We start from the raw sequence: 72,089 nt of genomic DNA, 5'->3' as shown, positions 1-72,089 counted from the left end.
AAACAAATAAAAAAGAAGGCACATCGTCACTTCCAATCGCCACCTGCTCCATTATTCGTTATGTTTATATAGGCCCTGCTATTATATTTCTGAAAGGCAGAAACATAAAATGTTGCTATGATTTGTTTTGTTATGATTGCAGTGATGATGTTAAGCTACATACCGACCATAAATTGTAATTTTGGGCGTTGAATGTAATAGTCGGTACAATGTAAATAACTCTTAAAACATCATCACAATTTTTAATAATGTTTGGACATATTAAGTATGTTTCTCTTAAACAATTAGAATGCACCATATGGTTTCTGCAAATAAATCCTAAGTAATGTATAATCGACTTGATGTTAAAATAGAAATATAAACAAAAAAATGTGTTTCTTGAACGAAAAAAGCTTGTAATGCCACTTATTGCTAAAAATGACTCACTTATTCATTTTTTTTAAATGACCGTTTCTTTTTTAATCACAAGGCCATTAAAGGGGAAGTTCACCCTGACAAAAAGTTTATTGTAAAAATAGCAGAAAAAATAATAAAAAATATTGCCGAAGGTGTGAGAAAAATTCATCAAATAATTAAAAAGTTATTAGAATTTCAATTATTTGATTTGTGACGTCATATGCGAGCAGCATTTCTACATAGCGAATGGTAAAAAATGAATGAAATGTCATTTTCTCAGAAAATTGAAAATGGTTTTCACTGTACCTTTTGTATATCAATAGACAAATCATTTTACACCCGATCATGAATAGAAAACAAAATTAAGTCATCAGGAACCATACAAAATTTGAAATTCATGCATTTTATATTACATAACACATGGGGCAGCTGCTCGTTTATGACGTCACATATCCAAAACTTTGAACTCTAATAACTTTCTTACTCTTTAACGGATTTTCCTCAAACCTTCACCAATATTTTTTACTATTTTTTCTTCTATTTTCACAACAAAGTTTTCTTCAGGGTGAACTTCCCCTTTAAGGTAGGGTGGTAAAAGAATGTTCATTTTTGTTCAAATTAAAGGAAGATGGCAGTTTTATGATATGATTATAGGTGATTATATATCTGTATATTGAATGCAGAAAAAAGTGGGAGCAGTATCATTCACGTTTTCTTACGAGTACCAAGTATTAGTTCCGGACGGTGAACATAAACTTGCGACTTGTGACTAATTTACGATTAATCACAAAAGACTTGGCTTCTTTTTACACTTGGCCTCATTTTTACAAAAAAGCCATAGATTACAGCCCTCTGATTTTACACAAAATAAATGTAGGCCTATATAATAGAGCCCGCTCAAATTATTGTAAACTTACTGTATTGAGTCATAAATGAATCGTCGTAGTAGAATACGAATCAATGCACTGTTTCCATTTTCATAAATCGATGTGTTTCGATCTCTGTGTTACGTAATGACACTCTCCGATTGATCGAGATCAACGGGTTTAATGATTAACCCACATAACATGGAGTCTTCTCTGTATCTGCTATGGACTACTGTAAATCAATTAGTGTATGTAGCTTTTGTTAAAAAAAATGAAAATAACAATAATGAAAAAAAAATGATGATGATGGAAATGATGATTATGATATAGATGATGATGATGATAATGACCATAATGTGAACATTTTCGTAAAAGGTTTGGAGTGTAAAAAGATAAAATCGTTCAGGCTTCCAAAAAATACGATAAAGTAATTCAATTTAAAGTATCAATGCAATGGTTTAACACTACACTATCCATCTTCGTCTTTAAGGCATATTTCAGATCGAGACTTGTACGAAGTGAACACCCCCCTAAAAAAACGAAAAGAAGAAAAACAAGAGATACAAAATATAACTCGTTTCATATTTTAATTGTTTTATTGTCTCGATTCTTTTCGCCATATCAGTCGTTATATCATCTCCTTCTTCTATGTATGTAAGTTTTCGTCATGACAGTATGATAAATGAATATGAATATATTTGTAATTTTGAAAATGAATATAGTTGTGATTTTGTAAGTGAATACATCCTTTTAATCAGTTATGTACACAATGGCAGTAAAGAGTTACACCAATTCAATTTTCAAGTAGAGGATTGGTCAGTAGCGAAAAAGTGGATGTAAGTACCTTTGTTTTCCCCAGTGAGCAATTCAGTGTCAGAAATGAAAAATTGAGCAACGAAACAAAGTATATTCATCATCGCTCGCTCGGTATATCACCCTCTTTACCTCTCTTACTTCTTAATCTGGATGCTTTATTATGACGTCATAATACCCACTGTTATCTTTCAAGATGAGGAAGGCATCACTCGGGGGTGATGTGCGCAACTCGATAGAGTGAATTCACTCTGATTGCGTTTGAGAGAATATTTTTGAACCACTAAACAAATCTAACAAGTCCATAGCGAATGATTCTCGGTTTATAAAATACATCCATGTTGAAATTTGTTTCACATTGTCAATTAACTACTTTGTAAAAGTAAAATACCACTGTTTTTTTAATCAATTTAACAATTTTCCTATTTAGAAATCTATTAATTTTTTAAGCATCAACTTGGTATAATCTATTAAATTCCGTCTCTTTTGTGCAACTGGTCACTGTTCATTTTTTCAAGAAATAAATCAGACACCATAAATACATACTGAGCTTTTAGTTATTATTAAAAAGAAAATTGGTAGAAAATCAATCACTTATAATTATACAGAAAATAAATTAATTTTATTTGTAGATAAAATAAAATGCAGTTTAGATTAAAATATGCAATTTCTTTTAAACATCGACTCCTAAATTGTGTAATGACAAAATCATATCTCAATTAGTTTTGCAATGTGTCTTTTGTTTTATAAAAGTTCCACCAATTAATTGTCTCCTCTTTGGTCAATCACACCTCTAACTTTTTATTGAGGCGCATTCTTGTGAATCAACCTGGGGTATATCGACTTCCCTCTTCATTTTTATACTCAATTTGATTAGCCCGGATTCGTTGGGATCTTTAAAATAATACGGATTTTTGATTGGTTTAAGGGAGGCGTAAACACGGGCGCACTCCGCATCTCTCCGCAGACATCCCCAACCCTTTTACGTCTTCTTCTGACAAGCCTGTGATCGCAATTATCGTAATTGGGCGATTTAATTCTACGCAGCAGCGGCTGAATCACCCAGCAGACAATCGTATCGCGTGGGCTTTCTTTGTTACGTCGCCCGCGCGCGTGCCCATTGGTCATCAATGTAATGTTTGACAACAAAGATTCGGAAATCTGTTTTGACTGTATCGCTAAACTGCTATTGTGCGCTGATGATGTTCAAATTGAAGACGGTGTTTTGGTCTGTGCTGAGGGGAAAGAACTTGTCGCGATTTAAATGATCATCCGGCGTGGAATTAGATAACATATCAATGTATTTAATTTAGACTGAGATTCTTGTGGATAAAGTTGTGAAGGTTTGAAGTTTCATCGATGTTAAGTGATGTGCTTCTCATCAACCTCATCAATATAAATCAAATTTAATAATGAAAAAAAAATGAATAGTGGAATGTCATTCTATACTCAACAACATCTCGCAACAGAGCAAAACGAACGCGTTTATTAATTCAAGGACCCATCCTTGCATAGGTCCTCCATTGATTAATGACCCATTAAGTGTTTTTTTTCGATACGCAATATAGTGAATTAGCATAATAGTCACTAGCATATTAATGCGTTTCAGAAACGCAAATCCCGGAATATTTGACGTTTGGACTTACTCGCTGCTAAACAAAAACAACAAAGTAGAAAAATAATCAGAAAATTGCCAAACATAAGAACCAAAAAACAACCAAACACCAAAACAAAACCAAAGAAAACCAACCAAATATCATTGGGACAAAAGTAACTCTCCTCGTCAATGCTAATAATTCAACAAGCAATCAATCAAGGTAAAAATGCGTAAACATTTTGCTCTTCTACAATTCAATTCGATACCATAAATGGACGGGATGCACTAATTCAATAAAAGAATGACAAATTAGTCGATTTGATGTAAGTATCCACCGCTGGAGTTCCACGAAAACAGTTCAAAAAGGTGACTTGCGAGCAACGACTGTTGAAGAGAATTTAACGGGGGACCACCCCGGATGAATCCGGGACAAACCCGTCTCGGTTATTTTCTGCTCTTGAGCTCCCTATATCATTTTCCTATATACTACCCATACCAGGTTTATTTCGAACTTCAGACGTGACCGTGGGCGCTGTAAATCAAAGGAATCTTGTCATTTTTATGTGATAATTTGACTAGAACCATATGAGCAGAAAGAATGTATTTATGAATAATTGAATATACGGAGTTCATGCCAGATTTATGTATTTTGGGAGATAAAAAGATAATACGACGACATTGACAATGATTTGAATTGTGAATTTTGGCTATTTTAAGGTTGTTTTCCGTATAGATATCAGGACATCAACCGTTCAAGGGTTATTCATAGGGGGCTCTGACCGAGAATAGGTTTTCCTTAAGAAATACCTGCATGAATACAGGATTTTCGATCAACAAATGCAATTCCCAATGGGGGAAAAGGGTTCGAAAAACAAGTTTTAAAAGAAAACTTCTAGAATTTCATCATTTATTTTTTTTCTTCTTAATATCAGTGTACTATTCTTTCAGAATAATGTAGCACAACCAACGGGAGATGAGATGATGACACTTAACATAAAAGTAGAATTCTAGGGTTGATTATACCTCTAACAAGAAGAAGATGAACAAGATGATGATGGGGAAGAAGAAGAATAAGAGGAAGAATAGGAATGATGATGATGATGATGATAATAATAATAATAATAATAATAAATAATAACAAGAAGACGAAGAAGAAGAAGAAGAAGAGGAGGAGAAGGGGGAGGAGGAAGAGGAGGAAGGTACATTCAGCATATACAGGAGGTGGTGAGAAAAAGACCGACTCAGAGGCGAAAGCCTATAAAGTGTATATCATTTTCTTGTGCAATATCGATTGAATACATTTTGAGATAAATCATTTTTTTGCTAATTATAATAAGGAGACAACCAATCATTTTTCAATTAAAATGGGCAAGCAATGTGCACAATATCAGATTTGTAGTGTATCAATGAAAGTTACGCAAGCGCATGAGTAGAAACGATAAAGTACTTGCAAGTTAAAAGTGGTTTCGCCTATAAAAATGAACCAAACATGCTAAAAAGGTCAGGCATGGCATATTAGGCAAGGTGTCTAAAGCATTGCGAGCGAACGAATCGAGCAAGCAAATTCGTTTACCAATATTCCACACTTCAGATTTCCTTGCCTTTCTTATTTCCCCCTTTTTCTCTTGATCTTGAAACTTTTGTGTGGTGCATGGTGGCCCCAAACCGGCCTATTTGTGTGCCAGTTGTGGCTCCTAAAAGTATTAAAATCATATTTCCAGAAAAAGCATTTCAAGTCTGCCTCTTGTAACAGAAAGTATCAATCAAATTGCACCCTATTATCCCCACACTAAAAACATCAACTCACATTTAAACAGATTCATTATCGGATTTCTTAAAAATAGACTTGATTCCTGTCAAAATAAACAAAGTTGGCATTTTTTTTTTAAAGTTTGAAAAGAAACTTTTAATTTCTTGAACCAAATTCCATGATGAATTATCTAATTTGGGTAGATTGTTTCTAGAGTGCATAATCATTTGCAATTGATACTTACAATCGATCACATATAAGTTTTTGGCACCCCCCCGTAGACCCGTGTGAAGAAGAAGGAGAGTAGGAGGAAGGAGGAGAAGAAGAAGAAGAAGAAGAAAAGAAGAAGAAGATGGGGAGGGGTAATAATTATAAACAGAGCTGTACAGCTGGTAAAAGTATTTTCCCACGATAACGCAGAACAGAGGGGAATATTCTAAACATAAAAATTAGGCTACAAACAAAAACACGAAGTTTTCATTTCGAGACCATTACAAGTGACACCCTCGCTGAGCAACCACTGCATGACCCTTCCCCGGAGATTAGCGGGGTGGTATAAACTTTTATTCCCGACACGCGCCCGGTGGACTGCTGTAAGGTCACCCCGCTCGCGGTGCTGACGGGCGCTGGCTTTACCGTTTATACAGTACACTTTTTGAGATCTGTCGGAAGATTGCGGATGGGTTTGAGGGGAAGAAAATATGCGATTGGTCTAAACACGTTTGACAGGAGAAATTCGGAGAAATCGGTTAAGGGAATACAGATATTGGACAAATTGATAGGGATGCGGGCGGACAGATAAATGAATTCGCAACAGGTTTCATTTACATCTAATTGTGTCCCTTATCCCTAATCCAATCTACTGATTTCATATCCTTTCAAAAGCTTCTTTCTGATTTGAAATGATGTATACCATATTACACGACCCCAGTGTACTAAACGTTTTCACTGAGTTGAAAAAGAGTTTGTAAATAGCTGGTATAAGCCTGTGCTTTTTATATCTATTTTGGCAAGAGAGTTGGCCTTTCTTTGTTTTATTTTTAATTTAGTTGCATTCCCTTTTTAGGAGCATACTGAAGTCATAAGGCACAGGTGCTAATTTCGTCTTCAGTAAGTTCATCAAATTTGTCAATAACTGAATTTTTGCAATTAGATAACTTCGTGTTATTCTTATTTCAGTTTTCATTAATTTGCTTTTAAACATCTTATAATCAAAATCAGAGATACAAGCGTTTAAAATAGTACGTTTGCATATTCTTGAATAGTTATTATGCACATTCGTCATCAAATCCATAGTACTTTCTGCTTCTCACTTTTATAACCCTGTTCAGATGCAAAAGATGCCATCTCTCTTTGAACGCACGACGGGCGCACTAGTCTTGCCCCCTTTGCTTGCCCCCTTTGCTTGCCCCAATCGGCTCAAATCGAACAATAGAGAGGATACGCGCGCGCGTGCAACACACTACACAATCTTAATCCATTATACACATTCATGAGTGTCCGCTATTTGCCCTTTGCACGTATGTCACACACACGTCACACTCTTTGTTCCTTTGTGTATTGGCCACGCCCTCGAGATGATGGTGTACGTTAGACCTCCTGTTAAAGTGATTTTTGTGAGAGGGATGAAAAGGGAGAGTTGTGTACATAGTGCCAATTTGACGTTGAATGATCGAAAATAATTATGTCAATTTTGGAGAGACGATGAAGTAAATTGTCATTTTGCTTTGCACATCGTAAAATGCAGATCACACATTTTTCTTGAAACGAGTATAAAATAATTACTTAAAAGAAGTAATAGAAGTAATAGAAGTACTAAATAAATTAACTATATTTAATATCAATACTTCTATATTAAAAAAAGTCGTATAAAATTACATGTAATCAAGGTCTGGATCACTCTGACAAAAAAAATATGATTAGAACTAAACAGAGAGAGAGAGAGAGAGAAAACAAATTTGAGCTCTAACTCTGAAAGTGATGTAAAATGGCACAGTTTACACTAAATATTTCGTACAAAAGGTTTGCAAATGAAAAGGAATTTTATACTGTCATGAACATCATAACAATTTTACATTTTTTTGTAAACATTCATGATATAATTTAGTCATCCTGTTCAAAAGGATTTTAAAAGAGTGTGAAGAATACTATTTTGAGGTAAAGATACAACAAAATAACGAAAATGGCGACTAATACACTGCAAAACTCTGGTGGTGATTGAACACCAGCCCGAAATCTATGTCCACACCAGAGAAGTATTGAAACAACACCAGTTTGGAATCAAACAGATGCTGTTCTTATATGGTGTTGTATAAACACTTATCTGGTGTTAGACCATAACGAAACTGGTGTTGTTTAACGCTTCTCTGGTGTAGACATTATTATATACATGTAGATTCAGGGCTGGTGTTAAATCAACACCATAGTTTTTTTGCAGTGTATTCATTTCGCACACCCTACAGCTTGCAAAATAAGCTGTACGAAATCATACAATCGACCAAAAAAGAATCCCCAAAGGGAGCTAGACTAACCCTCCATGACCACGTCAGGTGAATTTTCTTTTCAATTTCTCGGTTATCAGATTATATGCCCCGAATAGTCAGATAGTATAGGGCTTTTGCCTTTTCGCGGTCAAAATAAAAAAATGGCTCGATTTTTGGAATTCTGACAAAATCCGATATTCAGGATTAAAACAAGCGCCTGCAGGTAGGGTTTATCTCATGAAGACGAGACCTAAAATTTGTTCTGTATCGACGATGATTTGTCATGAATCTAGTCATTTTAATTAGGGAATGGCTATAATTGTGTTTATATTTTGCGCAAATTAAAGGGCGACCGTACGCGTCACTTGCAAGAAAAGTGCAGACACATTTTAATCCGATAATCTTTTGCGCCGCTTTTCAGTATGTCACTGCTTTGTCAAGATAGTCCACCATACCAATGCCCACATCCCCCAAAAAAAGTAAAAAGGAGGAAGACAAAATGGGATTAATTTGTATCTGATCATGCACGAGACTGGTATAAAAGCGAATCAAGTGCTTGATGAATAATTCAAAATACAGACAAAATTGAATGTTTCCGTTTGTTTTCATGATTTTGTTTTGAATAACTAATCATACATTTGGGAAAAAGGCAAATTGATGGAAAGTGACATAAGAGAATAGATGGAACGAATTTGAATCTATTCAAGAATAGGTCTATAGAATTTACAATAGATATAAATGACACATCTACCATCGAAACTATTGCAACATTTATCAAGGATATGATTCATTGCAAACTATGGGTTGTGTTTTTATACATTTGAATATAGAAGTTCCATTTTACTCTTGAATTGAAGTACAACGATGAAATTCGATGGAATTGAGGAGACACAATTAGAAATATGAAAAAAAAATATTAAAGACCTATAGGAAATTAAAAAAAACATAGGCCGGTAATATATAGCGAGCGAAAATGTTTGAAATTATATATGAAATAGAATTCACAACAACTTCATAGATATGTAAAAGATCACGGCAAAAAACAAAGGAAAAAAAGAAATCCCTAAAATGCATGAAGATCAGGTGTGATGAAATGATTTTACACTACGTCATCCGTCCGTCCAACTTTATTTGTACCGGTGAGCGGTTACGTGATATTAATTGCATCGGACTTTTTGAGGGAAGTAGATCAATCGGGTGCGCTCGAATGATCAGCGTGACATAGGTGTAACGCCGACAAAAGCCACTCTCCCGCCAAAAAGTGTGTCGCCTGCTTCGCTCTGTGACAGCTCCGCGGTGACCAAAAAGAGAAGGTGATGTTTTGATCACTCATTCTATAAAATCACTAAAGGAGATCGGTGTTTCATGAATGAAATGGTGCATGTTTTATATATCTCGGAGTAAAAGTTTGACCTATGGGTCGTTGACATTAGGAAAGGCAATGTCATTACGTCTGTTTTGATTTTTTTATTCATCCCGCTATCCGTATTTCATTGGGTTCAATATCCGTTACGCCATTTGTACACATTTCGTTGCCATGGTTACTTCAGTGATGGACATCAAGTGGCGTTTCCGTTGAGAAGACGATCGAGGTGGCGTTATAGGTTGGTGAGGGCATTGATTAATACTGGGAAGATGAAAACTGAACAACGGACATGAAGGAAGGGTGCTGAGGGGGGGGGGGGTCTAGAATCATTACAATAGTGGTCAAATAAAGTTAGAAGTGATGATGTCAAGATTAACAATGCAAATTGAATAGAGGAGCCTGCCCCCCGAAAATAAAACAATAAATAAACCTCAAATGAATAAGTTAATGGATAAATAAATGAATAAATAGATAAACAAATAAATAAACAAATAAATAAATAAATGAATAAATAAAAGGCTTTGAGAAACGAAATAATAATTGTTTGAGTAAAGTTCACATTTTCAATAAAATTATCTATGATCTTAGTTGCTCGCACGAATAAATTACAGGCAAGCCATGAAACCATATTTCCTGAAAAAAGTATATTATGTCAATCATGTATATATTTTTATTTGGAAAAACGAATAGTGATGACTATCCACAAATAACGTCATAATAACTATCAAATTCAAGTTAGTCAATTTAGACCTGAAGCACCTTTTTTCCATTCATAAACCCTATTGTCGGCACGTTTCACTCTTCGCGTTCCATAATTGATTTACCAAACTAGACGGGTATATAATAGCTCAATAGAGTAATCAGAATAATTACCTCAACAGACACGAAACCTTGTACTGACAGTGGGTTACTTCAGATAGAGGAGACAAAATTGATTACATTTGCAGTCATATTTTGCCATCAAATGACCTCAAAGATAGAATTGATAGCGAGTCATGAACTCGTCGAAATGGTTGGAACAGGGACATATACGAACACGTCTCCATGACGTTAATACTGCGATAAACGTGACTATTATTTGAAAATCAGATGGGCGCCAATTCGGAGAAGGATTAAGATATTTCCTCCCGAACTTGTTGCATCTACGGTATTAATTCCCCATCAGCAAAATAAATTTTATGGCGAGGGCGAGAAACATAATGAAACATAATTAAATCTTGTCACGAACAAAGAGCAAATCTCTTCTTGTAACTTTCCATGAGCAACGTAAACTGGTAAATGTAGAGAACATATTGCAATCTGACATTTTTTCTCAAAATCTTTAAAAAATGATTGCTGGCACCCTTGGGAATTAATGTACAAAATAATTCGTACTTTACTGAAGAATAAATACAAACACAATTCAGAAACTGCTGTTATGAAAAGAAGGTATAATGATTTTGGAGTCACCTGTTGATTAACAAAGGGAATGAACTTCAATGGTGTAAGTTCAAGGAGCTTTCGATGACCGTTGAAATCAATTGAAAAATGATTTTGTCTGAAAATACAGAATTTAAAGTTTACAATTTTAATGCACTCATTTCATCTGAATCCACCATCGAAGTGTATTAAATTCCCCCCTTTTTTGGGGGGGATTGGGTTTTGGAGGGGTTCTGTCTAGAAAGAATCGCGATTATTATACACCCTGTTCTTGGTAGAAAAAGTAGATGTAGGTTATTCCACAACCCCAACGCGCACCACAACCTTACCATTACCTCACACAAACAAACACTCGTACAAAAATCCATAAGCCAGTATCGACGGTTGATGATGTATAACAAAACACTCGGCAATATTTCGATTTTTTTGGTTGCAAATATCATTTTGAAATATTTCATATTTCATATCCCGCTGAGCAACAATACTCAATCAAAGCGATCTGAATACTGTGGAGTCAATGACCTGAGGTCTCGGTTATCTCTTCAGGGAAAATTAATTTTCAAGGTTATCATTTTGATTTGGTGTCTGAACGGGAGAGAAAGAGATATAAGGTAAGAGAGAGAGAGAGAAATTAGGAGGGGGGGGGGGTGGGGAGAGAGGGGGATGGGGAAAAATTTAACACGGAAGTGAGAATGAAACTTAACAAATTGAGAAAAAGAAAGGAAGAGATGAAGTAAACATTACGACGAAATAAAATATTGAAGACGAATAAAACATTTTCAGCAAAAGGAGTCATAGATATAAAGAGAGAACATGGAGAATGGAAACGTTGCACATTATCTTAAAGCCTGTGTATAGCTTTGGTAAAGGGTCAATAACGTGATTGATAATCGAATATCATCTAACATGACAGTCTTACTGAAGCGTAGAGACCGTAAGATATTTTTCCAACTGCACTTCTCTGAGAAAATTTCAAATATTCAAATCTTGGATATATAGCGCCCTCTCTCGGCGATGCTTTTTTAAATTAAAAAAATGGGCATTCAAGCACTTATCTTATAAATTTAGTGATTAGATATCCAAAAGTTACAGACAAAGAACATATCTTGAAAGTTTCAGCCCATTCCATGATTTGGAATAGGATTTAATTGAAAGACAAAAACACACAGATATTTTAATTTGATTGGGTGACCCGATCAAGTTAAATTTCCATGTAAAATCGCAAAATTTATCCTGTAAAACACATTTTCATTTCATATCCTCCACATCATAACTGTTATAGGGCATATCCATTCATATTAGCTTGCAATGAATTGGAATAGTGCTAGGTGCATTTTGGTGGATTTACCAAAACTATACAAAGCTTTAAGCAAATCATGCACACCAAAATACGCTGGAGGGCCCTTGATGATAATAGGGCCCTACAGCGCTGCATTGAAATATTATATTTATCAAGATAAATAAAAAAAATATGTAATATGGCATTTCAAAAAAAAATAGATGTCTAATCTTCTTATTTTTTAGTTTGATAATCTGCCTTGGCTATTAAATGTGATATTATTTTCTCAAAGTCTCCATCATTGAGTTTTGGAAAGCAACAGTTTCACATCAAAATATTATGACTACTGGTATAATATGCCATTATTAAAGAAACCAGACCAATTATATATATTGATTATGAAGAAAATTACTTTTCACTACATGTTCAACTGCTATTTCTGCTGGTGCTACTTCTACTAGTACTACTTCTGCTGCTGCTGCTGCTGCTACTACAGCTACTTCTACAACAAAAACAACAACAACAACTACCACTTCTTTTTTTCTTCTTCTTCTACTACTACTACTACTACAACAGAAACAACTACTACTACAACAACAACAACAACAACTACTACTACTACTACTAGGATTCTAGTACTCCTACTTTTGTTACTAACTTTAATACAATTAACTACTTATGACACATACAACAACAACAACTACTACTACTACTACTACTACTACTACTACTACTACTACTACTACTACTACTACTACTACTACTACTACTTCTTCTTCTTCTACTTCTACTACTACAACTACTACTACCACTACAGTACTTCTCTACTACTACTCTGTCTACTACCACCATTCACTACAAGTAATACCAAATATCTATTACTAAAATATGTATAACTGACATACAAGAAAAACAAACATCAGAGAACTAAATCCATATTTTACTGGATTATACGAATGCGAATATAAGAAACACACTGACGTCGTTTGTTTTCAGTTCCTAACACGGTTGTCAAGGCAGATATAATGGACTAGACAATAGAAGTGGGGGATATAATTCTTCGCTATCACATGTCTTCTATTCTTATTCGTGTTAAGCTCTAATGAAGAATGACAATATAAAGAATAGGAGAAGAAATCTGATAGCCTCGGAGTCAGGTGTAATATCCATAAACTATGCCCGGATAAAGTTCGCGCTCTCCGGCTCGCCGCGCATCAGGGCACACGCCGCGTGCCTATAACAGGTGGATTTCATATATAGATAAAACATACTAATAAACCATAGCGTCTCGCTGAGTCAACCCCATAGCCCCATACAGTCATTTTCGTGTCTGCGTGATATTACGATATTAAAACTCCAACGGGGGGTGATTAGGGAGAGACCTCAGTCTAAAAACCGTGTTTATTAATTCGATATCATGTTTTGACATGGGGGTTTCATGCGAAAATAAGCATTTTCTAATCACGTCGTTTGTACATAATTTATGGCGAAATTACGTCGGAGAAAGCCTCGGTGAAACCGTTAATTTGCATCAGGTGCTATTTTGACAAAGTAATAAAGCGATAAGAAAATATTATGGTAATGATACAAGAAGTGAATTCCCTTCTAACCATTCAGAATGAACTGATTAAAAATATATAATAAAAGAACTGCATTATCATTATTTAAAAATAGCACTGTATATATGTTTATGCTCGCTTGTTTTTTTATTGGGGGGGGGGATGGGGTGATGTCCTTTCCACCGTTAAGGTCCGGGCCCTACGCCTAGCCCTCGTTGTCATGAGGCCTAGCCCTAGTCATGAGTCGTTTTTGTATATATTTTTTTTTCATCGATATCGATATCCAAGAGCTGGATGCCCATGTAATATCGATATCGAGAAAGATCTTTCCATTTAAAATCTAAACCATGCTTTCAAATTCTGCATTGCAAGCAAACATTTTATGCCTATTTTCCACTTGCTGGGGAGTATATCAATTAGACGCCTAGTTATTATAATTCTCTGGAAACTACATTGATTTTCGCATCATGTCTTGTTGACCTTTAAAAACCACAACATTTATCATGTTTTTTTATGCGCCAGATATCTAGATAACAATTCCGAGGCGCAGAAAACCTTTAAAACCTGGGTGGAAAGCAACAAATGTAGATAAATGTCTTGCCAAAGAAGCTAAAGCAGCAATGGAACTAGCACTCAAATAAATAATGCCCATAATGTGATTACATAAGTAGGTAAGAATCAACACGTTAAAACATCCGAGTGTTCTTATGATTATACATTTTATTTAGTAGTACAATTTTAATTTCTATGAAAGTAGATAAACATAGATAAATTTATGAAATATGGAATTTCCATGAGGCATAGCCTATTGAGATTTGGGAGAAATGCAATAGTGATATTATTATTGAAACATTATCGATAATCGTTTGTTAAATTGCTAGATTATTTTGTTTCATACTACAATATTTCGTTATTCTTATATTACATGATATAATAAAGAAGGGAGAGAAAGGGAGAGCGTTTGCCTCGTGTGGGCTGGTGTGTGTGCGAGAGAGGAGATAGGCAGAGAGGTGAGCAACGATGAGGGAGTGAGAAAGAATGAGAGGGGAAAAAAGTGGAGAGGGTTTGATGTAGTCTGCTGGGAAAACCCTTCACTCGAGTTAAGGGTTCGAATGTGCAGCCTACTCATGCCTTGTGTACTGAAGGTTCTCTCGCTCTGAATTGGAACAGCAAGTTTTTGTATGTACTAGTCTATGCGTGGAGGCACACTTGTTGATCAAAGTTCCAATCAGAGTCTGTGCCTGCAGACTAGGTTTGACGTGCGTGTGGGCCCGGTGTGTATATATGTGTTCACGAGTTTGTATGAGAGATATAGCGAATGGGCAGATTTAGTTTCAGAAATTGATTGAAAATGATAACAAAAAACGTTACCAAAAATCGCAAGTAACAATTTTCTATTTAGACCTTGAAAACCCATGCGCTTTATTGAGAATTATTTTTCACGAAATCGATTGAGATAAGGATAACAGAGGAAAGATTTAATCTTCATCTAGTGGGCCTAAGCGACGTCAAAGATCAAAAGCAATCAGAGAAATCGATAAAATATTGACAAGATCACTTACCATCGTTCCCATGAAAATTATTGATATTTGTTAAAAAATGAAAGGAAGCTGATACATTGTTTGTCATTTTTGCTGTCTTTTGGGTAAATTATTGTTTTGTTAAACCATTGAAAACCAAGATACTTGTACGTTGTCGATTCTCTTACGTGGAAGTATTATAGGTATAACTTGGGAAATTCCATCCCTTTTATAGGGTTGGAACGTCTTCCGTTATTTCAAGTCAGATTCAACGGACTTAAGACATGAAAAAAGAGACATTACATTAGTTTCTTCTTCTTTCTCTATCATTGATAATTGCGTTGTTGTTTTGTAATCATTGCCATCAGTCATACTTAAAGTAATAAGCGAAAGTAAAAAATGTCATTACTTTCCTATCTTACATCCAATTTAGATGAAAATTTCAGTATTGTGTTTGTTGGATTTTTCTCTTTTTATTCGAATCAACTATTTGTTGGGTGGACTTGTCCTTTAACGAACATTTACCACACTCACTGGCATGACTGTGCTTAAATTCATACAGATTGTTTGACATTTTGTTGAATTTTTCAACTGTTGTATCATTTTAATTTTACAACTGATTGATAATAAAGCTAAGTTGACTACGTTTTAGCTTCAAACATTGGTAACATTTCCACAGGCCTCCCACTGTGCATCTCTAATATTTCATTTCTGTTATCAACAGCTAGACATTGGTAGGACAATCCTAACAAACACACAAGAACGTCTCATAATAAATTGAATGATTGAAACGGATCGTGTGTATCACATCACAGTAAGACGGCCAAAAAATGACGTAATTTGAAGATGAGAGGAGAAGAATGCGAGACGTTATACGGCCATTTGACTGTCTTCGAGATTTAATTAAGATCACAAATCATTTGGGGAATCAATGTGTGTACGATAGATCATACGAGTGATCGGTGTCCCCCACGGCGAATACACGCTCCGGACGAATTCGGGTGATGACATACAAGGCATATACACCCAGACGGGTGAACCATTTTTCTACGAATACAGCACCGTAAAACAAAGGATGATGGAAGGAAATGAAAATAAACAGATTTTAAATTTAATAGACATGGTAAAGGTTATATATAGCAAACCTTGAACATTGAAACTTTTGGTGTAAAGATAGACCAGGGGAAAGCGTTTGTTATTTGTGTAAAGGGGATTAGAATTGTAAGCCCCAAAATGGCACAATCATAATAAAAAGGCAAATAAACTCTCATAAAGATTCATTAGAGGAACGATCGTAGTTCATATAATTCATGAAATCCGTATTAATTTATTTTCACTGACTGTATTCCATGAGCTACTAAATTCTTGCATTTGTTTGAATCAGAGCAAATTAGTGAAAATCACAGACAAAAAAAAGTTTCAATACTCCCCAAGTTTACCATTATTCTTCATTTTCATGCGTGGCAATGGAAATAATCCTCATCAAAATTATTGCCCATGCACGACAGAGTTAATTTCAAGAGATAAGAAAGTAAGGAAATTGATTTAATTCCTTTGCTTTTCAAGTGAAAATAGGACTTTTTTGCAAAATGTGCATTTCGAATGTATATTACTCCTTTCAAAAGTAAGGACTATTAAAAAGTGACACGTAGACCAACTCACAGTTTTACGTGAGCTTGGTAAATCATTGTTAAGACCTATTTTTTGTAAACATTAAATAACCATCCTACCTAAAGTTACATCAATTTTTGGCTTAAAATGAAAGTACAAAAAACAATATTCCTGACGTATAAAGATATCCAATCAATTAGATTTCTCAGTTAAAATGTATATAACCTCGCCGTTTATACAGAGGACACTTGAAGATGGGTGTACTTGAGTATGAAGTATCGGGAAGTCAGTATTCGCCAAGATAAACCCTATTAATCGCAAAACGTCACCTTCAAGAATTATAACGAACCACCTTCTTACTAGCACGTCTTTCAAATTGACACGCTTTCTGCGACACTGCAAAACAAAATAATGGGAGCTCTATGCATTGATGATTTATAATAAGTTAGATTTGATGATGTGTTACTGCATTGCGCAAATTTGCAGTGGCGCTCCGCGTTCTCGAATGACGCAGTGTGCTCGACTGGAGCCGTAATGAGACAGGGTTGTGACGAAGAAGATGAAAAGGCGCGCTTTTGTAAGTATCCCCACTCAAAACAATGGATTGCCTCCTCTCCAATGAAGATATCTTCGTTTCCAAGCCGAGTGTTTGTCTACTTCTCTCCCAGAGTGAGTTATTAAACCGTAAATTATAGCGCCTCGATTTTGAAACGTCTCCAGAAAAGGCGATTTCTTATAACCAATTTCGGCTAATGTAATCAGTGAATGACAAATCCTCTTATCATACGTCACCAACAATATTTACTCAATCAGAAGAGTGCCACACAGAAGATGATTCCCTTTCTTGACACTCCGGTCTTATGAAAAATAAGAGCTTCAAGATTTATCATTATTCTGATTTTTCTTGTTTATTTCTTTATATTAAAAAAAAATCTTTTTGTAATGAGATATTTATTTATCTATAATGGGATAACAAATTTTCTGAGAATTAATATTATGACATAGGCCTGGTACTCTTTTATAACGCGTGTCTTTAATAGTGAGTGTGGAAAGTTCACTCCATCAGGTTTTTTTTTATTTTTACAAGAGTGATTTCGGATTAAAAAGTGTGTAACTAACTCATAGTAGAGCTCCTTTATTAGTCACTTAGATACCCACGATCAGTGACCTCGGATATTGCTCCAAAAAGTAAAATACATAGTTTCATCCAAAACCAAATAAACTTCACAAAAAACATGTAAACGATGAGATTGAGAATTTGCTTCCACGCATTCATTGGGGTTTGAATCTTTGCTAGTAGGATCTGAGCATTCGCACATATTCTTTTTGATACGTTTGAAATCTTTAAATTAACGTTTACAGCTATCATCACACCATATCGACATGTCTACATCTAACTTAGATATTTCCAATATGTATTTCTGCTTCTGATTGTTGTAACTCTTATAGGAACTCGGATCAGGACAGCTTTTTGCTGGTATCAAGAGAATCTCTCTTCCCCTCCGTCTTTTCCTCTCTCTCTGTCTGATCATCTCCCAGTTCTGCCATCTTGTCGCTTTTCTATTTATTTTTCTCCACATTATGCATTTTGGTGCATTTATATCCCTTTTTACTCTTTCAATTTACTCCAGACTCCTCGGCCTTATGAATTTTATTCTCCATTTTCCGCGTTTCGCAATCATCTAGTCCTCTGAAAGCATGGAAAACAATTTTCACCTCCATAATAAATTATTCCGAAATATCTTCGCTGTTTTTTTTTTTAGAATTTAGCTCAATTATCCACGATCTCCTTCCGCCTTTGTCTCTTCTAAAAGCTATTTTCGTTGAATAGTTATTTTTCGTCGCAACGCCACGTTTATTTCCTTTAAACCCCAATTCACACCTTCCCCCTCTCCCATTATCCCCTTCTATCTCTGTATTCATGGAACCCCCTCTTCCCCTTCAGTTCCCATCCCCTCTCTGCTTGCTTTAACGCCTCCACCGTCGTTGAGTAATACAATGTGTTGTAAACACAATAGGTTCCATTTGTAGCTTTCTGATGAAGATCATTTGCGTTTACTTACATGACGAATCGGATACGGGATTCTCACTAAATCATGCATGAGTTAGCGAGGACCGCGTAATCCCACGAGAGACCGCGGTACCGCGGCGCCAGCCCCGATCCCTGATGAAGTTGAAGGCTCGGCGTCCTAGGTGTGTTCGCGCGTGTGTGCGTGAAGAAAAGAGCGAAATGACTTTGGCTGCCAGCGTTTTGCGCGTTTTTACACCAAAGTCACCGGGGAGTTGGATGTAATGAGTGCTAATCGTTCTTCAGCCTCCCACCTTGGTGTTAGAGGGACCAACCATTCCATGAACTCGCTATTAAGTCCCCAAAACGACATACGGAGAACCCTCCATTAGCTCCATAAGGCATTAAATACAATATCGACATATTTTAAAACTACCATTCTCGTATAAAATATGCAAGTTAATGTTTAACGTTAACTAAACGGAGTTTGCCCATCGCAAACATGACTGACTTGTGAAGGATATTTCGGAAATTTTCTCATGATAGGCTATGCATTTTGAGTCTAAATAATACACAAAATGAATACAAATGTTTTACCAGATTTAAAAACAGTTAAACCCGTTCAACCATTTAAAAAATGACAATCGTCATGAATCATGATAGTGAACGGGAATAACTTTTTATCTCATATTTTATCATTGAATGCATCAAACGATTTTGTTTTGAAAATGAGCAATTTTTGTAAATGAAATCGATAATGGACCTTGCTTATCAGTAAAGAGATGTCGTCGGAAAATACACTTAAAAAACGGCATTACTGAGCATAACATGGCATACGTGCATCGAGAGGTTGTCAGACTCGCCTCGAGGCAAACTCGTCTGAAATGGCATCACAATACAGCGATGAAGGGGTAAGAAAGTTAAGCTTTGAGACTGGTCCCTTCCTCGCCCCCTCACTTAGCCACCTGAGCCCCCGTTCAGCTCCCAATCCATGTTCCGTTTTCGAATCCATTACCCCACTCTCTGTCCCGTTTCTTTCTTTAACCTATGGATTAGTATCAGACCATCACCATTATGAATAATTCAACTAACTGTATGAACATGATCTTATAAATTTTGCTCTCAATTACTTAGATTATTAATCTATCAAGTTGATTAGAATAAAAAAGAATACAATTTAAAAACTCTCTTTGAAGAGTATAGATTTCAAGTCTGATAGAATCCGGCCTAAATCTAATTTTAACCCTTTTAGTTTAAAGTCAACTAGTTTCATGCTTTGTTCATAATAAACTAAACATTCATAATGACAGGTATCTTAAGCCATGCAAACTCAATTACGATGACTATCTTAAAAATTATATTCTGATTTAGTAATGGTGAATGGTAACGAAATAATTTTGTACTTGATATCGTTTAGGGTTATGACAAAGTAACAATATTATTGTACTAGTTTATTTCTAAAAATTAACTTATCTGATCATAGCTGTGTGAATTTATTTTTTTTAGTATCAGTAGAGTTAATGTAGTTGGAGAAGAAAAAAAATTATTCGATGGACTCGCATAAAGTGAACTTAATCGACAAATTGTATACGTTGTATGGAAATTATCTGGCGCGTTCTCGCTTAATGATGAATTTTGGGCGCAAAACCACCAAGTTGTGACGATACGTTGATGATATCGTTTGAGTCGTCTGCGTTAGTCATTCTCACGGATGACTGGGTTTTGTTGATTGACGAGACAGAGTGACTTACACACGATCTCATCTTGAAGAAAATGAATGCCCGGGCTCTTTTGTTCCTCGTCCTCGTTCCTTTCCATTTCATCTATAGGCAAATCCAAGGTGTTTATGCTTTGTGAAGGAAAATCGGAAACCGCGGGAAAAACACCCATCAACTTTTGTTTGGGATAGTGCTTTACGTAGTGTGAAATATGCCAGGGATAATGCAATATTTTAAACAACGTCAATTCAGATCAACTGTCTAGTGTAACTAGAATGTGATACAGTGCAAGTGATATGTATATTTGAGTATAAAGTTTAAAAATTAATGAATAAAAAGATAAGTGAAAGAGATGACGAAAGTAGTTTGAGATAAATTCGGGGATTAGGTCAGAGAGAGAGAGAAAGAGAGTGAATATTCATTCGATAAAAGTTTGCATTGTGAAAATATATGCCATACAACCATAATGATGATTCATTTTTCAGAATTAACACATTTTAAAAGAACACAATGCACTGTTAAACGAATTAATTAAAAGTAACAATCGTGAATAAAAGCGTAAGCCCTCAAAATTTCTCGACTTTTGTTCTTTACCATTGTGTGTGTCTTTGAGTTTTGTCAGACATATAGCAATCATATATGAGTATTTACGTCTGGGACCGACCTTTAACGTCACCATCCGTTAGACGTGGCCAGGGCTCGAACCTCGAACCTCTGCATCAAATTGTAACTTTCCCACAGCTTGGAGTACAGGCGCACGCCACAACGCCCATGCAGTTACCATTGATTTTGTTGATGTTTACCATTGATTTTGTTGATGGATATTAAATAGACCTTTGAATTCGGCTTCTGCAACTGCATGGTTTTCACTGGGCTGTATGATGCCCCATACAATCACCAGTGTTATTGTATCTCCAGATGACACACTCTTGACAATCAATCGAGAAAGAGAGAGAGAGAGAGAGAGAGAGAGAGATAGCAGGGGGTGGGGGAAGGGCAAATTTGAGAGACGACAAATCAGATTTCAATTACTTTAATTGAAATGCAATACAAACAAAATTGTTTAATCTAATTTTAGTTTTGGATATCGAATACAAAAGAACACGTGAACGAACATCGCAAGATGATGTTACATCCTCGGAAAATGATTGCCATCTTTATAATGTATTTTATTAATTTTGCTTTGTATTCAGATTTTCATTTTTTTCATGTTTGTTCATTAATGTATTTTTAATGATCACTCTTACAATTAAACGTGCTTAGAGATAGGGTCTTATGTGGTATTCCTCCCGGATAATTATAACATCTCACTTAATCCATGACATATTTCTGTTTTCTTCATACTACTTTAAACATATTTAAATGCTCAAATTCCTATAATTGATTTACCCACGAAAATAAGATTAAGTCTATAAGAAAGAAATGCATTATATCCATATACGCAAAGAAATAAACTGTCTTAACATGAACAAAGTAAAAATTAACATGACTTGAATTCTATTAACTCTGAGGGAAAAATTGCCGATCACGAGGGACAGCAAAGTTATTATACAATGCTGCAGTTTTATCAATTTACCAATGTGAGAGAAACGAATTAGAAGTCAAAAAGCGCAAATAATAGACGCTTATACACCAAGTTCATAACTACGATTATAATTCGCTTAAGTGGATCGAAAGAGATAAGTGGTGTGGATTTAAAATTTCTTGATGCCTGCCTGGAAATACCCTCCTATAATGGGATCGCTAAAACCGCGCTAAAATGCAGACCATTTCGCCATGTAATTAAGTACAAAAATGTGAACATATGGCGTGGAGGTTTTCTCGCTCGCTCCGTTCGTGTTTGAGTTGGCGGGAGCAAGGCATTTTCTTTCGCGCGCGCTGGCAATGTGGAGCTCGCTCGCTCGCCCCTCATAGGCCTGGTACGGCAGATAGCGTAATTATGCGAGAGTGTGAAGTGTTTGCTACCCCCGATATTTGGTAGAAAGGTTTAGTGCAATTTGTCTCCAAGCCAAAGGCCATGAAATGAATCGTTCTCTATTTAATACCATGTTTTCATCTTGATTTGTCCTAAGGTATATAGATTCGAGAGAAATGTTGACAGTTGGCACACAATGCCACTAATGCCGCAAGAGATGTCACAGATTTTAGGGGTTTTGTGCGCCATAAATGATCCTCCTTGTCATTTCTGAAGCATGACTCCCGAATTACTTTATCTTATAGCATGTGTAGACATGAAATGAATAATGAACCCGAGGTTGCCATTTTGTGCATAAATTAGAGACAACAGAAAAGAAAAGTAGTAAAAAAATGGCAACGCGTATGTCTTGGACTGTGATAGAATACAAGCGGTGAAAAGTTATTTTAAAACTTTTGCATGCAATATTAAGATGAGATACATTGAAACCCCTTATGTTAGATAATAATTTACTAAATTAATTAACAAAATTAATCAACAAAATTAAGCCAGTGACACAGGGAAGGCAATCTTAAGGCCACCGCACACCTTACGACTGTTCACGATTCAATTTTGGAACAAATCGCACTTTGCTAATTTTCTGAAAATGTGAATGGAACATATAATTTTATTTGAGGATAAAATTTTAATTGAAAGAATGCTTACCATTTTGAAAGAGTGCAAACCTTTATTTTGGAGCAAAGGCCAAATTAGTTTCAAATCGTAGCCAATCGTACGACTGCTATGACGTCATTACGACTAGATATTAAATTCGCTTTTATTCTAAGAAGGATGATAGCATAGTCACAGATTTGAACTTAGGTATTCGTACGATGATTTAGAATATTACACAGTAAGATATTCCAAGTCTCAATATTAGCATCTAATTCTACAACATTTTATTCTGAAATCGGGTCGCAAACCAATCGTAAGGTGTTCGGTCGCCTTTAAATTGTCTCTGGGAGATTAGATACATGTAATGGAGGGGGTTTATGCGTCGTATAAAACGATCTGACAAATACAACAAGGACTCAGCAAGGGCTACATAAGTTGATAATCCGTTATCATTTTAACTTGATTTCGTGAAATGAGGCATGCTATCTACCTGGTCTTTAAAAGTCCTCAACGGAATCTGCATCCATTTCATAATGATCATGATAAATCACAACATGTAATGTTAAAACTTCTGTATTCTAACTTCAGGATGGCAACAAATACGATCCATGCATCAGTAAGCTGCATAATTTGCATTATTTTACAATTATTAATGGTTTTTAAAAACATTCTTTCGTTATTTTTTCAGAGACAAACCTTAACAACCTGAGAACAACAGGAAACGTCATAAAGAAAGAGCCACACGCAATGGGTCCCACCCTACAGGAACTAGATGACGTCATGCTCGAGTTCACACCGGATACGGAAAGCGGCGACGAAGCTGACATTGAGGGTGCCCTCGAAGAAAAACCACAAACAATCCAGACGACGACCAAAGGCGGGAAGAAAGGAAGGAAAAATGCAAAAGCAACTGTCGGAGAAAACGGCGAGAAGCCGCCACCCAAGAAGCGAGGACCAAAGAAGAAGAAGATGACGAAAGCAAGGGTTCAAAAATTTAAGTTGAGGAGATTGAAAGCGAACACGAGAGAGCGCAATCGTATGCATGGACTAAACGACGCCCTTGATCGTTTGAGGAAGGTGGTTCCTTGTTATTCCTCTACTCAAAAGCTTTCAAAAATCGAGACACTTCGGCTCGCAAAGAATTACATTCATGCTCTAGCGGACATTCTACGGACGGGTGTCGTTCCGGACAACATCTCCTTCGCACAAACACTGTCACGTGGTCTGTCTCAGCCAACCACAAACCTTGTAGCAGGTGCCATGCAATTGAATCCGCGGACACTTCTCCCAGACGACCAGACCTCACCTTACAGTGCCTGGTCCACCGGTGTCCCAATGAACAGCATGACCGATAGCTATGGTTATGATTTGTCGAACACATCGTCGCATCACAGAGTTGGCGAGAGCATGACTTCAACTGGTATCTCCAATGCCGGGTCATCTTCACTCCACCATCTCTTTCTCCCGTCGGACGGGTACTGCAGCTCGCCTCCTGATCTTTTCCATCGTCAGTTCGACCCATCTTCAGCCACTGCTCCGACCTCCTCCCCGAGCTCAACCTTCAGCTGCCAGTTTCAGCAAACCTCTCCACCGCCGCCATCTTGCCTGACTTCGAGCGCCGATAAATTCTCGCAGCGCCCTCTATCGTTTCCACACCATGACTCTCTCGCCTTTGCGACGGGTAATCCGGTGTATACACCTTATTCTGACATCTCAGTTGGTGTAAACGATGTAACAAGCACTTCCAGTATTTATTCAAACACCGGTGCTACGCCTGAACACTATAATCTTAACACCTCGATGGCCGACAAAGGCTACAGAAATCTAGGACTTATAGGATGTAATGGACAAGACCTCTTCCGTGGTTAACATAGGATTAACACCGGTGCTACACCAAAACCTTAACAGGGAAATGAAATAAGCACCAGCATGGACTTAAACAACACTTAGTAAACATGCTTTGATTCATTATATTGTATTCTTGACATACATTATATGATGGTACATTTCTTTATTTTTCAAAATGGAAAAATTTAAGAGAGTTTCCTAAACAGAAAGCAGTTCCAAGTACTATACCCATAATGCAAATTATTATGCAACGCTTTAAACGTTCGCATTAGGTGATATTATTGTTATTTTCATTATCATTACAATCTTTAAGTTTTAATTGGCTAATTGCATTTTAAATGAGACATTATCTAGATATCATTTATTGATGGTTGTTTTTCTTAAGAACAAATAACTCGAGCTTTTTTAATTCAAGAGGAACACGTTGTAATCTCAAAACGCCCCCTTTCCAACGAAACCTTTGTGTGATTTTATAGATACAATCAACTGAAGTGCAATATCTCACGCAGCTCCTATGTTGTAAACACAATTTATTTCGTGCGTGTGCTCAATATAAATTTAGTGTGCTATTCAAAAGTATGGAAACAACAATGCCTTTTAATCATAAGATGCGATTGGCTTCCAGTCTTCCGCTTTTTTTGTACCGAAATCTCTTACGTCATGTTTTGAAGTGCGGGAAATTCAAAGTAACCAAAGGGCCGATTTCATGCAGGCGATATATTTTTATTGATTCAGTGATAGATTCAGCAACCAATTTAGATGTTTGTAAAATTATAATTGTATTTATTGATCATATGATATGAAATTGTGTTTTTACTACAGCTAGTATGTGCCGATTCAAAGCTGTTTTGTAAAATATATCGTATTCTTTCATGTGAAATCAGTACCTACACCATGTACACCAATCAATCAGTTCGAAAAAAGTGGAAGAGGTACGCATAGACTTTTACGTTGAGATTACGAGAAATATCGAAATAAATAAAGGCCTCAAATCAAACCGAAATAGGTCTTTCCGGAGGTCTTTTAACTTCTTAAAGGTCAAGTCCAGCTCAGGAAAATGTTGATTTAAATCAATAGAGAAAAATCAGACCAGCACAACGCTGAAAATTTCATCAAAATCGGATGTAAAATAAGAAAGTTATGTCATTTTAAAGTTTCGCTTATTTTCAACAAAATAGTTATATGAACGAGCCAGTTACATCCAAATGAGATATGAATCGATGATGTCACTCACTCACTATTTCTTTTGTTTTTTATTGTTTGAATTATACAATATTTCAATTTTTACGAACTTGACAATGAGGACCTCCTTGCCTGAAGCACAAAATGTTAAAATAATGCAATTCCACGTGTTTAGGGAGGAATGAAACTTCATTTTACATGAAAATGACGAGAAAATCAAAATATTTCATATTTCATATAATAAAATACAAAAGAAATAGTGAGTGATGTCATCAACTCTCTCATTTGGATGTAACTGGCTCGTTCATATAACTATTTTGTTGAAAATAAGCGAAACTTTAAAATGCCATAACTTTCTTATTTTACATCCGATTTTGATAAAATTTTCAGTGTTGTGCTTGTTGAATTTTTCTTTTTTTATTCAAATCATGTTTTTGTTGGGGTGGACTTGTCCTTTAAGGAAACTTAGTACCCCCACAATACCATGAATACAATACGTAGGTTCCACTATTTTTCAAACTTATAACCATGTCTCTGCAGAAGACATATATCTGAAAAAGTAAGGAGGTGGGAAATTTCATCTGGCTAGTTATACCGTCATGGCTTTTTGCATATACTAACATTTCATAAAACTATATAAATACTTAAGTTTAATAATTCATCTAGAATTTCAAAATAAAATAGGATGTAATAATGGAGTTATTTTCAAACTTTCGTCAGAAATCTGCTAGTTATATGAAGAAATTATGAAGTTTATTTTTGACCTACATATTATGTCACGAAACATGGAGATATAACTGTGTCTCCATAATGATCTCTAAAGCAATTTAAGACAAAAACAAATAATATTGAGAAGTTCCTTAATAGAGAGAAAAAGAAGAAATGTGTCATTACCTTTCTCAAATCTGTTTATTTTTCAATCACTTTCAACTAATCATTCCTAAGGGCTCCATGATTATGATGCCATTTACGACAATTGTTTTTTTTTGTGATCACATGTATTTGTCTTGATTATTTTTGTTTATTTCTTGCCATGTAACCATACTTAAAGAAATTCCACGTGACGACACTTTGCCGTAATGGTCGGTCAATTACAAATAAATTTACATTCCGCATTAAAAAGTGCTTGTACAATATGGTGAATAGCGTTTCAAAGTGTGTTTCTTTATGATAAATTTACATACTTTTGAAAGGAATAAATTTAGTCAACAAAGGATATGAGCGAATCGTGTCTCGATCACTCAAGATCTCTACAGATCATAACATGTTTACAAACAGTAATGACAATGCCCATACTGATAAGAAAATATATCAAAAGCAATATGAGCACATTCAATGAAGATTACCACGGTTATCTTGAAACGTTTTATTAAGAAGTTCGGACAGTAATCTACACGACTTTCCAAACGACTCACTAAATAAAATGGGTTTCCTAAGGAATTTGATCACGACGCAGTTATCAAGACCCCGTAATCACGAAGCATTTATCACGACACTGTTCACGACGCACTAATCACGACGCAGTAATCATGACGCGGATACCATGACGAATTAATCACGACACAGTTACCACACCAATCACGACGCAGTTACCACGACTCAATTATCATGATGCAGTTATCACGACACTATTCACGACGGACTGATCACGGCGCAGTTATCACTAAACCAATCACGACGCAGTTACCATGACACCAATCACGACGCAGTTACCACATCTCAATTATCAGGATGCAGTTATCACGACACTACTCAAGACGGACTGATCACGGCGCAGTAATCATAACAAAGATAACACGACTTAGTTACCACATGGACCTAGAGTGGTAGGTCCATGGTTACCACGACTCATTTATCACGATGTACTAATCACGACGCAGTTATCACGACACCAATCACGACGTACACTTAAAAAATGAGGTGCTAATATAGCACTTAGTGCTTGTATAGTGACTGCAATACGAATGCTGATTTTATAGTTTAGAGAATCAGCACTCGGCACTCGTAGTGCAGTCACTACACTATAAGTATTATCACTTCAGTTTTTACAGTGTAGTTACCATGATTTAGTTTTCTCGCCACTAATCACGACACAGTAATCACGATCACAACATAAAGATATTGAAAACAATTCTTTATAAAAATACTTGCTTATAAAGCGCATAACACTTTCTTTATCAGAAGTCTCTAAGCGCTTTACAGTAACGCAGCATAATTTGCGATAATGCTAATCATACATTACCGCATTTTTCATGAAATTATTTGAAATTCAGTCAAATACTAGTATCATACATGTTAAATCATGAAAGATAATATATAGATTACAAACGAAATTTCTTCAAATGTCAAATACAAGACATACAGTTTCAAGATCATGTTTGTGTGTGCATAGCAGAGAAGAATGGGTGACTGTGCGGGAGAAAATGCATGTGAGAAAAAAAAGACAGAAACTTGGAGAGAGAGTACTAGAGGGGAGAGAGAGAGATAGAGAGGGAGAGAGAGGGAGAGAAGGCAGAGGGGGGGGGGGGGGGGGAGTGAGTGTGCATGTTTGAAAGAGAGAGGGCGAAGTGGAAAATTCGATTCTATTCGGAATTATGGTGCCCTCTTCGCTGAATTGCTGCCAACGTTGTAACATCTTCAGGAGTGTCTTCATAATAATCGCGTTTAGAAAGAAAGAGAAAGATTAGTGAATAGATAATGAAACGACCACGTAGAACAAAGGAGTGCGGTGTATTGGAATTATGAAAGAACAATTCTGATTGGTTCCTGTTATGACATTCCACCAAATGCGCAAGTAACAACGATCTTGATTTGGCAATGCAGATTAGCGATTGATTGCAAAATTTTGTGCTATGGAGCCCAAGGCTCCCGTCTTACGATATATTCATATCAAACCTTAACTCAAGATTGATATATAAATCCTATCTCTCAATTACACAAATCAAGATCTACTGCATTTGAAATAATATAATCACAACTCTTTGTATAAAGACAGCGGAGCGATATGAGCCGATCACTTATCAAATAATTGCATACAATACGCCTTGTCCGGCGTTATATTAAAAACGAGGAAGGTGATGAATAATAGACATCAATGCAAGAATGGTGTTTGTAATATTTCAAAATTTAATCAGTACTGTTATAGTAATTATTACTGTATACATTATTGCCGTTGACATTCAAAGAGCTATCAAAATGTAAAAAAATATAAAATCACAATCGAAACAGAAGATAGCAGACCAGAGATGGCGCTCTTTTACAATTGAATCAAATCCAAGGTTGAACCTTTCGCTCTTTTTTCCACGAGAGAAAACTCTCGTAAAAATCACGCATAAAATAGTAATATTTTCTTTAAAAAACTAATCAAAACATAACCCCCCCCCAAAAAAAAAATATTATCGCACTTTATACCAAGTAGACTACAAGTCTCATGCACAAAGATACTATAACAAAAAATGAAAATGTTGATTACAACATTTTTTTTTTTCTTTTTAGAAGAAAAACATTTCTTCGAAGAAGGCTCTGAGTGCTCATGGGCCTGTTGTGGAACAGGTTAAAGTCGAACTCACCTCCTAGAATTGAAAGCAATTTGATTTTTTAATAAATGTACTGCGCCCATTTTGTACTTGTACAATATTTTTCGCCTAGTTTTGTAAGTATGTATGTCAGAGTACACAGTTTAGCTGTACAGTACTCTAGGCTTAAGAAATACACACAGCAGACAGTAGTCATCAGAAACTACAATGCTTCTAAATTTGAGAAAACTGGGCATATACGACTGGGAGATAGCTATCAAAATTCAATTCAATAATTTTTTTTATTTCATTTCCATTCAAAACATAATAAAAAGTAATATAAAACAATACAAATCAAATACAATTTTACAGAAGGGCCTTCTTACTTCGTAAAAAAAACAGTATAATATAGAGCATAAATGGATATGGAAATGAGGGGGATCCACTAAAAAGCAAAGCTTGTAAATTAGGCTATCGCTAATTATTTATTTTTTTTATTATAATTATTTTACTAATGTATAGTTTTGATTGTATATTGTGATGTGTTTCATGGTTTTGAGGAGAAAAACAAACACTCATACGTACATGTTTAACCTAAGTTTGAGATTTTTTTTTTTGAATCAGCTGGTCACAAAATGCACTTTTAAGATCGAAGGGAATTATTCAGCGGACCTCTAGTATCTTGAGACCAACCATCTCCTCATTTTTCTCGTCTATAGAGCTCTGAAAATCCTGTATGCTTGCCGTAGTGAGGGCATTCCACCGCTACAAAAATAAAACAAAAGATAATAATACAAAAAGAGATAAATACATGTAAGTTTATTTCAGTTTCTCTGTATTGCAAGACTAAAACAATCGTTGAATTTAATATTATGTAAAATTAATCCCAATCAAGCAGCTGAACCGTCACGTGGTTTTAGTAAATTGCTTCTTCAACATGTTCAAATCAAATCAATATGAATTTTCGTGTATATACATGACTGTATACACACACTCACACTCAATCACACACAGACACACACACACACGCACACACACACACACATATATATATAGTAAATAGTGGTAGTAAAATCCGAGCTGTAATTGGCTAAATTGGCACTACGTGACCTCCCTTCAAAAAGTTATATTGTACTTATGTACAATATAAATTTTGGTCTTAAATGAATGGGGAGAATAATGGCAATGCGCATTTAGCCAGTAAGTCCTGCGCGTCAGCATTAACTAAACACGTAGGCCTACAATGCGTCGAATCATAATTTTTATAGTGACGTCACATTTTCCTGGCCCGTGCAACAGTGGTTCGTTTGCAACGGTACGAATGTTTGACATTCAGCCTCCCATTTGCTCGCGTCGTAGGTGTTGTACAATTTACTATAATAAATAGTGAAAGTTTTTATATTTATATTATATAAATAATGTACAATCTATTGTACAATATACTGGATTATAATTGTACGACAAATATACATTATTTTGGAGTTCATGTTGTCCAGTAATATTGTATAATAGAACGTTCACTATTTATTATAGTAAATCGTACAACTCCTACTACGCGAGCAAATGGGAGGCTGAATGTCAAACATTCGTACCGTTGCACACGTACCACCGTTAAAGGGTCAGGAAAGGTGACGCGCAGGGCTTACTGGCTAAATGCGCATTGCCATTACAATGTTTTCTTCCCATTCATTTAACACGGGCTTTACCCTCTAAAAATCGGAAGTTACGTTATAGATATGTACAATAAAACTTTTTGAAGGGAGGTCACGTGGTACCAATTAAGCCAATCACAGCTCGTATTTTAGTACCACTATTTACGATTATACAATATTACTGGACAATATGCATGATATGAACTCCAAATATAAAATTATCCCTCGTGCAGGTCTACTTCACCTCGGCCTTGGTGAAATAAACTTGCTCTCGGGACAATTGTATATTGTCGTACATATAATCCAGTATACCTGTCTCAGTGATCCTTGACTCTTGAAGATGAGCTGATAGAAGATGAAGATGGGGATAGTGACCATAGATGATACTGCCATCATAATGCCAATAAAATATCCCCAACCTGGGTAGGTGTATTCATTCTCATACTTTAGTGGCTCGTAGGCAACCAGGCTATATAAGAAGATTGTCTGAAAAAAAGGTTTAAGTGATTGATTATGTAATTTGGAACTATACCATGGGGATGTTTTACAAAGACTTAAACTTGGTTACAGACGTCCCACAGTAAAAATTAAATCCATGTTATTTTTCGAATTAAAAAATAACATAGGTCCATGCTTGATTTTATTCCTTGTTTGCTATCGAGCTTTGAAGTTCACCCAATTGAAAGTTCTCGAGAATGACGCAATCAAAAGAAATCGGGTTTTTTTAGACCTCACGAGATTGAGTTTATCCTTCATTACTCAATCATAAATCAATGTTAATTTAAATTTAGTAGGTCAGAATCCATTCACATGGTAATCGTTTACACTAGTAAGGCTAGCAGCCACTTCAATATTATCATGAAAAATGGCGTGAAGGATGACAACCCCCCCCCAAATTTTGAAATTTTTACAACAAATTTCAGATGAAGGCCTGCATAAATGTTGCTCTTCTTAAAAATCAAAGTTATTTTCGCGAGAATTTGCCAAGTTGTAGGGGAATTACACTAACGGGATGTAAACATGACAAGCATGACAAATTATATGAATAGGGTACATGTACTTGTTTTCAAACGGTAAGAACTCTTGTTGGAGCAAATCTGCATATTAAACGACCAAAAAAGAGTCAAATGTTAAGTTCAATGTGAGGAAAAAATCGTATTCCGGTGACCCGGGTTCGATTTCCACTTGTTTCGCTAGTGCCCATTGGTGAGGCATTAATCCTCATTACCAGGTCCTTCGGGAGAGGAGCTTAAGCCTCTGGCTCCTTGCTTACAAGCATTCATGATTATTTAGCAATCAGGTAAAACATCCCCACCACCAATTACCTCCCCACATTCGTCTACATCGCAGCAGTATTTTCAGCTAATTGAAGAGAAAAAAATTGCGAAGCAAACTGAACGACCGTCAAGCATCAAAAACTTACACCGGCAAATATTGGGGTTGCAAACATCCAAGAGAAGATCATGTAAGGCGAGATCCATTTCATACCGGTCATTGCTGCCACATTTTTCATAAAACGTCTCCCACCTAGAAAAATGAATGAATGAATAAATAAAAATATAAATAACATTTGAGATTACGATAAGAAACATGGCAAGGCGGGTACTGACGAACAAGCTGGCGCCCTCTGTGATTAAGATTGAGAGTCAGTGATTCTCCACTTTCCAGGAAATAACCCGAATGCCAGCAATCTTGACCTTGTTGATCGGAAAATCGGGAAAAAAGGCAATCCCAGGGAATCAGAAAATTAAAAATCACACAATATTTGCATGGAACTTGTTTAGATTTTCATGTTATTTAATAATTATTTGCCTCATAATGTAGCCCAAAAGTGTTCCGCTCGCGCTTCGCGCTCTTATTGATTTTGTCCAAATGTTTGGAAGTCTGTGGGCACAATGGATTTTAGATTCCTTGATTTCCGGTCAAAACTAAATGTACAGTACAGACTTGCTGTGTTACTGTCCAAACTTCTTTAAACATTGAAAAAAGAATTAAAGGAAATAATACCGAATTTTGAAAAATTTGCGATTCAGTTTCGGGGAAACTTGCTTTTAAGGTAAGAAACATTGTTTACACCAATTAAGTTCCATTGATTGATTGGCTCTGGTAAAATTGATTGGTATAAACACAATTTACAAGATATCAACAAAACTTAGAATTATTTTTTTCTAGCTTACCATACACCCACCCGATGACGGTTGATTCAAATATAGCTATCCATAGTAGAACAAAACCACTACATGAATAGTAGTCAAAGAGCTGAAAGATGTACATTCCTCCCTGGTAAAGAAAAATTAGGGTAAATATGGTACGATGAAATATAATATTTTGAAATATGAAATGTTAAAAAAACAAAACAAAGCGACAAGAATAGTCAAAAAGCTGAAAGGTGTAAATCACTCCATGATAACGATAGATTGGGTGAAATAAATTAAAATTAATGATTTTCAAGTAAATACTAACTTACAATATAAAAAAACTTGGTTAATCAATTTTGGCACTTCATACTCCCAACTTTTCATGAAGTCGTTTGTTATTGTTTGAAAATGAATTCATTTTTATTTTTTTGTTTACGTTCGATACGGCACTGACCTCCTTGAATAGGCTACATAACAATTTTGAGGGTTCTGCATGATCCTGTTTGCTTAATGTCACGTGACCCACCATGTAACGTCATGTAACAGCCTATAAGTCGACATAGCAATAAAAATTCTAGATGGTAAGACTATTAAGTCGACGTGGGAAGGTTAAATATCCCACCGTCTTATCTATTTGGTACTTTAAGGCGTTCATACTCGCCCTCCCATTTTGTTGAATATTATAAAGAGAGTTCAAGTCCACCCTTATTATATTCTTGGGAAAAAAACTTACGTTCGTTACCACAGGGATTGCAAGGATGCAGTAAAATGCGCAGACGGCTGCGCAGAACATTTCTCGTCTGTACCCACGGAGCAGGGTCTTCGGATACAGGTCGACGACGGTCGTGATAAATCCTTCAACACAAACAAACTGTGAGAAAGTGAAGAAAAAAAATATTCGCAGTATGCAGGTATCTTTTAGAGTAGCTCGAAAAGAATGAAAACAATCGGGTTCCTGAAAAAAGGGACTCAGGAATAATTTTTACGATTTTCTTGTTACTATGCCCTTTTTGATTTGCTGATATTTTGAGTTTTACTTGAAATTTTGAAATAATCTTTGCATCATCGGATAGCCTACAATGTACGCTACTCTTTCAATATTTGAAATCATGAAAATAAGTAATCGCAAAAATTACCCAAAGTCCCTTCTTGTGGGAAGCAGACTTTTTGAGGAAACTTACCTGGCTGTCTATACCTAGTAAGAGTAGAGTGAGGAAGAAGAGAATAGCCCAGAGAGTGGAAAGGGGTGTCTGAGTGATGGCCTCGGGGTAAGCTATGAATCCAAGGCCAGGACCTGTGAGGGTGGACCAAGTAATAGACCAAATACTCGTGTAAGTCCATATTGAGATAACCCATTCAGCAGTAATGTAGTGCAACCGTTGCGGCGATCATTCGTACTGTACAAGCATGATCATACAAGGGACTTATTTCTTGCACACGATTGACACCTTCCTCATACACTAAACAAAACAAGTTTACAGCCAGACTGCAGGTCCCTATGCTAATGAGCAAATAAGCAAGTTTTGTTCTAGTCCTCTAATGGATTCACCTCCCTGCAAAATCTCGTGAATTGCGAGAATTTATTTCTCAAAGAATCTTACACTTCACCATGAATTAAAATTGAATATTGTTGCACCATCAAAAATAGTAAATGTTACTCTTTTATATTGATCATTTATTTTGATAAGTGAATTTCAGGTCTGAAAAGATGTCACAAAACGTAATTTTCTTCCTCTGTTGTCTTTTGCAAATGGTGCAAAGATTTATTAATATCATCATAAAGCTCATTCTCCGCACTTTCTCACAATGTCACTGTTGATATGTGGCGTTTTGGAAATGGGTCTAGATCCAGCTTTTCCCATCAAGATACAATACGAGATTTCTGAAGTTTTCTCGATAGCATGAAATCCAGAGTTCTGATTGGCTGGATGTTTCAACAAAAGTGGCGCGGGTAATTTGAAGAGATTACCGCATGGAGAGTGTGACCTTGGAGAGGCCCTAGCTTGGAAACCGTTTGATTTTGGCTGGGTGTTTTGTCTCTTTGATCAATCAGAGTGCAGTATTTTTGTTTTCAAGCGGCAAAATGTACCTATTAATAGGTGGATCTTGTACTATTTAAAACACCTCTTCTTACACATACAACCTATATCATAATAAAGGTCTTCAGCTTCATCATGACATACAGTCATTTGGGCTCAAACATAAAGAAAGTGTAAAAATACAACAACAAAAAATTGTCGGATGAAAATAATTCCAGATAATTTCAGAATATTCACCTAAACAGGAATAACAAATTATTTAATTGAATTCAGACACATGGCAAGCAGGAATGATTCTTCTTAATAAAGAGTACCAAACACATAAAATTTAATCAATATTTTGAGCAGCAATGGCTGAATGAAAAGAGGTGTATTTGGTCCGCACCCAGCTCATTAGAATATGCGAAACCTTTCTAGTCATGAATATAACTCGGAAAAACTTTTGAGGACCTGCCGACATGACTGTTTGGAGTGACACCATTGCACTCTCATGGGAAGTCAACTATTTCCTCACAGAAGATTTCATGAAGTTGAAAGGTTCTGATAATAAATGGAAAATTCATTCTCTTCTACCATGCTCATTGCCAATATTTTTGTTCCTGTTTCATCAAATAACATAGACACTCCACTCCCAATTAATACCCAAGCATCTGAAAAGTGACGAAGGTGATCATATTCAGTCATGGTATTTCAACGGGAAAGAGGGACAATTGTTTGAGTTTAACGGAATTTCTCGTGTACCTCGATCACTATCCTTGAACCCGGGTAAAACGTTTAAACGGATGGTCCAGTCAGGAAATATTGATATCTCAATAAATAAAGTAAAATTCACAAAGCAAAATGCTGAAAATTTGACCAAAATCGGATAAAAAATTACGAAGTTATTGAATTTTAAAGATTTACATTATTTCGGTGAAACAGTTTAAGGCATGTATTTATGAATATTCATTAGGTGGGCTGATGATGTCATATCTCCACTTGTTCTTTTGTATTTTATTATATGAAATTAGGTTTTTCGAAAATTTTCTACCAAGAACTAGACCAATTGGATTGACAAATGATTTAGTGCATTTGTTATTTATTGCCTTAATTATTTCACCTTAATGGAGACACATCATTTACACATATATGAAATAATGAAACATTTATGATTTCATGTAATAGCATGAGAAAAAGGAAAGTGGGGATGTGAAATCATCAGCCCACCTAATGAATATTCATGGCGATGTGCATATAACAGTTTTCACAAAATATTGATGAACTTTAAAATTCAATAACCTTTGTTATCCGATTTTGATGAAATTTTCAGCATTTTGCTCTGTGAAATTTACTCTATTTATTTGGATACAAATATTTTTAGCCCGGACCATCCCTTTAAGTCATGCTAAAACATGTATAACACCAACGTCATTTGAACCACAATACTGTTATTCAAATTTAAGTAATTTTTTTTTTATAAAACATGGCAAGAGAAAGTATACCAAACATGTCCAATATGGATTTTGCCACCTTGAAAGTCTGAAAGTATTACAAACCTACTGTCGATGAATTCTCTTTGTATCTTATTTCAATATGCTAAAATTAAACCGCTTTTCCAAAATATTGGTTCGATAAGTTGAACACTGCTCAGCATGAAAATCACGGTGATCAACCAATGCAAAATGATAACTCGATTCAAATTAAAATCGTTGACTCAATTGACATTACAATATCAAAAACACAACAATTCTACGCATATTTTGTAGATTTAAAAATAATTTATACCCGACGGTGTTATATCTTTGGCAAGATAGGCTGTCACTTGCAGAAAAATATGATTGGAGCAAATTGCTGAAATCTAAGTTTGGAAAATTATTTGATAACAGAGTTAAACAATATAATTTCAAATTGCTGCATCGGATTTTGCCGTATAAAGAGAATTTAGTTCGATGGAATATCACATCAGACATGACTTGTAACCACTGTAAACAAATTAAAAACTCTAGATCATGTTTTGTTGCATTGTAAACATGTGAATTTATTTTGGTAGAAACTACGGTATTTCATTAAGATCCAGTTTGATGTGAATATTCAAATTAATGAGAAAACATTGATGGGCCACGATGTTGAAAATAAAAACATGGCCTTTCTGAACGTAATTTTGTTTTTGCACAACTTGCTATTTGTAGAGTTTGTATGCTGGCTCCGTTCACTTCACAAATTCTATTCAGAATAATTATGCTGACCCGATATTACTATACATCTGTACCTTTCCATTTTGTTTTGTAAAGTAACTTGATATGCTCTTGTTGAGCCTTGATCTGGTATATGAAATATGATACGGATTGAGTATTTTGTTTATGAAATAATACAATTTCCTGTTGGACGAAAATATGCGTAGATAATAAATGAACAAGACCAATTGTATTTAGTGCACTCAAATATTTTCAATTGCACCACTGTTTGTCATGGTCACTGAGCTTAGATCATACCAGTTAAATGAATTTTGATCATTGATTATTTACGTATTATAACTGAAAAAGTTGGAAAGTTGTGAAGAAATGAAGTTGGATCAAAACACAAGTATACCTTTTGTGTGTCTGTATAATCAAAACTTCCGTACACCGGTTTTAAACCTCTAGTCCTTTTCAGCAATGTTCAGTGGACCAAAATAAATCAAACACCAATGTGAAAAAATAATCATCACTATTCCCATAGGTTACACTTCGTAATTCCGAAGCTTCGTAATTCCGAAGGTTCTTTATTCCGAAGGTTCGTAATTCCGAAACACGTAAATTGCCTATACCTCGATGTTCGTTAATCCGAAAACGAAAAGGGGTTCGTTAATCCGAACATTTGTGGCGTAATTCCGACGATTCGTTATTCCGAAGGTTCGATAATCCGAAAACGAAATAAGGTTCGTTGTTCCGAAGGTTCGTTAATCCGAAAACGAAATAAGGTTCGTTGTTCCGAAGGTTCGTTAATCCGAAAACGAAAAAAGGTTCGTTGTTCCGAAGGTTCGTTGATCCGAAAACGAAATAAGGTTCGTTTTTCCGAAGGTTCGTTAATCCGAAAACGAAATAAGGTTCGTTTTTCCGAAGGTTCGTTAATCCGAAAACGAAATAAGGTTCGTTAATCCGAAAACAAAATAGGGTTCGTTAATCCGAAAACAAAACAAGGTTCGTTAATCCGAAAAATGAAAACCGGGAAAGCAGAGGCAGAGGCAAGGGGGGCGGGGGACACTTTTGCCGTTCAATTATTATGATGGGAAGGCAAGGGCGGCCGAACGAATTTTCGTTGGGGGTGAAGCCAAAAAATGAAACTCATACGTCAAAATGGGCACTTTGGTGATATTTTCACCTTAAGATTATCATCTGCTTGAAGTCATTGTGTGTTTGATAGTGATTAAGTAGAGAAAAACTTTTTTTTAAGTGACTTCTTATTATGGCAAAATGTATATTTAGGCTTTATTTTTCGGGAGAGAGTATAATGAGCGAGCGGCTTGGTAAAACAAATTCAAAGGTGAAGTTGTATAACGTTTTTTGTGGTCAATTATTCTTAAAATTGCAGTTGAGGTGTTGCGAGTGTGAATCACAAGCTAAAACTTTAGGTTATTTCAATAAAAAATGAAAATTAGTTTTTAAAAATCCGAGCAGATTTCTGCTGTCATTAAAAAGATCTAATCTAACTAATCTAACTAAAGACATGAAAGAATTAACACGAGCGCAAAACGCGAGTTTAAACATATACTGACCAGAAAAGGAACCTGTTAAAGAAAGCATTTAGTGACCTTTTTAGGATGCATATTTCACCAATCGAATGAGAGTGCGAAGCGCAAGCTGAAAACTTTCAATATTCCAGCCTGAAAACTTAACTTAACTTGTATACTTTAAAAAGAGTATTTTATTTCGAAAAAACACGAAAAACGGCATATTTATTTTTGAAAAAGAAACTTTCCCATTTTGGAAAATATTAATTCCCATGTTTTTTATTTCATTTTTGATGCCCCCTGCCTCCCTCCCGACCTGATCTAAAGGGGACATTTTAAGAACTTTTTGCAGTTAGCCATGAAGACGATGCGTGTTTTAACCAATGCGGCGGAACGTATTTTTTTTTGGGGGGGGGGGGCAAAGCAAAAAAAAGGGGCCAATAGGGGCAATTTGGTGCAAACGGATATTTTCACCATTATATTATCATCTGTGTAAAGAGGTTGTGTGTTTTGTAGTAACTAAATTGAGCACAATTTTTTAAGTGATCACTAAAGTTATATATTTACGTTTCATTTCTGCGAGCGTAGAGAGCAAGCGGTTTGGGGGAAAAAGTCAAATCTGAAGATGTAAAATTCACCTTTTTGGTCAATTACTGTTAAAAGGGCATCCTTGTGAGATGTTGCGAGCGAATCACGTGCTCAAACTTTTGGAAATTTCATGTGGGCCTAGAATGATAATATTGATATAGATATTATTTACCCAGGGAAGCCACTTCAGTTCTGAAAACTATTCTCCCAGCTATTATTGTTTTTTTTACAAGAATGCTTAGAATGTCCAGTTTTCAGGTTGGAAAATCGGAAAAATTTGGCTCACGTTTCTCGCTCGCATCAAGTATTGTTTATTGAGGAACTCATTCTATTCCTGGTTACAAAAAAGAAGTATGAAATGTCCAGTTTTCAGGTTGGAATATCACAAATTTTAAGCTTGCGGTTCGCGCTCTCATTATTTAGTTCGTAAGATATATATTCTATTCATGAGTCACTAAATGCAGTCCTTAAAAGATTACTTTCTGAAGCCTGTTGCATAAAACTTTTTACCTGAGAAAACTCTGGTAAAAAATGAAAACTAAGGTTAGTCTGATTTCCGCCACTGACTTTAGCACAGGGCAAAAACTCCTGTAAAAACAATCTGAGTTTTCTCTGGTAAAAAGTTTCATACAACGGGCCCCAGGTCAGTATATAAACAAATTACAGCTCGCCCTCGCATTAATTCTTTAGAAAGATACACATCTTTCTCACGATTACAAAAAATGCTCCGAATGCTCACTTCACGTCTTGTTACATGAAATGTCTACTAGTTTGAGCTTGCGATTCGCTTTCAACATCTCACAAGGATCATTATTAGTATTATTTTTATTTTTATTACCAGCAGAAGCTGTTATTCAAAATGACATCCCCTCCAATACAAATCCTATTATCTAGAGGTTGCTCGCACGCTTCCAACACACTTGAACCCCTGCATCTTTAATTAAACAATTTGCTTATAGGCAGCAATTGCTCAGATATAATCGAAATTAGCCTATGCTTGATCAGGGCGCCTATATTCTTAATGAAATACATGCTTTGGCCCCAACACACGCATGTATCATCGATTGTTATTACTATCATTGCATAATATCGTGTAATCTTGTAATGACAACATCGTTTTTGTTACCAAAATGAATTATTTTCATTTTCGGAAATACGAACCTTATTTAATTTTCGGATTAACGAACCTTATTTCGTTTTCGGATTAACGAACCTTCGGAATTACGAACCTTATTTCGTTTTCGGATTAACGAACCTTATTTTGTTTTCGGATTAACGAACCTTCGGAATTACGAACCTTATTTCGTTTTCGGATTAACGAACCTTCGGAATTACGAACCTTATTTCGTTTTCGGATTGACGAACCTTCGGAATTACGAACCTTCGGAAATACGAACCTTCGGAATAACCGAACCTTCGGAATTACGAAGCTTCGGAATTACGAATGTATGCGATTCCCATATACCCTCGGATTATAACTACCCTATTCAACTGTTCAATCATATCCTACCTGAGCTTGCAACATCTTCAACCGGTTTCCCTTGCACACCAGACATGAATCCAAGAACGGCAAAGATTACGAATCCAGCATAAATACTGGTTGCACTATTTATTGCAGAATAAAGTAGTGTGTCCCTTTTTAAAGCATGAAAAATAGAATCAAATCAATGCTTGATGCCAATGTAATAATAAATAATATTATTGTAAATGAATAAAATATCATTAATTTAATAGTTAACAAAAATAAGAAAAGTAAAAATAATGAGAACAATTATAATAATAATAATAGTAGTAGTAATAATATTGATAACAAAATTAATGATAGTTCTTCTATTACTACTTCTACTAATAATAATGATAATGAAATTGATAATGATAATCACAAAAATGATATAAATAATGATATTAAGATGATGAATCAAAATATTTTTTTCTCTTTGATATCAATATTATAGCAACCCTTCATGTACGTGATATATGTAAAACATCGAAGTTTTCTTATGTTTTGTTTGATGTTATATTATAATCTATTAACATACATAACAAATTGTATTTATTCCAGCAAAGGTTCCGGTATATATCAAATATCGTACCAGGGGTAGCCTCAGTCACATGCAAGATTCCAGTTCTACCATGTATATGCGCATAGCAACATGCATGTGGTATAGAATCAATTCATGTTGATAGGCGTTGTATATAATATTATATATCATACAGGAAGAGGGCTTTCAATTCAAATCCCTCGAGATTTAAAAATAATTTTTATCTATTGATACAAATCCAGAAGTCGATTGGTCCATCAATACAGCCAATCTGCATTTTTTAATCCCTGCAATTTAGAGTGCAAGTAATTCCCAACTAAATAAATTACCATGCTATTATCATTATCATGATACAATGCGACTGAGGTACATTGTAGCATTGACCTGCTGGTAGGTCCATGCTTGTAAAGAAATGATACATCAATTAGGATATACAGTACCTGACGAAGTTGTGCGTTTTCTTATTGTAGCTGCCCAACGCGACCAAGACCCCCTGACCCAGAGAATTGGAAAAGAATATCTGAGTGGCCGCATCTAACCAGACCTTGATATAGGAGAAATCAAACGAAAGAATTAGAGGAAGGATGAAAAAGAGGAGAAATATGGGAAGAGGAAAGGAGATAGAGAACAGTATATTAAGGAATAAGAAGAGATGGAGCTGAGAATGAAATAAAATTGAAGAGGGGAAGATGGAAGTGAAGATGTACATGTATCAGGAAGAATGGTATCGAGAAGGGGGTTGGGGTGGTGGTGGTGGGGGTCCTTTACATTTTCATTATTCCCCTTTTCTGTATTGAGACGGAGCTTTCCCGTGAGTGTTACAGGTTATACACACGGGGTTTAACAGTTCCCTGACCCAGAGGGTCTTAGGCTCAAATATCTGTTTAGCAAGAAATTTCTCTACATAATGCTGCACTCAACCCAAGTGATGATGAGGAATTCACAGGGATATATTCCTTGAAACGTGTACGTGCGTAACAGTACAACTAGCTATGGTAATCATTATTCTGCGTTATTTGATTATAGTAAAGCGCTTAGAAATTCCCGATAAATTAAGAGGCATTCGATGCATAAGAAGGTACAATAATAATTGTATTCAATAAAACTATGAAATATTAGCCCTATTACCTGACTATTTTTCAGTTTTGAGAGATCTGGCTTGAGGTAGAAGATGATGCCTTCAAGAGCGTTCGGTAGGGTGACGGCCCGGACCAGTAGAATAGTCAGCAGGATGTATGGAAAGGGAACTGTGAAATAAACCACCTATGTGACATGAAATTCGAAATGGCGGAAGTAAGGTAACTCTCGTAGATTCCCAGATTTAAAGAAGGCTCCATTGTTAGAATGACTTCATAGTAAGAAACAGAATTCGATAAAGTAAGGCAAACCGTATCTGTTTGCTCATACATTATCATTTCATCTTCAGCACCTAAGGTAAAACAAGGTCAACCTTCTACAACTAGTAGTCAGAGAAAATTAGTTTTGATATGCTTTCTTGTCCTGTACTGCAGTCGACCTATCCAACCGAATCTACCAGGTAAAGCCTGGCCAACAATACAAAATGGATGATGATCTGGAGTAACAACCTAATCAGTTACAAATCGCAACCAATCACAAAATAGTTACGACGTCACTACGGTTCGGAATTAATTTTGCTTTTAAACCACCAAGGAGGTGTACATTAAAAAAAAAATAGAATTCACAGGACGATTAAGAAATTTGGACCAAAAGATTTCCAAATCAAAAGTCCAAGTTATACCATCATAGATTTAAACCAAGTTAGATCGCAGACAGGACGTCGCTAGATCGCAATGAGATCGGTGGGCCTTACTATCTTACCTTCCCCGATGACTTGACGCCCTTACATATGCAAAAATAGACGATTATCCAAGCCAAGATCAGGCAGAGGAGGAGATGCCAATTCAAATGGCCGATGTCATGGATCCCTTCTGATAAGTGGATCTGAAGCACCTTCCGACTGATGGAAACATTTACAACGTGTGCGATGATGTCGACGGGCGCGGTTATTTTCGTTGGCGGGGAGAGTAGCGACGTTTGACGACAATGGATGGTGATGTTGGTCAAAGTTGTAAGGAAAAGGAATATCATAATTGCCATCAGCAATGGTTGACGATGTCGAGGGTTACAATAAATTAATGATCAGTGATGTTAAGGTTGACGATAATGAGAAGAGATAAATCATTAAATAATACGTAATGATAGACCACTGGCAACTGTGTTTTTGAAAATTGGGCCCCGCAATCATCACTCCTACCTGAAACCTCTACCCAGCTACCGATACAATACCATATGATCTGTTTTTTTTTTGTTTTTAAGCTGTACCATGTTTTATAAAGCGGTGTGGAAGCGTCGTGGTCTTGATGACCTGTATGACGCTTGATTTAGCACACGCCCAAGGATAAAATCACCAATGCTTTTTTATGTATTTTGCAAGATTAGGTTTCCAATATATATATATACATTTCTTCTTAAAGATATTGTTATTATGAACTGGTATTTACCAATTCAAGGTTAAATAAATATGTAAAATGCACACTTCATAGACGTGTTTTTCTTTCAAATCACAGATTTTTCTAAAGCTACATGTAGATTAAAACACTGTACAGCTTGTTTTGGAATTTCAAATCATATTTCAATCTCATGATATTCAGCTTGATTAAACACGAAAAACTCTGTAAGTTTCTTTCGATTTGGAATTTGCAAGAAACAAAATATATATTAAGTTTACGTTGGAGTATTTTTTTCTCGTGAAATTTACTTACTTCCAAAACTCAACCGTGGGGGATGTCGTCTCGTTCCCGCATTCTTCGCTCGTATTCAACGTCGGACTAATCACGTCGTCGACCAAGTCGTAGGCGGTGTCGTTATCAAGAGAAAACGTCGCATTGACGTTCCTGACGTCATTGGCTGCCAGGCAACAAGGGGTATTCCACTCGTTGTCGCAGGTAGAGTACGGAAGGACAGCCCTGAACGACCAGAAAAGATAGTAAAGCCCCCATGCCATGATCACCACGTAGTATGTATTTATGAGCGATTCCACCACCAAACAGGCCACTCCGATACCTAGAAAAAAAAGATTTCGGAAACCCGACGCTAGTCAGTGAGAACGGTAGCCTGAAATGCAAATCGATCTGATCATTCCCAGACATTTGGGAAATTAAGGACCTTGAGTGCGTAGATGTCTTTCCATATCTTCAGTGGCCCCGAAAGAGTCTTATATGCTATGGAACAAACCAGACAACGTTCGTGACAACATTATTTCTGTCAGTAGCTTCATACTGCAGTCACAGCAACGAAACCGGCTCCAACCGACCGATGGTAACGGCGACCGCACACCTTACGACTGGTCTGCGACCCGATTTCAGAATAAAATTAGAATTTGATGAAGTATTGAGACTTGGTATATTTTACTTTGTAATGTTCTATATCATCGTACGAATACCTATATTCAAATCGGTGACTATGCTACCATCCTAAGAATAAAAGCGAATATAATATCTAGTCATAATGACGTCATAGCAGTCGTACGCTTGGCTACGATTTGAAACAAATTTGGCCTTTACTCCAAACCAAAAGCTTGCAATCTTTCAAAATGGCTATATTAGTATTCTTTTGATTGATTTTAACCTCAAATAAAATTAAATGTTCCATTCACATTTTCCAAAAAATGAGCAAAATGCGAATTGTTCCAAAATCGGATCGCGAGCAGTCGTAAGGTGTGCGATGGCCTCTAAGCCATTCGATATATCAAGATTTCATCTTGGGTCAGTTTCGTTGGTGTGACCACAGAGGATCCCCACTCAAGTGAATGCAATCATGACAGCTTTATGTTGAATTGTCCCTCTGCATAAAAAATAACACCAAAATGACTAAGAATATTCTTGCTCGTGGTACAAACACATTTGAACTTTTATCGGATGGGTTCATGGATCAAGGAAGCAGTGTCTAGATTCAAGGAATACAATATAATTTTCTTTATATAATAATAATAATACGCTTTTATATAGCGCTTAATCCATCGGAACGACGTTTCTAAGCGCTTTACAGATATATTATTACCCCGGTCATCGGATTCAATCAGTCATTCCCGCACACAATGTGTGCACATCCTCCACTCCCTGGGGAGTATTCCAGTCAGTCGCCTGTGAGGCGCACACAATACTGGACAAGCTACAATGACTTTCACATCCTACCGGGTACCCATTTAGCACCTGGGTCGAGAGTGGCAAAGTGTGGATTAACGCCTTGCCAAAGGACGCAAGACCGCGGTGGGATTCGAACACACGACCCTCTGTTTACAAGGCGAGAGTCAGAACCACTACACCACGGCTCCTCCACATGATATTTATTCACGAAATTATTTTTTTTTATGATATCAAAGACAGGCAATTTTAATAAAATACAAAATTATGGAGGGGGGGGGGGTAGAGAGTGGTAGGAAGGAAGGTGGAAGCGGAAGCAGGGGATAAGTAGAAGTAGACCTACCTTTGAAGAGGGGTGCAAGCATAGTCCATGCTGTGACTGGTCCCTGTCCGGTGAACTGTCCGATCCCTATCTCAATGACAAGCAATGGAATCCCTCCCAAAACCACACAAAGAAAGTATGGTACTAAGAATGCCCCTGTAAGAAAAAAATATTTTATTCTGTTCGTTATAGTTTTTACTATTCTTATTTTTTATTTCTATTCAGATTTTCGTTATATGTATGTGCTATATTAATAATGCATGTATGTTAACTTCACCATGTTTTGCTCTATTCACTCTTATATAAATTGATTCGTTTTTACCAATGGACTAGCTGAAAAAGCAGACATTTTAGATGATGTGAGTTTTGAATCAATCACTCAATCAATCAATCAATCAATCAATCGCTCGATCAACAAACATAATCTTGGAGGCTAATATACAAGTTACTCCAGATCTTCAGCTGTACGTGCTATCATGATATTAAACAGAATATGTATTTAATATGTAAATGGTAAGTGAAAAGGGAGTAATACATTTACGTTTTACTGGAGCTAATTATAAGTGATGGAATATGGACTAACCTCCGCCATGCTTGTAACAGAGATAAGGGAACCTCCATACATTTCCTAGCCCAACGGATCCACCACAAAGAGTGAGAAAGAAATCGATCTGTTTAGACCAAGATCCACGATGCTTTATTTCGGATTTCTTTGAATTCACAGGACCATGTACTAAGGTGTCGTTCGGATCATCACCAGGACGCATTGATGAATTCATTTTTGAGATCTGTGTAAAAATACATATTTTTCCATCAGATTCATTTATTTATTCAATTTAACTTTGAAAATGATGAAAAGAGATTACCCTACAGAACATAAAGAGAGGATTGTCAAAAGCTGAAAAATCAGACGTTATAAATTGTCTTCACCTCTGGTGTACCAGAGGTGAAGGTGGTTTCGCGCCTCGATCACGGGTGGCTCATCAGGACACTGAAGTAAGTTGGATTGGGTGGATGCTTTCGGTTGGGGCGATGGATGCATTTCATGGTCCGGTTGATCTTTGTTAATCTTTCTTTTGTGGCGGTAAGTACTAATCGGCTCAGACCTTTGGTTGAGCGAGTTTTCCTTATTTGTTGTGATGATTCTTGCAAACTTTTTGCAACAATTTTAGTTGGTCCAGTAAAAGGTTCATGCCCACTCCTTCTTTCCTAACCCACTTTCAGCATGTCCTGCCGATCCTGACTGAAACCAATGAATCCGAAACAATGATCCTCTTTCCTGTACATGGATATCTCGGGCTTGAAACGCTATGGTACATTTGGGAAACATCGTCAGGAGAGACAAAACTTTCGTCCAAGCAAAAAAAAAAGAAACAAAAGAAAACCCCAAACAACAACAGCAATAACAGCAAAACAGAACAAAGGCAAACACAAAATGAAACACAAAGTAAAGGTCAAACGTCACACTATGAAACCATTTCTCCGTCAAAAAATTGGTAACAACTGAACAAAAATGTTATACGCATTTCTTGAAGCACAATCCCTGCAAAGAGTATTTGTCCCAATTGCGCTCATGAGTGAAATCATTTGAAGGCTTATCTTTAACTCGTATCTCTAGATGAATAATCATATCACAAAGAATCATTGATATCAGATTGTATCAATTTTCATAAAAACACACACAAGATTTGGGTTGATGCCTCGAGATCAGCAGAATAATCCTTGACAAAGCATTCCAATCTTGACAAGGTCTATTCAAAATTACCTTTACACTTGGACTTGAGTCACAGCGCGGCGTACGAATATCCACATTGGAATCCTGACGAACAAGAAAGTGCGTGGTTCACGTGAAATCGCATAACACTCAATGAACAAATACGAGGGTACACAAACATTATTATGGGCCTATAGGCTACAAAGGTTATTGGGGAAGCCAATTTTTTTTCATTGTCGAAACGCACGCAAAGGTGAAGGCATTCAAAGCTTGGTACAACATATAAGTACTTTTCTGTCAACTGATCCTTCATTTGAAGGATATATTTTGATATCAATACATGGTGGAAATGCAAGTCTTTGTTCACGCATGACTAAACAGTATCTCGTGAACGGTTTCCGCCAACATAACAATAAAAACCGCCAACTGAACAGGGGAAGGTGGGGGTAAGTTGTGAAACATTTTGCATGTTAGAATTGATATGACTAATAATCTTGTAGAAATAAGTACCTTCACTCTAAAAACACTGAGTAAAATTCTACCCAATATTGAGTCAAAAGGGAACATGCATGTTTGCTGGGTATTTTTTCACCCCATATTGGGCTTTTTCAACACAACATTGCATATAATTTACCAAATATTGGGTATCTTTTTACCCAACCAGCATGCATGTTCCCAATTAACCCAACATTGTGTCAACCTTTTTTAGAGTGTTGCCTTTAAATGCAATTCTGGGAAATATTTTTTTCACCTACATATGACTTTCTACCCCCACACTGAAATCACTGTCACCATTGAAAAAACACGATGTCAAATGGCTCAACTTGTAAGATCTGTGGGGATAAGTTCTGCCACCTTCAGGGGTAAGTTGAGCCACAAAAACTAGTATATACAAAATGTTAACGGGAAGAACCGACATATCAACGTCTTTTCACTTGCTAATTTTCTATAAATACTAACACCAGAGACTGCTTCAATACTTTTTTTAACCAAGCTTTGTTGTCACGATGTACTTTGGTACCATGTAGACAATACGCTGTCGTTTCGGGCTAACTTGGGCAACTTTCAGTGAGCGCGACTCTCTTGGCACCGTGGTTACATAAAATTGTCAGCAATTAATAAACCAGTTCGTAGATACTTCATGGACAATTTTGATCAAATGACCTTTCATTTCTTTCATTATGATAGACAGATATCAAAGCAAGATATTGTGTAAGGATGCCTAACATAGCAGGATGAAGAAATTGAATAGACCAGGTGACTAGAATAGCACACCAATGAACACTTCATGAAGGTATTTGTTGTATTCCTAATTTGAATGCATATCATAGCATGTTGCACAATGTACTTGGCAAACTGTGAAATACCAGTCGTTCGTGGACGCATTGTTTTTTTGTGAATGTAAATTAGAAACACATTTCAAAAGAATCTATGAATAATCAAGACTTCAAAGATGGTGCTTATCTCATTAAATTTCAAACCACCATGTTACTTTAATACAAATGACCTTCCTCTGATCATGCGCAGAGTGGAACTACGAACTGGCTTATTGCTAATTTGATATATATTATTTCCGATCGATTCCCAGTCAGTCATGAGCAAACATGCGCATACAACAATGATCTTGATATGCCTTAAACGCGGGATTAAACGTTTAGGTCTGTGTTACATGGTCTGTCGGAGGCACTATACTACGGGTGCTGCGGGATACAAACAGCAAATAGGCATGAGTGCGATGGTGCGAGATTTTGCATATTATTTAGGAGAAATAAATGTGCTCTATTCAACGGGGCGTAGCAGGTTTGAATAGAGTGTCTCTTTCACAGAATGTGAAATGTCGATACTGGTGTTCCGATTCACCGACCGTCGAAAAGGAATTCATTGTGATTTGACTTGCATTTTCAATGCATTTGCTGCATTTTAGGATTTACCACTGATATCATGCCAACATGTTGGGACCATTAAACCTTATGTACCCGAGGATCAGCTGAATAAACTCCCCCAGCCCCCGGACTAATTGTCACATCTGTTCATTTCTTGTCATTCTTTCTCGCTGTTACAAGTCTCTTCACGTAATTAAGAGGAATCAAGAGAATAACGTTTGGTATTTATTGAGATTTGTAGCATTTAAACTTTTTTGACATCCTCTTTTTCTCAAACAAGACTAATATTAACCATAGACATGTTAAGATTAATAAGAATTAAGATGTATTAAATTTTCTTGCGAGTTGCAATTTCTGGTACTGTCTTCAATTGTTTGATGACTCGGTATGCAATGGCAATGTCATTAATCATCACAAAAACTCACAGGTGCAATTGAAGTCTCTGAGAATCAACTGTCTAACAAGGATGTCGCGGAACGTTACTTGGCCTCACTCAACGTAGCTTCTGCCTAATGAAGAGCGCCTCTTTTTGATTGATAGAGGTCAAGTGAGATATAAATAGGGATGGCCATGGCGTAGTCTCGCTCGTGCCATAACTCCTGAATGATATTTCAATGTAGGCAAGCTCACCACAATTGGAAAACACTCAGTCCAGGCCAGGCCTAATATATATAGGAATGGCAGGAATGCCAGGAAGCAAGTCATCGGGTGATTTCAAGTACGCGGTGCTCGATGTTGAAAGGGCTGCTGAACTAAGCTCCAACATCGTACCGAGCTGGGTTCAGAGGAGCGATATTTTTTTTAAAGGATGTTTTTATTGTATTCTCTCAAATACAAATACACATTCCATAAACAAATTTACACATTATTATAAGTACGATTATAAATTACAGAATAAATAAATTTCTCATATGTTTATACAAATTATACATCAAACTTCAAAGATGCTGGAAAGCAATACTGATGGGTTTCAAAAATTACACAAAATGAAATATTAACAAGATGTATCAAAATTAACAAAATGAGAGAAAACAAATGATAAAAGGTGATGTTCTACCTCCGAACCCCCTCCCCGTCCTCAAGTAAAGAACACCCCCCTTTATGCCTACTCTACATGGAAGGGACTCAAACCTGTTCTTGTTTGTTCTGCAAGAAAAGGAGAAACAAATATGTGTTTTGTCTAACTGTTTTTTGTGGTTTTGTCACTCGCTGTATGCATAATCTAAATCTATTATTTATATTTTATTTTCTATTATGTTATGTCACCACTGAATAAAAAAGAGAAATCTGCAATGTATGTGTTGAGAAGTAACTAGCTCAGATATGAAATGTTTTTGCAAAGTTTTTTATTTTTAATTTGTCTAAAATATGAAGATTTTGAGGAAAATGACACCCAAGTATTTTTCAACTCCTAATGATAAAGCACTGTGATGAAGGGGCAGGTATGTATGATACCAAACCCGCCACGACAGCACATATCTCACAAGACAGCAAATCCCACGATGCCCGGCAAGCGCCAAACTTACCCCGAACCTCCCGGGTGCATGCAAACTTCCGGCCTCAACCGTACCTCTGCCCCCCTCTCTCTCTCCCTATATATTGCTTTAATTTAGATTTTCCCATTTCCTTAATTGTAGAGACATTTTGTCTCTACCTAACGCCAGCCTTTCTTTCTTTCCTTTCTTCTTCTTTAAATTTCCTTTTAATTCATCCATGGCTAAGAGTGCTCCCTTTTCCCTCGCTTTAAAGATTAAATTTTTTTACAAAGATTACAAAATAATTGACTAAACGCTCCTTTCCTTCATCCTTTAATTCTACACCGACAAGAATTTCCCCCAGCTTAAATTACCAAAAATCTCCTTACAATTATTCTAAACCAAACAAGCATATTAACATTCCAAAAATAAATGGCGATATGCTTCCTCCTCTTATTTTACAATAACAAAGATTATTTGCGAGATTTTAAAACGGATCGATCGCGTTATCGATAGCTTATAGTGGAGGGGCCGTGGCCGAGTGGTCTAAGGCGCTCGAATATACATGTACATAACAATTCCGGGGTTCGATCCCCGGCCGCGGCACCTATGCTTGTGAGCATGGAATGTAATCGACAGTGCTCTTTTATCATGTATTCAAATAAATGCAAACGCTATATGCATTCTTGGTAACATGATCTGCACTACTCAACTTACACGAGAAATTCTCAACGACGAAAGTGAAATCGTAAAATTGGGGAGAAATTGCAATAAAATCTTATCGTTTAGAATGCAAAGGTTAAAATTACTGCAAGAATCAAAAGGCGTAATATTTTTTCATTAAAATGTATTGAACTCTATCATGTCTATCTTACCTGTAAAAAGTGTAAAAGATAATTTTACGGGGATGTTTTTTCCTGTTCGCCGTCTGTTCGTGAGCTAAAGTTCGTCAACACCAGCACCAACACCAAACTTCTCCTTATGGGGGTCGGTGTTGCTGTATGGGGAAAATGCACGTAGATCGTCAACACCAGCCGCAGTGCTTGGTTCAGCAGATTCGACATTCAAAACCACCCTTCAACACAAACTGCCGGAAATACGCCATATTTTCCGCGGTCAATTCCACCACCAGCCTGATTTCAAGTACGGTGTTGTGGCTGGTGTTGGTGGTGTCACAACACCAACACCAGATTTCAACACTGTACTTGACAGACTGTTGCCTTGCCCTTGATATCGCATGTGTATTGGATATATAGCCTTGTTTCTGGATGAGTGATGTGTAGTACCTATACTAGATCTATCTAGATCTAGAGACTAGGGTCAAGAGAGTCTCAACCTGTGTATGTGAAAATATAATATTCATATGCTATTCATTCACGCATGGTCTCTGGTAGTGGTATTACCAGCTTATACAGTGTGTATCAAAGAAAGGTTACACTTTGAAAAAATCATGTAAAACTATGCATTTGTAGCAGTGTTGTAGTCAAGGCTCAAACCTCCAAGGCCAAGGCCAAGGCTTTAAAGTAGACACACGAAGAAAATTTCACGAAAGTGATGATTATAGACAAATTACATATGGATGGAAAGGTATTGTCTTTTTATACACAAATATGTCACTAAAAAGTCTTATAGATGTCGTGGAAATGCAAGAAATGAAATTATTAGACACTCTTCTCAGCCCCCCAGACCGACAATCACGCAGCCGAAAACGGTCGAGAATAATGACGTCACACAATCGACGTGCTCATCATCTCTCTGTGCATCATGCACTGAATCACCTTACTGACCTGTTCAATATCTTCCGAATATACCGTTTTCTTGATGTAATGTGATATTCAATTTTTGTTTTCGACAACTTCAGACCAAACGTGAATCAGAACTGTGTTCCTTTGCCTGTTTTTATTGAATTGTGGACTGTAAAGACCAATTTTGTCCACTGCAGTCGTCATTGTGTTGCTCCACTCCAGTGAGTGAGTGAGTCGCTGCCCAAATAATATAAGTAGAGAATCTAATCAAGAACTTGAAAATCAAAAGCAGCAATTAAGAAGTAAGATTTAATAAATAAAGGACTGAAAAGAACCTCACATGAAAATAAAAAGAGAAAAAAGAGCTGATAGGAATGGGGAATGAACATAATTAAAAAAAAAAAAAAATCCTTGGATTAGAACCAAAAAAAAATCAAAGAGTTTCGAACCTGGATCCCCGCACTCATAAAAAAATTGCGTGCGTACAGATTTGTCTACAGACCATGTCGTTATATGGTCCGTGTTCATAACAATATATGAACAAAGTGCGTTCGCTGCTGTTGCCTCGCAGTGCTTCGGCAATCCAACTGCAATTCCAATCATTTCGCGATCATATATTGCCGTGTTTTTTTGTGGTTCCTGAACTTGCTACGTAATCAAATTTCATAATTTTTATTCAGTTGTGAAGACGAATGTCTATGCTTTATATTGATAATAATATCAATGTGGTGCAAGCATGATTTCTAAGTGAAAATATGCTTTGTTTATTCACGTATATTTCTTGAAAACAAATAATTTTTTCTAAGCTAAATATCGGTTACCAAAATATGTTAAATGTGCATTTCATTTTACTGTTCAGAAAATTCAAACTTTTATCTATGTAATAAGACCAATCTTGAGAGGAATAAACTATTCTAAGAGCAAAAAACGCTGATTGGAAAGATCGTCTTCAATGGGCTGCTGTCAGCTCAGCTGCTCACTGCTCGTGGTGTGACGTCACTCAGCTGGAGCTCGCCAGAGGACGGACGAAGGCAGAAATATGCCATGAAAATAAGTCATTTTTGAGAGCTGATTTCTGCAAACTCTCATCACTATTTTAAAAGGTGAAGTTATATATCTGATTAGTAATACTTCCCTTTACAATGATGACTAAAAAAAGTCATTATGAAATACTTTTGATTCTTCGGTTGTCTACTTTAATACCCAAGGCCAAGGCTTCAATAACCAAGGCTGAGGCCAAGGCATGGAAACCCAAGGCCAAGGCCAAGGCCTGAAAACCTCAAGGCCAAGGCCAAGGCATTTTAATTGTACAATATATGGAACAAAAATTAGACAATGCTTAGGCGGCATACATGACACACAGGACCAAATGTATAAAGGTGTGAGCGAGCAAAATTTTTTGACCCTTGTACATTTAAAACGAAAATAATTTCATGATAGATCATGTAGATTTAGACATAAAATTAAAATAAATATATAGTTACCTTTGTACATTTAATTATTGTTCTAGGCGATTCACATTGCAATAATTATTACTACCAATGTGATCTGATCCTGCCATGCCCATTCTCAACATATGTCTTCTCCTCTACCTTGGACAGGGGAGGCAGAATGTATTTTATTTTTTTTTTTTTGGGGGGGGAGGTCAAAGCCAAAAATGCACTTACAGTATAAGTCAAAATGAGAATTTTGGTGCAAACAGATATTTTCAAAATGAGATTATCAACTGTGTGAAGAAGTTGTGTGTTTTGTGGAAATTAAGTTCAGCAAGCTTTTTTAAGTGATTTCTAATTGATAGGACAGATATTTTGATTTAGGCTTTAATTTCCCGCTATAGAAAGCATAGCGAGCAAGTGGTTTTGAAAAAAAAATCAATTTTGAAGTTGTAAAACTCGATTTTGGGTCAATTATGGTGCTAATCACTGTTAAAAGGGCATCCTTGCGAGATGTTGTAATAAGATGTAATAAGAAATGAAATTTAACTAGAATTTAATTCGTCATGCGGACGAATTAGGTGGTCTGTCATGATTTGTCATTCAGTGTCGGCTGATGTATGAAATAAATCATTTAGATATCATTGATAATCTTGATCGTAGACATCCTAAGAATAAGTTTTGACCATTGCTAAATGTGATTATTGATGTGGTGATGACAATCGTCAGACATACATCTTCAAACAGATACATACAAGATAGATGATTATATATATAGATGGATGGAGTGGTGGATGGAGCGATGGATGGATCAAGTGATCGATTGAGAGATAAATGATAGGTGGTTATATTAATAAAACATAGATAGACAGACAGACAGACATATAGATAGATAAATAGATAGATAGATAGAGACAAATAGATTGATATAGATAGATAGCCAGACAGACATACATATAGAAAGATAGATAGAGACAGGCAGATAGATTGATGGATATATAGAACGATAGATAGATATACATATCTAAACAGATAAATATGTTATATTAGACAGAGAGAGAGATAGATAGACAGATACATATACAGAGTAGGTAGATAGACAGATAGACATATATATGGATAGATAGATTTATAACAGATAGCGGATGGACGGATATGATTAGATAGATATAATACGAAAAAAAGTAATTATAATCTGTTTTATTTTGCAATATTTTAGCTATTAATTATTAGAATTGTTATAATTGATCGTGCGCAAGATAGTAAAAAAAAAAAAAAAAAATCATGTCCACCCGCGGACTCGAACCCCTGCCCGCATGATTGAATGAGATGCAAGTCTGACGCCTAACCGATTGAGCTAGCATATTTCCCATAGACTTTACACGTAAGCAAATTTGAGAATTACAATTCCAATTTTGCAAGCGAAATACGGGCATGATCCCGGCATCTGATCAAAAAATGGAGGGCACATTTCCGAAAGCTTAGAATCTCAGCTACAACATACTAAAAGCTCAGGGAAACTCGACTAGAAAAAATGGAGATATGGCTCACGAAATAGAGGAATGTCGAATCTAGTTTTGAGAAAAAGTCATGTCCCATAGAGATTACACGCAAAATGAGGAAAAATGACATGCCTCTTTTCATCGCTGTTTTACGCAATGATGCGTTTCTCAAAACGAAAATTCCTGTTAACTGAGCAGAAAGAGTACATTCTAAACTACAACATATCGAAATCTGGGCGAAAAACGATCTATATTCGAGAAGTTACAACCAAATTTGCATAAATTTGATGACGTCATTTTTAAAAAAATGAAATTTTTAGTTTAGGCGCCATTTTGATGACGTCATGATATAATTGAGGGACATTGGTGACATGAAATCAAATTTACAACTAATACTCTATCGATATATGAAAAAAAAATTGGGGGTCAACGGACTATTTAAAGAGCTACAGTGAATTTTCAAAAGGCATGTTTTTGCCCATATATGGCCTATAGTGAGAGCTCGCACGCACACGTGCTGCAAAGTTTAACGGGTGTTAATTTCATTATTAATGGTTGTAGAAGGTTGATGAAGGTATCAAATTGTTCAAAATTTTATTATCAATGCAATGATGTAAAAAAAACGGTGTTTCTGTGTTGCGTTAGGGCGTTACGAGCGGAAACGCGCGCGCGTACGTGCGCGCGCGCAAATTTTTGAAATGCTTAAAATGACCTGAAACGTACCCCAAAATTTTTATAGGCCATTTGGAAATTTTTTTTACCTTTGACGCACGCGTACGCGCGCGTCATGACCTCTACATGACCTTTGATGACATTGACTGCTGACCTTTGACCTGAAGTTAATGTCATGTAAATATTGTTAATTTTTGATAATTGATAATGAAGATATGATCAAATAAAGAATTTTACAAAATGGCGCGTAGATGACGTCATCATGACCATATGACCTTGAAAAGCTTAGTATGCCGTCTCTATGATAGATTCTGTATATGATAAAAAAATCAGCAAAATTGATTCAGCCAATTCCGAGAAAAGTTGGCGACAAACATAGGTGCTAAGAATAAATAAATAATAAAGAAAATTCTGACGAAATCAATAGGTGATCTGTCATAGACAGACCACCTAAATATTTCGAGCTGTTTTTGTAATCATGAAAAAGGTGTGCATCTTACTAAACAAATTAACGCGAGCACAAAACACAAGCTGAAATTTTTACTGACCAGAAAAGGAAGCTGTTCTGGACTGCATTTAGTGACTCATAAATAGGATACATAACTCACCAATCAAATAATGCGAGCGCAAAGCGCGAGCTCAAAAATTTGTAATATTCCGACCTAAAAACTAGACATTCTAAGCATTTTTTTGTGTAAATTGAATGCGAACCTTACTTAACAACAATTTATGCAAGCACAATCCAAAATTTGTTGATTTTGAAACCTAAAATTTTGCTCTGTATGCCATGCTTGGCCCCTCAAAATTTTTGGCTCATCATGCCATTGATGCCATAGCCCATTTGGAAATGACAAAATTGAAGTTTGTGTTCAAGTTTACCGAATCTTTTCAGAATATCATTAAGACTTAAAACATTCTTGTTGGTCAAAGAAAATGATACAAGGAAAACCTAATGGAATAGAAATCAACCTTGTTATCATTCTTTAGAGTACCGGTAAGCTATTTTTAAAGTATGAAAATTGTTGTCAAAATTGCAGTCAGATCTGTCAGAATTATTCCTGTCATAAAATCACTATAATCAGTGGCGTACCGTGGGTCACGGCATTGGGGGCACCAGCAAAAACTTGGAATTGCCTAGTGAGCGCGCGAAGCGCGCCCAGTTGTATACTGACCTGATAGAGATATTTTTATAAGGACAGTGCCAATAAACGGACATGTATCTCATTAGTCAAATAATGCGAGCTTAAAATTTTTGATATTCAAACCTAAAAAAGGACATTACAATCAATCTTTTGTAATCATGATACGTACCTGTCTCGCTAAATAATGCGAGCGCGAAGCGCAAACTGAAATTTTTGTAAATATTGACCCCAAACAGGAAGATTTTAAGGACTATATTTTAGGAATCTTTTATCTATTAAGATTATACACATCTCACCATAGTCATCTAATGGGAGTGCCAATAAGTGCTTGCTGATTTTGTTAGAATTACATCTAAACATGCACATAAAGCACTTGTAATCATGATTATCATCTTGCGAGCCAAAGCGCGAGCTGAAAACTTAGGAAATTCAGACCTGAAGAGGGGCATTTTAAGGCTTGTTTGTAGGAATTCAAGAAGACCTTACGTAGTTCACTAACCAAATGATGCGAGCGCGAAGCGCGAGCTGAAAATTTTTGATATTCAGATCAGAAAACAGAAAAAGGGACATTTTAAGGACTCATTCTAGGAATTGATGGAGAGCAGACATCTTTCACAAATCCACTACTGCGAACGTAAGCACGGACAGGAAATGTTTTATATTAAGACCTTAAAATGGGACAATCACTTAAAGTATTCATGAAAAAGAAGCATACTATTGTACATGTAAAAGAATAACTCGAAGTGCGAGGAAATATATTTGGTAGTTTGGTGTATATTGACTTGAAAACGGGAGGTTTTAGTATAACATGATTATATATCTCGGTAAACAGACAATGGGAGCACCAGGAACAATGAAGACATATGCCCTGAGCAAATTATGTTTCATTTATATGAAAAAAATGTTTCTTATGTAATGTAACATAACATAATTATAACATTATAATGAACATTAATGTCTTCTTTCCCACTACGTTTCTCTTCCTTTCTCCCTCTTTTCCTCCTTTTTTTAGTCAGCCGATTGGGGGGGGGGGGGCACGTGCCCCCATGCCCCCCCTGTAGTTACGCCACTGACTATAATCCTAATCATAATTATTATCGTTATTATTGATATTGTCATTATCCTTATTAGTCATGATTACATCATATTACCAATAAATGATATTAATTTTCATCACTTCTCTTTGTTACATAATTATGTGATGATAATTGCAATTGATGGCACTGCTAAGTACACTTACTGCTTCTGCTGCTGCTACTGCTGACTGGTAGTATTTAGTGTCATTAGATATACAGAACAATTGAAACATTTATAATTACTTATATAAAACAAATGAAAGTACAAAATAGAAAATGCCTTGAAAAAGCCTTGAAATTTCAAGGCTCAAAATCCTCAAGGCCAAGGCCAAGGCCCTCTCAAGGCCAAGGCTTGAATGTTCAAGGCCAAGGCTTTGAAAAAATAGGCCTTAAGGCCAAGGCCGAGCATCAAGGCACTACAACACTGATTTGTAGTATCCTGAAGATTTTCCCACATTGGTATAGATCCATTTAAGCAAATGACGATATAACTGTCGAAAAATGTTTCCACTTGAGTGAGCATTACTTACTTTTGAAAAGTACGTGAAAATGATTTTCGCAGAACCTTGAAATAGTTATGCGAATAAAAGTAGACCGTAAACATTACGAACACGTGGAATATAACTAGTAAATTTGGTTTTAAGATATCTTTTACCTATTTAAAACTTGTTTCCTTGTCCAAAACACTTCGAAGAGTGTACTGCGCCCCACCCCACTCCCCCACACACCGAGACAATCGTGACGATATTTGCTTTACATTGAGCTGTAAAGTACTGTGCCAGATCACTAGATATTCGGGAATTTAATTGTCTATAACGAGTCCAGATTCTGCCAGATTCTTCAAGTTCAAAATTGAAGGAAGCAGACTACACAAAAGAAGGAGTCCGACGTCGCGACTAATTCTGCACATCAGAATAGTATGGTATTTTTAGATAGGCAAATGATGCTTGTATTTCCTTCTTCAATTTCTTCTAGCTATCTTTCCTATAATTCTTCCGCATATGTTCTATGTGACCAAAGGCCTATAATATCTCTTAATTACTGTAAGAAGCCTAGCCAGCTGCAAAGGACGAGGTCGTTTCTAGAAATTCTGGTCTTGAACTGCATTTTTAAAATTTTTTTTTCCTTTATTCCCTATAATTATTGATCGACACATATGCAGCCTGTCTATCACGTCTTTATTTTGTTTCCCCTTTTAATTCCTCTTTCCCTTCCCATTATTTTCCATCTCTCTCGATTTTTTCCCCCTTACTGCTGGGAGGATAGCAAGGTTGCGATGGGTAGACAAGCAAATACTTGATCGACCCCCTTCCCCTCTGGCCCCATTGGAAATTATGCGAGTAGCTTTCGTCTGTCAATTCTGAAATGAACCAGTTTCTAACGTTCTAAACACTGTGTACATTATGTTGACTGTGAAACAAATATCCAACAAACTATAGTTTCCAACATTGTGTCAATGTTAACTGTCAACAACTCTCCAATAAATTAGTTTCAATGTTGTCAACGTTGTGTAATTGTCGGTTGTTCAACAACTCTACATCGAACTAGTTTCCAACATTTTCAACATTCTGGCCATTGTTGGCTGTTCGGGTACCATCCAATCAATCATGTTTCCAACATTGTGCCATTATCGACTGTCCAACAACTCTCCATCGAACTAGTTTCCATCTTTGTCAACGTTGTGCCATTGTCGATTGTCCAACAAAATAGTTTCCAACGTAGTCAACGTTGTTCTGTTGTCGGTTGTTCAATAACTCTCCAACAAACTAAACTTAGTTCCCAACATAGTCAACGCTGTGCCTTTGCTTGCTGTTCAACAACTATCCAATCAAACACGTTTCAAACGTAATTGTGACCATAGGCGGCGGAAGCGGGGGGGACAGGGGGGACGTGTCCCCCCCTAAATTTGAGGAGGGGGGACGACCCCCCCCTAAATTTGTTGTTGATGACCTTTATGACCTTTTTTTTTTTTTTTTTTTGCTTGTCAATTTATTTTCGTACGTCCCCCTTAAAATTTTGGGGTTGAAAACCTTTTTTTTTTTTTTTTTTTTTGCTTGTCAAAATTTTTTGTCCCCTCCTAAATTTTGTGGCTTCCGCCGCCAATGATTGTGACACTGATGGCTGTCCAACAAATATCCAGCACAGTAGTTTCTAACATTGTGCCATTGTCTGTTGTTCATCAACTTTACATCGAACTAGTTTCCAGCTTTGTCAACGCTGTGTCATTGTCGACTATCCAACTTATCACTTATCTCCAACCTACCAGTTTCCAACGTTGTGCCATTGTCGACAGTGGCGTAGCTAGGATTTTTTCCTGGGGGGGGGCACACCATATTTTCCGGTGTGTGTGTATGTGTCACAAGGGCGGATCCGACTTTCGTCAATAGGGGACCGAAGCCCGAAATTATCTTCACCTATATTTTCCCCGATGACTCACTTCTTACAGTTTTATTCTTATAAAACAACATAAACATGAAATAATCTCATAAGCCTTATAAAAAGTGCGAGCGCGAAGCGCTAGCAATTTTTTTTTTACTTTTATATATTTTGTCCTGAAAATTTAATATTCTGTGCAATGTTATGTATGATTCTGAAAAAGATTCATATGTAACTAGATGATTACTGCGAAATCCATGCGCGAGCAGAAATTTATATTACTGTTCTAGCATTATCGAAAAGGGACCTGCTAAGGACTGCTTACAGTTACCCACGAAGACGGTATATATTTCAATAATGGGAGCGCGAAGCGCGAGCAAATTTCTTTTTACATTCCGACCTAAAAAATGGTAATTCTGAGCACTTTTTGTATTTATAAATGGGATAGGTAAGTAACTAAACAATTGATGCGAGCGCGAAGCACTAGAGGAAGAAGAATGAGATTTTAGACCTAAAAGCGGGACACACTCTTTTCATATTTTGTAAACCATAAATTGGATATAGTTAATTGGGTATCATTAATCAGGAGCGCCTTGAGCACCTAACAAGGTGGATATGTACGCAATATAAATATCCTATATTATTATTATTATTATTAATGCAATCGTGAAGCGTGAGCAGACAATTATTGATATTCTGATGTGAATTTGGATAATTTAAGTACATCTTAAATAAAGGACATGCAGGCTATCGCACATGGTTTAGATTTAGACCTAGAATCTGGGCATTCTGAATACATTTGTTTAATGGAACTTTGTGGAATACACGTAGACAGTAGTTACTTGACAAATCAAACAATGTGACAACGCAGTGTGAGTTTAAAATGCTGATATGTAGACCATAAAACGGACATTTTACAGAACACTTAAATTTGGAAATAAAAAAAAATAATGAAAGCTCGATGTCCGAGCTAAATATGTTTCATTATATTGACTTCAAAAACTTTGATATTAGGTTTGGGTCTCATCTATCCAATGAAGGCAAAAGTTTTGACAGAATACTACCCTTGAGTGTGCACTGCCCATTTTTGTAAAGCTCGCAGAAATCTGCGCAGAAATGCTCGTTTTCACGCTGTGTCAAGGGGAAAGCAATCAAACTTACCCTGAGAAACATTTCTCATACATTTCCCATGCACTTTTAGTCAATTGAAACAAAACGGATACATTCAAGCATTTTGTAACAATTTTGCCACCCAAATTGAAATTTCAACATTTAGTGCCAGCTGGATCTGAAGACATTACTGAATCTGAAAAAAAGTTTATATCAGACATCTCCAAAAAAATTCGCTAACTTTTTTCATTTAAAGTGGGTTTATTTTTCATTCAATACTTGTTTCTCCACATTTTTCCCTAGCTGACAATGTGGTCTGAGGCTTAGATGTGTAGATCCAATTCTTAAACACTAATGACAAGACAAAATCCTCGGTTAGGCTATGGCTTGCCTAGGCGAGGGCATTAACATTACTAGTATCTCAAATCTAGACCTTTCTAATGACTAAAGTCGAATAATGTCATTCTAATAGGAATTGACAGGATGTGATATGACATGATTTCCTAACTACAATTTTTCTATGTTCTCTACTTGCTCTACTCACCAACTGTCTGACTTCTAATCCACAACCGATCACCTGGAGTTGATTCACAAAGTCCAGAAATTAAGGCTTCGGAAAAAACATGGCAGGAAGCGGTGCATGAGCGATTAAAGGTCAAGTCCACCCCAGGAAAATGCTGACTTGAATAAATAGAGAAATATCAAACTAGCATAGTGCTGAAAACTTCATCAAAATCTGATGTAAAATAAGAAAGTTATGACATTTCGCTTATTTTTCACAAAACAGAGATATGCACAGCTAGGTGACTCAGTCGATGATGTCCATCACTCACTATTTTACTATTGTTTGAATTATACCATATAATATTTCTTATAGATTTGACAATAAGGACATACTTGACTGAACCATATAGTAATAAAGAATGCTAATTTCGCATGTTCAAGGAGGAATTAATCGTTGTATCACTTGACAATGAGAAGAAAATTAGAATATTTCATGTAATACAAAAGAAAAAGTGAGTGGATGACGTCATAGTCTCCTCATTTGCAACCAGCCAAGATATACTGTTTTGTGAAATTAAGCGAAACTTCAAAATGTCGTTAGTTTCTTATTTTACATCCGATGTTATGGTTGTTGGAATTTCCTCTTTTTATTCAAATCAACTTTTTGTTGGGGTGGACTTGTCCCGCTAATGGCGTAAAGCGAATCGCGACAAGAGCTCTAGTTGATGACTGCGGGAGATAATCACTGCGAAAGTGAAGTCCAAAGTTATCGCAGAATCCTAACACAATTAACAAAAAACTTGTCGCGTTATCTTGTCCGCGAAAAGAAGAAAATGAATTCAAGCTCCACTATGGCACACAGAAAACTCGAATAAAATAACCCAAAAGTATCGGTATGTACACAGATGTAAAATTGAACTTCAAGTGTATAAATCCAAGTATGGGTGTAAATAAAATCCAAGAATGGTTTCGTTGTAAAACCACGAGGTTTAGCAACTTTCTTCAATGAACGCGTGACCACGAAGTTGGCTCCTCGAGATCACAAGAAGAAGTGATCGTCAGCGCTGCTAAACAAGTTAGAGCCAATTGCATTATTTATTGTGCTATAAAAGTTGGAATAGAATGAATAAACAATGAGAAAGAAAAAAAAGAAAGAACACGTATGAAATACTTGCTCTAGTAATAAAAAGACTTGAAATAGGCCTTCTTGAAATACCCTTGAAAGAAAATACTTCCAAATGACTAGCTCCTTTCCGGACAATCTTAACTATAATAATTATTTTGCAGGGATTTCTGGGGGTAGATTACGAAACAACGAGTGTGAAAACCTTAATGGAGATATTTCCCTTATAAGAATTGCGCCCTCTATTAGCCGTTTGTATGTTTGGTGGTCAAATTCATCTTGGTATTGTCATTCTATAATAGGCTATTGTATTGAAAATGGTATACGCGTATAGAATTTGACTTATTTTATGCAAATGTTACGCAAAATGTGCGATAACCTATGGCTGTATTCAGCATTGGTAGGGAAAAGCGCAGTTGCCCCCCTAACTTTAACACATTCTTTTTTACTGAAAATCGTATAAACATTCATTTTTACATATTATTCTCCAATTTCATCATCGTGTAGAGAAATTACTTCTACTCAACACCAAACCTGCGGATAGCCGCTGATCCTCGAATACCGGGGGAAGAACAACTAAGAAGAAGAAGAAGTGTCGTGTACAGGATGAAGTTTTTTTTAGTAATTTCTTAATTTGTTATGACTTTATTTTGTTTCATTAGATTAAGTTTGAATTCAACATTTATTCATATTTATTCATTATATTATATTATCATTAGTTTCGTAAAACTCTCGATATCTCAAATGTTAGTGAAATTAATTGTTTTGAACTTTTAACCAAGGTTCTTACCTTTTTTGTAAACATTATGTTTGATAATCCTTTATCATTTTATTTAGTTAAGATACCAAAGCTTTGCATTTAATCACAGAATATATTCTGCACAAGATGTAGGATATGAATTTAGTTAGTAGCTTAAGTATGTATTTAACATTCATTCGTATGTATATCATACTGTATTCTCATTGTTGTGCCACTTATATGTGTTAATGGTACCAGACACGATTAGCATTTCATGCTATTTTCTGGTCCCATTTATCCTTGTAATACCTTTGTAAAACTTTCAGTTTAGCAATGTTTTGTTACATATACTTTTCGGTTAATAAAACATCAAACTCAAACTCAAATCGATGAAATAATTCGAATTTACCGATTGAGGGCGTATTGCTATTATGTCTGGTCATTGGAAGCATGCCGTTTGTCCGTAGTTGTTGTTAAAGTGCTTTAATTTGGGGATACGAGCCCAATGACGTGGGTATTATTTGTTTATCTTAAAGTTTTTTAGTTATGTTTTCATTTAAGCCAAGTGGCAAGAAGAAATATGGTTTTTAAGTTATGAAATTAATGTGTCAAAATTATGTAGGCCGGGTGAATTTGTTTAAATGAAAACGCCGTTTACTGGTATACGTGTACAAGTCATGCATGCATTACGTAATGGAGGTTGTACATTCGTACGTGGCGTTGTCCATAAGCAAGAAACTTGAATTTGGCGCCTTCGGGTACGTGATGAATGCATTGTCATAAACCATGTAAACATAAAGAAGTAAACAGAAATACATTCATTATCGTAGTTGAATTCATTTATTATGAAAGCCGTTTTACAAAAAAATGTGAATTTAGGGTACATTAATCAATACATGACGTTTAAAACATGCTTTTACTTGATATGACCTTGAAGCATGTCAAGGTCATTCTTGGTTGGTAAATCTTGGAAGTGTCTGTTTCTGTTTCTGTTTGTGGTAACTCCCGTAGGAACACGGCAGGACAGCATTTTGCTGGTAAACGCCAAGCTGGTATATAACCAATTACCAATGAAACATTTAACGTCTATGTTAATCAGTCATAGTGGCTGACGTTATAGACGACAGATATCACTCTCGGGCCTTTTTATCAAAGTGGAGACAATGGCAGAGTTGGGATTCGAACTGACAACCTTGCGATTATGAGTCCAATGCTCTAACCACTGGAGCACACGACCCGTTTGTAATGCAAGTCAACATTCTTTGCCTGTTTTGGAAATCTGCAGAGATTATTTATACATGATATGAGATGTTGTAAATTCAGTTTATACAATTATTGTTTATTCTGTATTAAAATTGCAGATCGAACCAGTCGCATTGTGCTTACATCAACACACTGAACTCGGTCTGATTCTTGGGTTTTGTTTAGTTTTTCGACGTATCACATGCCACAATCAGATTAAATATTGATTGTTTCATGTTCATTTGTATATATATTTTATGATTTTATGACTTGATTGTTTCATGTTAATTTGTATATATATTTTATGATTTTATGACTGAAATAAATTTAATTGAAATAACTAAGTACAAAATGAAATATAATGCGTCTCCTCCCCTGAAAAAAAGTTTGCGTACGTCCGTAGTCATGGTAATTCGGAAGTTTGTGACAAATCGTGGCAAAATACAAATCGATGTATTATCTTCTCCCATCATGAGTTTCATGAAAAATCCAGTAAAAGCTACCACAATGGATACAGATCCACTAGTTTATCATGATGACAACCACATGGTATACATTTTGAGCTGACGGTTAATTCGGTGATCTGGAAGCTAAATTAATTATTTTTCATGAAATTGGAAAAAAAAGTACGTTGAAACCCTCCCCACAAAAGCCGTTCATTATGATAAAATATATACGGAGTGAGTCAGAAAAATGACCCATCAATATGATGATATATCCTGGGGCCCGTAAAACAAAGTTTAGCAATGATCGTAGAACATTTCCCTGCGATTGATTGAATATGTACAATCAATTGTTTGTTTCATTTCCGTATGTAAAATAACAGATACAAAGCACATAAAAATACATATAACATGAGATGATGAAGTAAATGTTAAGATATAATAATAAAAGGTAAGAAATAAAGTCAATTATACGGCTGGTAGTCCCATCGCGCCAAGAACAAGAAAGAGATAGAAAAGAACAGAGAGAGAGTGAGAGAGAATAAAAGGGAAATAGAGAGGGCAAGACAGTTTCATAAGATAATAAAATGAAACGAGTATTTCTGTCGCGAGCACTGTTGAAAGACGGAGTGCCCTACTCAGGACCAAGTCCTCAATAACAAGCGTCAAGTACCAAAGGCTCCACGCGAGACGTGTCGGAAATCAATTAAATGCGCCCAAGACCAAAATGAAAAAAGGCAAAAAAGGGAATAAAATGAATGAAGACATGTACTCTTTTCAAAATTGAGAGGAAAACATCAATGAAAAATCCCCCGCACCGTCTTGGTGCCGCCCTTGTTTAGGTGTAGGAATCACTTGACCGAATCCTTGTTTAGTATTTTGAGATCGAAGGATCATTATTTCTGTATGTCTATTTTGAATGAGAATGTATAAGAAGATAGAACACCTTCTGGCAGAGGTCCCCTATGTATTAACATTGATATTATGATAAATGTAAAACCCCACCCCCCAAAAAAAAGAAAAGAAAAGCTGCTTGGGGTCTGTCTGCTGATGAACAAGATTAAAGAACTTGGATTCATGACAGATGCGATGGCCCGAGACGGCCGACTATTTTAGATGAATAGCTGTCTGCTGGCGCCGCCTACGATACTCCGATTCAAGTATTCGTATTTACATCGTTCTTTGTGGCATTTAGCTTGAACATTACCTTCGATTTCAAACTCCTCCTTCACAATATTATTACTTCGGAGCATTCTTTGACCATGCCATCTGTTAGAGAAATTACATGCATGTTCATCGTTAATACCTTGGTCACATGTAACGGCGGCCGTACGGCGAGTCGAAAACGGCCGTTTTATTAATTTTGATCCAAACCACCTATATTATGTAGTTGGACAAAAATGTTAAAACCGCCGGCTGTTTTCGACTCGCCGTACGGCCGCCGTAGAAAAAATGTGACCATGGTATTAGTGTTTTGTATCGATTTCCCTCAGGGGAAGGTGGGGGTAAGTTGAGCCATTATTGATAACCCATTGCATAACCCCTAACCCCACCACATTGTTTCAACGTTGGAACAAGAAATATTTTTTTAGAGGGAAAAATACAGATTTCAGTCAACATGTTTTTTTAAAGTGTGAAATATATAAGCGGTTATTACCCACACGCATCTTAAGATATAATAAAGATGTAATAACAATATATTTTTAGTACAAGTATGGATCCTCATTGTCAGAGTATTTTACATGATGGATGAGTAGAAATGTGTGGATGTGAAAATATCACATTAAGTTCGGATTGGGTTAAGTTGCCAACATGGGGCAAGTTGAGCCATGGTAATTAATATGGATAATGGATATATATTCAATTAAAGTTGAAACGACATTAATATGCAGGCAGAAATGACCATATTCACAAGACAGTTGTCTTACTTTTAGCATGTTAGTATTTATAAAGAATTAGCAAGTGAAAAGACTTTAAATGAAAAAAAAGCCATGCTGGTTCTTGTCCCATACCCTTTGTACATAGTTTTTGTGGCTCAACTTAGCCCATGAATGGGGCAAGTTGAGTCATTTATCTCTTTTTTTTCAAAGGTGACAGTGACTTTCAGTGTTGGGGTAAAATGTTATATATAGGTAAAAAGTGTTTTCCAAAAATATAATTTTTAGGCAAGGTACAAGATTATGAATCATAATAGTTGTAACATGAAAAAAAAGCAAACAAAAAATGGCTCAACTTACCACGCCTTCACCTACAGTTTTGTTATCAGAATACCGAGGAAGATTCATGTCTGTACAAAATTATGGAGATATTAATTAAGAAAATAATCGCCGTAGGTGAAGGCAATGGTTAAACTATCGCTTTCGAGGCAAGTTTGATGAAGGTAATTTTCCGAGGCGAAGCTGAGGAAAGGCACCGGCGTGTACATCTAACTCGCTGAAACAAAATTAACCCTGTCTCGCTCACCAGAAATCAAGTGGTGATTAATAACGCGTCATACGAGACTTCTGAAACAGTAATTTAGATGTAATAGGTAGAAAACGCTAGATGCTCCCTATAAGGACAAAAAAATGTGCAAATAAGGTTTTCTGTCAAAATTCAATAACACATTAACTTCAATACAACTCATTGAGTATTCATGTGACCATTTCTGGGACCCCGGCCGGTGAAGCATTTCTGACCTAATTTTGAATGTGGATGATTTTCATCATGCCCTTCCAAAATATATGAAATACAAACTGCGAAATGCAAAATATGCTCTTATGACGTCACAATACTACACGCTAGATCAAATTCGAATTCGAAGAAGATGAAAATAGTAAATGAGGAATATATAAAAGAAGAAGAAGTATTACAGTAGTTGTCGAAGAAAAAGAAAAGAAGGAGGAGGGGGCTGAAGAAGAACAAGAGGAAGAAATAATACATATAGCTTATAATATCAAACAAAAACAACAACATGGACGCATAGGCGGCGGAAGCGGGGGGGGGGGGGGACAGATCCCCCACTAAATTTAAGGTGGGGGGACGATCCCCCCTAAAATATTAGTTGAAAAGCTTTTTTTTTCCTTGTCAATTTTGTTTACTGCGTCCCCCTAAATTCATATGGACCCTCCTAAAATGTGTTTGGTCCCCCCTAAAATTTAGGTTGATAGCTTTTTTTTTGCTTGTCAAATTTTTTACCTGTGTCCATCACAAAATTTCAGGTGGACCCCTCCAAATTTTGGCTTCCGCCGCCAATGCATAGACAGAGAACGATTGAAAATATAGAGAAGAAAAGGGGAGAAGAAAAGATAAAGTAGAAGAAGAAGCGGAAGAAGAAGAAAAGAGATGAGGAGGAGGATGAGAAGGAGAAGAAGAATGGGAATAAGAAGAAAAAGAGCAGTAGTAGTAGTAGAAGAAAAAGAAGAAGAAGATAATAAATTAATAGGTCCAATATCAAACAAAAACACCAAAAGGATAAATTTATTGAGAAGATAACAATTGAAAATATAAAGAAGAAAATGGGGAGACGAAAAAGAAGAAGAAGTAGAAGAAGAAGAAGAGAAGAAGGGGCGGGAGAATATATTCTTATTTTTCACAATGTGTCATGCTCGGCAATCGCAATCTAACCCGAAGGCTGCATACGTCACCACGACCATAGTCACATTTGATTTTATATGTATCTTCCCTAATGACTGATAGATTACTCTTTATATTTGTGTGACTATAAGAATGAAATGTTCCCATGGGCCGGCATGTTTGATGGGCCTTATATTCTTTTCTTTCTTATCCCCCCTTTTCCCCATCATTATCCCGATTTCTTTTCAACCAAATAGCGCCTATGCATGTAAAATTGATGAGAGAAGCCGGGTGATATCAGAGAGTTTCGACGGCTGATGAGAGCGGCTAAAGTAGGCCGCGGAGAGTAAAGCAGTAAGGGTGAAAATCCGTTCAAAAGGGCATCAATTTGGAAAGTGATAAATTCGGAATTTAGGGGAAAATACCCGTTTTATTCTCTTTTTTGAAAATTTAGAATCTTTAAGAGTGTCGAATGTTGATTGCAATCGCTGTATGGTAGGTTTTATTGAAATTCGTCAATGGAAGGGAAGGCACGAGCGTGGGGAGAAAGATTGGATATAACATCGAGGTGGAGTGAATTAGAAGAGAAGTGAAACATAAAAAAAGAAACGGGGAAGGGAGATGGTGAAAATAGGTGAATGATGAGAGAAAGAGAGGGAGAGGGGGGGGGGGGGGTGGAGAGAGAGAGAGGAGAGTGAGAGATAAGTTATTAAAACCCTTCAACTTAGCCTTGTTTCCCCTAGAACTTCCTGCTTCACTACCAATCTCCATTGTTCTATAGCACTCGAAACATCTATCTTTACAGTTCACACCTCCGAGGCGTTGCATGAGGCATCTTCGCAGTGATTTTCTTTGAAATTTCGGTCTAAGCCAATCAGGCACTGAGATTTCGGTAGCTTATAACAGTTGCCTGTGTAAATGACACTTCATGGAACCTTCTCCCATCCTTCTTCATCATCACACCAACTATGACTAGCATCTCACAGCTCAGGAATCACCCGGTCTCTGACTTGAAGAAGTAGGGTTGACATGATGCCATCTAAAAGGGACAAAGGCTTGACGAAATATCAGAGAGAGAGAGTGGGTGTATGCCCACAGTGTTGTGAGTGTGGGTGTGTGAGAGTTAAACAGGGGAGGAATGGATAGTGAGAGCAGGAGATTGCTGGGGAAGAAAGATTATTAACATTAAGGGAGAGATACAGAAAGAGAAAGGGGTTAGGGAGAGGAGAGGAGAAGAGATGAAAGGGTGAGAGGGAGAGAAATAAATACATACAGAGAGTTGGGAAGATAAATGTAGAGAGATATGGAGACAGACATGCCGAAAGAGGAGAGAGAGAGAGAGAGAGAGAGCATTAGGGGAGAAGAACGGGATGGGGGGGGGGGGGGGGAGACGGCGAAAAGTAGATGCATGTGTGTGAGTCCGTATGACATTAGTGCGGCACGTTAGTAATGAGTAATTTCGCACTTCTCGTCCTCAACAGAGAAACTTTTCCACTTTTCCCGGGGTCGTTTCCGTCTACGCTGTTCCTATCAATCGGTGATTGAGTGTCGGATATGTTACAAATCAACAAGGGGATCGTCTTCGGGATCTACGATCGTCAAACGATGAGTGGAATCTCGCTACTGGAGGTAAGCGTGAGATCATTTCAAATTGTCTTAATAAAAATGTGATGAGTGGTGGTTTCAAGTATGCTTTCGAAACTTGTATCAATAATGATGAATGCTATACTTTATTATGCGATAGATCATGGATGCCATGTTCTTTTTGTGACTAGCCACCCGGAAATCAACGTTCGTTGCCAAGACGAATTTTGAGATTTCAATTTTTCATTGAGCATCAAAACGCTTATCCTATAGCTATAAACTATATATAGCTTGTCAAAATTATTCAGTAATATTAGTACTCAATAGTACTTTATTGAATGCAGAAAAAAAATCAGCGAGAGCTTCAAAAATAAGGAGACAAAAAGGTTCAGGGTTCACACAAGCGTGAGATGTACACGTTGCGCAATCTTTGTGAAATATCCATTCAGTCCAGGGAAATTGTGCCAAAGAAACTTTTCTATTTGTCTCTTTCTCCTTATTTTTACAACTTCAAATTTTGGCAGTATAAAGAAAAACAATTACTCTAGGTTTCAGATAAGGTAATTTTCTAATTCTTGCTTTTTGAAGATCAAAATACTATTTTGAATATTTACAGAAACCCTCCGGTGACTACTTGTTG

General features: G+C 36.3%; 2 protein-coding genes across 6 annotated transcripts in view; one reads left to right on the top strand and one right to left on the bottom strand.

Moving 5' to 3' along the window:
• The window catches only part of LOC121426706 (neurogenic differentiation factor 1-like), a 28,725-nt gene extending 2,835 nt beyond the window's left edge, over positions 1 to 25,890 (top strand). The window contains exon 2 of the mRNA XM_041623078.1: positions 23,643 to 25,890. Within this exon, the coding sequence (XP_041479012.1) occupies positions 23,643 to 24,823 (1,181 nt within the window). The 3' untranslated portion in view covers positions 24,824 to 25,890. The remainder of the gene's footprint in view (positions 1 to 23,642) is intronic.
• A 4,052-nt stretch (positions 25,891 to 29,942) lies between these two features.
• Positions 29,943 to 62,917, bottom strand: LOC121426637 (sodium- and chloride-dependent betaine transporter-like). Of its 5 annotated transcripts, none has more exons than XM_041623004.1 (14): positions 62,804 to 62,917; positions 46,715 to 46,919; positions 46,153 to 46,287; positions 44,430 to 44,730; positions 43,486 to 43,624; positions 42,775 to 42,909; positions 42,087 to 42,190; positions 41,115 to 41,239; positions 34,471 to 34,583; positions 34,023 to 34,160; positions 33,329 to 33,431; positions 32,575 to 32,678; positions 31,464 to 31,637; positions 29,943 to 30,264 (listed from the first exon to the last, which is right to left on the bottom strand). In XM_041623004.1, exons 2-14 carry the CDS (start codon positions 46,908 to 46,910, stop codon positions 30,163 to 30,165), a joined length of 1,869 nt encoding a protein of 622 aa, XP_041478938.1. In that variant the 5' UTR covers positions 46,911 to 46,919; positions 62,804 to 62,917; the 3' UTR covers positions 29,943 to 30,162. The 5 variants fall into 5 exon arrangements, with proteins under 5 accessions (XP_041478938.1, XP_041478935.1, XP_041478936.1 ...); XM_041623001.1 differs by lacking the exon at positions 62,804 to 62,917 and adding an exon at positions 52,079 to 52,546; XM_041623002.1 differs by lacking the exon at positions 62,804 to 62,917 and adding an exon at positions 50,154 to 50,341.
• Positions 62,918 to 72,089: the final 9,172 nt, after the last annotated feature.

This window comes from Lytechinus variegatus, chromosome 13 (genome assembly GCF_018143015.1).
Source record: "Lytechinus variegatus isolate NC3 chromosome 13, Lvar_3.0, whole genome shotgun sequence".
NCBI lineage: Eukaryota > Metazoa > Echinodermata > Echinoidea > Temnopleuroida > Toxopneustidae > Lytechinus > Lytechinus variegatus.
The sequence above is the reverse complement of the archived record's forward strand: the minus strand, read 5'-3'. Positions and strand labels throughout refer to the sequence as shown.

Coding starts and splice junctions, on each gene's coding strand:
- LOC121426637 (XM_041623004.1), bottom strand. CDS start 46,910: ATGAATTCATCAATGCGTCCTGGTGATGATCCGAACGACACCTTAGTA. Junction 31,638..32,574: donor CAACCCCAATATTTGCCGGT/GTAAGTTTTTGA, acceptor CCTTTTTTTCAG/ACAATCTTCTTATATAGCCT. Junction 30,265..31,463: donor GTCAAGGATCACTGAGACAG/GTATACTGGATT, acceptor TTATTTTTGTAG/CGGTGGAATGCCCTCACTAC.